This window comes from Megascapheus bottae, chromosome 18 (genome assembly GCF_031878675.1).
Source record: "Megascapheus bottae isolate mThoBot1 chromosome 18, mThoBot2.hap1, whole genome shotgun sequence".
NCBI lineage: Eukaryota > Metazoa > Chordata > Mammalia > Rodentia > Geomyidae > Megascapheus > Megascapheus bottae.
Window position 1 is genome coordinate 32,685,801 of NC_143526.1, and position 67,130 is coordinate 32,752,930.

At 54.1% G+C, this 67,130-nt stretch overlaps 2 protein-coding genes across 5 annotated transcripts in view; both read left to right on the plus strand.

Annotated features, from left to right (window-relative positions):
• Nucleotides 1-2,081, plus strand: part of Manbal (mannosidase beta like) — a 21,609-nt gene extending 19,528 nt beyond the window's left edge. For both annotated transcript variants that reach the window (XM_090352327.1, XM_090352326.1), the window contains exon 3: nucleotides 1,746-2,081. In XM_090352327.1, coding sequence (XP_090208453.1) covers nucleotides 1,746-1,853 — 108 coding nt within the window. In that variant the 3' untranslated portion in view covers nucleotides 1,854-2,081. The remainder of the gene's footprint in view (nucleotides 1-1,745) is intronic.
• A 20,564-nt stretch (nucleotides 2,082-22,645) lies between these two features.
• Nucleotides 22,646-57,626, plus strand: Src (SRC proto-oncogene, non-receptor tyrosine kinase). Of its 3 annotated transcripts, XM_090352330.1 has the most exons (16): nucleotides 22,646-22,809; nucleotides 36,792-36,863; nucleotides 42,793-43,003; nucleotides 44,490-44,869; nucleotides 45,240-45,339; nucleotides 45,576-45,593; nucleotides 48,024-48,056; nucleotides 48,834-48,932; nucleotides 49,032-49,135; nucleotides 50,931-51,080; nucleotides 52,057-52,212; nucleotides 53,167-53,346; nucleotides 54,079-54,155; nucleotides 54,820-54,973; nucleotides 55,119-55,250; nucleotides 55,437-57,626. In XM_090352330.1, the coding sequence occupies exons 4-16, from the start codon at nucleotides 44,629-44,631 to the stop codon at nucleotides 55,643-55,645; spliced, it is 1,653 nt and encodes a 550-aa protein (XP_090208456.1). In that variant the 5' UTR covers nucleotides 22,646-22,809; nucleotides 36,792-36,863; nucleotides 42,793-43,003; nucleotides 44,490-44,628; the 3' UTR covers nucleotides 55,646-57,626. The 3 variants fall into 3 exon arrangements, with proteins under 3 accessions (XP_090208456.1, XP_090208454.1, XP_090208455.1); XM_090352328.1 differs by lacking the exons at nucleotides 45,576-45,593; nucleotides 48,024-48,056; XM_090352329.1 differs by lacking the exons at nucleotides 45,576-45,593; nucleotides 48,024-48,056 and having other exon boundaries at nucleotides 42,837-43,003.
• The last annotated feature ends 9,504 nt before the right edge of the window (nucleotides 57,627-67,130 follow it).

Genomic DNA, 67,130 nt, shown 5'->3' on the forward strand with positions numbered 1-67,130 from the left:
GCCCCACAACATTGAATTCAGAATGGAGACTCCTGCATCCTAGAGACCTGGTCAAGTTTCTTGTTCAATGGGGACCTTGAATATCATTTAAAATTTTTTTAAATATATTTAACATTTTAAGTTTTGACAGGAAAAAAAGGCCCAGCAAGCCAGGGTAGAGCAGAGCTGCAGAGCTAAGACCTGGCAGAGCAAAGCTAGCTGCCTGTTATCTTGAGCTGAGAAAGCAGTGGGGGCCTGGGGCTGGGCAGACCTTCCGCTGGCTATGCATGGGTGTGTGGGTTGGACCTTTGGCTTGGATCCCTCCACCCCCAGCCCCCAGCTGTGGTCTCTGCCATTGGTAGGTTGGGGGCTGAGCCCTGGGGACAGGGGGAATAGGGAAAGTCCGAGAGCAGAGCAGGATGGTTGATGAATATTTTTGTCTTCTGAAGCAAGTGTGTTTTTTCAGTAGTTTTGGACTGCTTTTCATTTTTCCTGTTTTACATCAAGGTCAGCGCATAAGAGGGCCTTTCCTGCCCTGTGCTGGGGACTGTAGGGTGGCATGCACCTGAATGAAGGGGCAGCATTCATGTGCCTTTGCTGCCCCCGAGAATGCAAGGTCAGTGTCATCTATCTGTGAAGAGGGAGGAGCTACAGATCCAGACATAACGGGAAGCCTTCTGATTACATTTTTAAACAGAAACACTTCAGGCCAAGTAAAGTTTGCCTGTGAGCCAGACAAGGCTTGCCTGGGCTCTCTGAAGCCATTTCTGGCCATGGTACACTTCACATTATCACCCAAAGATAGGAGCAGACTGAGGCAGTTCCAGATCCTTCTCTGACATGGGCCTGAGTGGCCTGAAGCAGGCTATCCTTTCATGGAGTCCATGGTCTTTATCAGCACAGCCAGGACCAGACCTAGATCTCTGGTTTTGAAGTATTTGTGTTTGTTTTGTTTTTGGCTTTTTCAGCAGCAACAGCAGAACCTTTGTGATTTATTTCACATAAGATTTGGCTGAAGAGCTAGTGGTTGGCTCATGCCTGTAATCTTGGCTACTCAGGAGGCTGAGATCTGAGAATCAAGGTTCAAAGCCCGCCTGGGCACAAAAGGACCTGAGACTCTTATCTCCAGTTAACTTCTAGAAAACAGGAAGTAGGACTTGGCTCAAGGGTAGGGTAGCCTTGAGCTGAAGAGCTCAGGGACAGAGCCTAGGCGCAGTTCAAGCCCCATGACCCACCAAAAAAAAAAAAAAAAGATTTGGATGTGAATTCATGCACCTTCTATCTGGCAAATATCATGTAACCCTTTTATTAATTACAATAAAAATATTTAAAAAAAAGATTTGGCTGAAATAATGTATACAGAGGATAGAACAAGGCTGCTTGGGGAGTCTGGAGTCTGGCTTGAGCCTGCTTCTGCCTTCCCCCAGGACACCACAGAGAGCAGTGTGCTAACTGACAGTCTTCCACCCCCGCACTGCCTTCTGTGGGTGGGATGGGAGGAGAGTGGCAGCCACAGAGGCCCCACCCCACCCCAGGTGCCTGGCCAGCCACTTCCTGGTGCTTTCTAGCCATTTCTGGCTTCTCCCATGAACCCCCAATGTGTGTAACACATTGGCTGGGAAGTGAAGGAGTCCAGATGCCACCCTCTCCACGCACATGGACCCACAGTGTTGGGCCCATCGTGGTGTTTCTGTTCTGCTTCACTTTGCAGAGCCCCTTCCGTTAGGCTTGACTCCTTGTTTTCTCTTCTTAAAATCACCGTGCAGGAGGCAGAACCCTCCGAGCCCAGAAGTGCAGAGCTGACGAGGAAGCCCAAGGCTCCTGTTCCATCTGTCAACAAGAGGCCGAAGAAGGAGCCGAAGAAGAAGCGGTAGAAGTGACCCGAGGGCCACATGGTGGGCTGGGGCGGCCTCCGTGGAGCCAGCCTCCTGCTTCCGTTCTCATCCCATCTCAAGGGCTAGTCATGACAGTCCCCAGGCTCCAGCTGGCCAGGCCACTGCTTCCTCCTCCCTCTGCTCCCATGGTGCTTCACGGTTCGGGAGACCAGCAGGCTCTGTAAGCCAGCACTGGGTTGGAGGGTGTTCACAAGTCCTGTCAGCTCAGTCACATTTTGCTCCTTAATCCTGGCGTCCAGCTAATGCTGACAACACAGCCTCTCCCAGTGGTGGTATGGCGCGCATCTCCTGCTCATCGTCACCTCATCTCTGTGCTGCAAGGAGCCAGCTTTCACACCTCATCTCTGTGCTGCAAGGAGCCAGCTTTCACCCGTGCTTAGTTCAGGCTACTGTACCACATGCCGCAGCAGTCAATTCTAAAAAGATGACCACAGGGGAAGAGGGGCAGGTGTCTCGTGGAGACCTGGGCTCTAGTACATGGCAGAGACCTGGCTGAATGCATTTTTTTCCTTTTCTTTCTCCCCTCCCCCCTCTCTTTTCTGCTAGTCCTGAGGCTTGAACTCAAGGCCTTGGCACTATCCTTGAGCTTTCCCAAGGTTAGCACTCTACCATTCAAACCACAGTACCATCTGCAGCCTTTTCTGTTTACGTGGTTCTGAGTAATTGATTCCAGGGCTTCAAGCACTCTGCTCCTAGGCCACACCCCAGCCCCAGAGCAAACTTCTTGAACATAATTTCCAAGCCTCTGAAATATCAGGCTGATCACTTGCAAACCAACCTCTTCTGGGTCTACCGCGGCACACAGAGTTAAAGGTGCGCCTGAACCAGCACCTGTACACTCCCTTCCTGATTCTTTCACTCCCTGACCAGTGCGGATAGCAATCTGGAGGGGGAAATAAAGGGTAATAAATGATCCATCATCCTAAACCTGGCCATGTTGTCTGCTGCTGGGGAAAAGGGGAGCTTGGGAATGAGTAAAAGGATGGTCCCCAGAAAGTGGGACAGGGTGGGGGGTCGTGATGGCCACAACAGGTTGGCTTTGGTCAGAGCACCTCTGCAGTTGAGCCAGTCTGGAGGACATTGTCAGGAAAGGGCCACCAAGTGCTGCTGTGTCCTTAGTCATCGGAACACTGGGAAGACCTGTGGATCTGAATTAGCGTTTCCACTGAGTCCAGGCCCCACTCACTCCTTAGGTTCCTGTTGCCTGAGAAGATGTGGCCTTGAGTGGCACTGAACACGTGCCTGGAATCTGCTGCTGAGGAAAATCCCTGGCCTCTGGGAAAGCCAGCTCTGCAGCTCAGCAGTCTGCCAGACAGTTTCCCATATGAAAGTACTGAGGCGACACTGTAAGGATGGGCATCTGTTATCTAAATCGTAGGCTTTTCAGACTAAATCTTTAAAGGCAGAATCAGAGATCAGTCCTTGCCTTCTGTTATATAGACCCTAGATCTTCTCTTTCCTTGGGCATCTCATCCAGTCTCCAGGCATTAAATACCACCACATTAGTCTGGGTTTTCCAGTGAAACAGAGCAGGAGAGATTTAGTATATGGGATTGGCACAGGTGACTGGAAGCTGAACAGCCTATAATCTAATGTCTGCAGGCTGGGGAAGCTGGGATTGAGTCCCAAGGCCTGGGAAGCAGGAATTCAGCATAGTGGAAGAGGAATGTCCCACGAATGCAGTCAGCCAGAGGGAGAGAGAATCCAGCTTCCTGCTTCTTTGTTCTAATATGACCCTCTAGGAGCAGTGAGGCTCACCCTCAATGGAGAGGCATTCCTGCTCCACTCAACAGTTCAAGTGCTAATCTTTCCAGGAACCACACCAGAAATAATGTTTCATTGGATATCTGGGTATCCCATGGCCCTGGTCAAGTGGACCAGATATAAATCTGTCCCAAACACATCTCTCCTAAATCTTTCCTAAACATCCGATTACTAGATCTCACTTCTTATTCAATATCTCTATTTGGATACCCAACAGGCATCTCCTCACCAGCACCCTAAGCCTATCTTCTTCTGCTGTTCCCCATATGAAAGCATTTTTACTAAAAAAAAAAAAAATCATGAACCAGTGGCTCACGCCTATAGTCCTAGCCACTCAGGAGGCTGAGATCTGAGGATTGAGGTTCAAAGCCAGCCCAGGCACCAAAGTCCATGACTTACCTCTAATCACAAAAAAAGCTGGAAGTGGAACAGTGACTCAAGTAATATAAAATGCTAGCCTTGAGCAAAAGAAGTTCAGGGACAGTGCCTAGGTCCTGGGTTCAAGTTCTAGGACTAGCATGCACGTGCACACTTATGCATGTAAACACACACACATTGTGACTCATGCCTGTAAGTGTAACTACTCAGGCGTCAGACCTGAAGAAGAAGATTCAAAGTCAGCCTCAGCGGAAAAGTCTATAAAACCAGCCATAAGCTGAGCTGGAGGCATGGCTCAAGTGGTACCGGGGAAAAGGCAAGCAAGAGCGAGAGACTGAGTTCATATCCACATGTGATCAATCCACTTAAGAATCCAAGGATGGAGGGATTATTCTGGACTGTCCAGGTATGTTGTGATCATGGAGAGAGATTGTGTCTCACAGGCTTTTCTACCCTGAAAACTTCTACCTTGAAACTGTGATCCTTAGATCACAAACTTCTGAGTAGCTAGGATTACAGTCACTGGCACCTGGCTAAAAGTCCAATTTTCTTTCTTTTTTTGTGGGTTGTGGGGCTTGAACTCTGGGCCTGGGCATTGTCCCTGAGCTCTTCAGCTCAAGGCTATCGTGCCACTTCCAGTTTTCTAGTGGTTAATTGGAGATGAGTCTAATGTTCTTTCGTACCTGGCTGGCTTTGAACTGTGATCCTCAGATCTCAGCCTCCTGAGTAGCTAGGATTATAACTGTGAGTCATCATGCCTGGCTTTAAAAGTATTATTATTATTATTATTATTGTTGTGGGTCATGGGGCTTGAACTCTGGGCCTGGGCGCTGTCCCTGAGTTCTTCAGCTCAAGGCTACCATCCTACTCCTGGGCCTGGACGTTGTCCCCAAGCTCTTCAGCTCCAGGCTACCTCCCTACCCTTGAGCCACAGTGTCACTTCTGGTTTTCTAGTGGTTAATTAGAGATAAGAATCTCATGGACTTTAGTGCTGGGGCTGGCTTTGTACCTCAATCCTCAGATCTCAGCCTCCCGAGTACCTAGTATTACAGGTGTGAGCCACCACGCCCAGCTAAGAGTCTAATTTTTTAATTATTATTATTAAGGTGATGTACCCCTTCCTTTGCTTTCCCTCAGTTACCCCCTCCTATCCCTGCCCACAAGTCACACAGTTCATTTTCCACATGGGTCTACTACATACCATGCCTGCATTTGTTTGTCCCTCCTACCTCCATTTCTGTGCCCCTACCTAGCCTCCCAATGACAGCAAAAAGAACACGCAAAAAGCAAAACCAACACTACCACCAAAACCAAAACATCTTATGTTTACATTTCACAGAACTCATTTTGAAGGCTGGGAGCATGGCCTAGTGGTAGAGTGCTTGCCTAGCATGCATGAAGACCCAGGTTCAATTCCTTGGTACCACATACACAGAAAAAGCCAGAAGTGATGCTATGGCTCAAATGGTAGAGCACTGGCCTTGAGGAAAGCCCAGAGACAGTGCTCAGGCCCCGAGTTCAAGCCCCCAGACTGGTTTAAAAAGAAAAGGCTAATTTTGATTAATAGTATGTAAGTGTGCAGAGGCATTGCACTGCACCTTTGGGTTCCACCCTTGAGAGTATCTTCCTTTAGACTCACTGTGTGTGAACACGTAGAATAAAAGTCTCATTTTTAAAGTGATGCATCCATCAACTGGTGATTCAGAATGGGAAGTAGCACTTTCTGCCTGTATTGCTGGGGACTTCCAGGTGAACTGTTGGGTTGCCATCCACCCTGCACTCTACCCCGCTATGTCATCTCCCCGCCAAGGTCTCCTGCCAGGCTCACTGCCTCCCACTTCAGGCCAACTTGGATTGCACCATGGCCAACCCCAACTCATGAGTAAACTCTCCCTGTTGACGGGCAGTGGAGCGCATGTGAGTCCTCCCTTGGCTTGACAAGATTGGAGTGCTGGCAGGAGCCACGCACCAAGAACAGCGCAAATAACCACTTGAATTTGGTTTCAACCACATCTAATCAGTCAACTGTCAGAATGGCTGTTGTCACAATCTGCACATCCTGTGTGTTGAGAAAAGTAAGCAGAAAACATGAACTTCCTCCCAAGAAAGCATGTCATTGGGGTTAAGGATCAGTTCTGATTAGGGTTAGAGGTAGGAAGATTAGTGTCAAACTGAAACTTACTCGAAGAATTAACCAGTGAATTTAGGATGAATGTAAATTAGAGTAATTGCGTTAATGTTAGGATTCCAGCATAATCAAGGTTAGGGTTTAGGTTAGGCTTAGGGTTGAGAAAAAGGATAGTCAAGAGGATTCTGGGAAGATGCAGTGGTGGCAAGGAAAAGTCAGAGTCTGAGCAAAGGCATGGTGATTTAGGGAAAGCCAGAGGTTGCCAGATATTGTAAGAAGTCAATATTGTGAAAAGAAGTATCAATTTTTAACCTTCTAAAGAGAAAGCAAACTTAAACAGACCCATGAATCTCCAGCTTCAGGTAATGTTAGGGTAAGAACTAGGAATAGAGGGCCAGGGTTTAGCCTAGTGGTAGAGTACTTGCCTAACTTGCTCAAAGCCTGGGTTTGATTCCTTGGCCACTGCAAACACAGAAAAAAGAAGTGGTACTGTGGCTCAAATGGTGAGCACTGGCCTTGAGAAAGCTCAAGGACAGTGCCTAGGCCTCAAGCTCAAGGCCCAGGACTAGGGGGAAAAAATAGGAATAGAAAGCTGTGAGTTGGTTGTACATGACTGTAAACTAGCTACTCTGGGGGCTGAGATCTGAGGATCGTGGTTCAAAGCCAGCCTGGGCACTAAAATCCATGAGATTCTTAGCTTCAATTAATCACCAGAAAACTGGAAGTGGTGCTGTGGCTCAATTGGTAGGGTAGTAGCCTTGAGCTGAAGAGCTCAGGGACAGTGCCTAGAGTTCAACTGACCCCCCCCCCAAAAAAAAGCCAGCCCAGGCAGGGAAGTCCATGCCATATTCATATCTCTATGAATATCAGAAAATCAGAAGTGACTTTGTGGCTCAGAATGATAGTGTTAGCCTTTAGCTAAGATGAATATTAGTATTTGGTTGTATTTAGGGTTAGGGTTCAGGTTAGGAAATAACCTTCATGGCTGGGGCCATGGCCTAGTGATAGAATGCTTGCACAAAGCCCTGGGTTTAGTTCCTTGGTCCCATATACACAGAAAAAAGCTGGTGTTGTGGCTCAAGTGGTAGAGAGCTAACCTTGAGAAAGTTCAAGGACAGTGCCTAGGTCCCAGGACTGGCAATAGTAGTAGTAATAATAATAATAATAATAATAATAATAATAGAATTTGGAATGAAATTGGGCCCAGATGGCTCATGCCTGTAACCCTAGTTATTCAGTATTGTGAACAAAGCCAGTGGCAAGAAAGTCAATAAGATTCTCATGTCCAATTAACAAAAAACAAAGCTGGAAGTGGAGCTGTGGCTCAAATGGTAGATTGCTGGCTTTGAGCAGAAAAGCTCAGGGACAATACACAAACCTCAAGTCCTAGAATAGGCACACACAAAAAATAATTAAGATTTTAGTTAGGGTTAGGTTTAGGAAAATGGTTTAGAATAAAAATGAAAGTTATTTTAAGAACTATGAGTCCAAGGGAAATTAGGATGGACGTAAAGTAGAATATTTGCATTACTTTTAGGATTTGGGTATTATTAGGATTAGAGTTATGTTTAGAGTTTCAATTAAGATTGGGCTAGGGTTTGGAAAGGGTAAGGTTTAGAATCAATTTCAAACTAATTTTAAGAGTTATGAGCCACATAAAATAATGAATGTAAATTAGAGTATTGGTGTTGGCATTAGGAATCTGGTATCAGGGTTATGGGAAGGGTTATTAGGGTTAGCGTTATAAAAAGTTAAGGTTGAGGGGCCGGGAGTTTGGCCTAGTGGTAGAGTGCCTACCTAGCATGCACCAAGACCCAGATTCGATTCCTCGGTACCACATACATAGAAAAAGCCAGAAGTGGTGCGATGGCTCAGGGTAGAACACTAGCCTTGAGGAAAGTCTAAGGACAGTGCTCAGGCCCTGAACTCAAGCCCAGGACTGGCAAAAAAAAAAAAAAAAAAGTTAAGGTTGAGGGTCAAACTGAAACTTTAAGAACGAGCGGTCAGATAAAAGTTAGCGTGACTATAGAGTATCTGCACTAAGGATTCTTGTAAAATTAGAATTAGGGTTAGGTTTCTGATTAGGGTTAGGATTAGGAAAAGGTAGGCTTAGAATGAAATGAAACATTTTAAGATTTGTTGAGTCAGGTAAAGGTTAGAATAAATAGAAAGTAGAGATTTCTGATACTGATTCTGGTATAATTACAGTTATGGTTAGTTTTTGAGATAGGAGTAGGTTTTTAGGAATCAGAAACCTAAACCTAAATCAGAAACTTATTTTAAGAACTAGGAGTTGAGTGCAAGATAGGACAAGCATAAATTAGGATATTTGTCTTGGTATTCTTGTATAAGTTTGGGGTTTGGGTTAAGAAAAGAGGTTTAGAATAAATCTGAAACTTATTTTAAGAACTATGACTCAAGTAAAAGGGTTGGGGTTAGACATTTCATGAATGCAATGAGACTAACCAAAGAATAATGGAAGAATTCATAGAGAACATAAACAAACTAATGAATTTCAAGAGATGGGCGAAGGAGTGTAATGAGAAAATAGCCACTCAGTTAAAAGAGATGAAGGAAGGTAGAGATAAACAAATCAATGACATAAGGATATCAATACAAGATCTAAAAAAAGACTTTACTGAAGAGATAGGAACCCTTAAGTATGACCAAACAAAAGGCAGAGAAACAAACAAACAAGCAAGCAGAAAGCCTCTGTGGCAAAGTCTTGGAGCTTGAAGATACAGTAGAAATAACAGAAAAGAGATGATTTTACAGAACAAATCCAAGAAATAAGAAATCATAGTTCAAGAACTTCAGGACTGAGGGCCAGGAGCGTAGCCTACTTGCCAAGTGTGCAGGAAGCCCTGGATTCAATTCCTTGGTACCACATACACAGAAAAAGCCAGAAGTGGGGCTGTGGCTCAAGTGGCAGAATACTAGCCTTGAGAAAGCCCAAGGACAATGCCCAGCCCCTGAGCTTAAGCCCCAGGCTGCCAAAAACATAATAAAACAAAACAAACTTCACAACCGGGCTGGGAATGAGGCTTAGTGGTAAGATACTTGCCTGGTATGAAAACTAGCAAAAAAAACCCTCCAGAAGTGGCACTGTGACTTAAGTGGTAGAGTGCCAGCCTTGGGCAAAAGAAGCTCAGGGACAGTGGCCAGGATGTGAGTTCAGGCCCCAGGACTGGCAAACCAACCAACAAACAAAAAACTTAAAGACTTGATTAGAAGATCTTTATTTTGACTGGTAGGTATCAAAGAAAAAGAAGGAGGTAACTAAGGGGATAGGAAACATATTTAACTGAATTCTAGCAGAAAACTTCTCAAACTTTCAAAAAGAAAGGGCAATTCTGATACAAAAACCTTTTTAACATCCAACACACCAGACCAGAAAAGAACCTCTTACCACACTGTGATCCAAACAAGATCAGTAACAAACAAGGAACAGATACTTTAAGCTGTCAGGGAGAAAAGATCGATTACTTATAAAGGAAAACCAATCAGAGTAACTGCAGATTTTTCCATGGAAACTAAAAGCAAGGATGGCTGAGCTTTGAAAGCATATAACTACCAGCCAAGCTTTCTTTTACAACTGAAGGACAAATAAAAACATTCCACGATAAACAGAAACTGAAACAATTTATCTCCACCAAACCAGCACTAACTACTGAAGATTTACTCAAAGATGTTCTACAGGGGCCAGGAGTTTGGCCTAGTGGTAGAGTGTTTGCCTAGCATGCATGAAAACCTGGGTTCGATTCCTTGGCACCACATACATAGAAAAAAGCTGGAAGTGGTGCTGTGACTCAAGGGTAGAGTTCTAGCCTTGAGAACGTCCAAGGACAGTGCTCAGGCCCTGAATTCAAGCCCCACAACTGCCAAAAAAGAAAAATGTCCTACAGGCAGAAAAGCAACATGACTGTGACATAGGCAGAGAAAATAGACCCTACACTATGAGCAGATGATGTAGGAAGCACAGAGACCCAACCCCTAAAAGGGCAGGGGTGAGAAGTGACAGGAGCTACCACATACCTCTCAGCTCTAACAATATCAATGGCCATAATTCTCCAATCAAAAGACAGAATGGCTGGTTGGTTCAAAAGGCAGGACCCAAGCCAGGCACTGGTAGCTCATGCCTATAATCCTAATTACTCCAGAGGCCAAGATCTGAGGAGGAAGACAGCTGTCAGAAAAGTCCATGTAGTAGTTTATCTCCAATAAAATACTAAGAAAAGGTACTGAGGTCTGGGAATGTGGCTTGGTGGTATAGAGTTTGCCTAATATGCATGTAGCCCTGGGTCTGATTCTTCAGTACCACATACATAGAAAAAGCTAGAAGTGGGGGGGGGGTGGAGGGTGGGAGGGAAATGGGGACCATGTCATGAGAAAGGGTATCAATATTTGTAAAGTTATGCATCTTCTATCTGGTGAATATAATGTAACCCTTCTATTAATCACAATTAAAAAATTATTTTAAAAAAAAGCTAGAAGTGGTTCTGTGGCTCAAGTGGTAGAGCACTATCTTTGAGAAAGCTCAAGAACAGTGCCCAGGCCCTGAGTTCAAGCCTCAGGACAAGCAAGGCAAAACAAAACAAAAATGCAGACCTATCCATTCCATGTACCACTTATAAAAGTCACTTTTTTGTGTGTGCTGGTCCTGGGGCTTCAACTCAGGGCCTGGGCACTGTTACTGAGCTTCTTTTGCTCAAGGCTGGCACTCTACCACATGAGGTACAGTGCCACTTATGTCTTTTTCTGAGTAGTTTTTATTGGAGCTAAGAGTCTCACAGACTTTCTTCTTTGAGCTGTCTTCGAGTCTTGATCCTCAGATCTCAGCCTCCTGAGTAGCTAGAATTATAGGCATGCACCACCAGCACCCATGATCTACAGACAAAACAAAACAAAACAAAAACCAGATAGGGACCCATCAAAACAAGAGAACTACAAAGTGGGGAGAGAGAAATGGGGACAAAAACATGAAAGGGGGTATCAGTGTATGAGAAGTAATGCACCCACTACCTGACGAATGTAACTATAACCCCTCTATACATTATCCCAACAATAAAAAAGAAAATGTTCTCATTGCCTTACTTATGTAACTGTAAATCCCCTGTTCATCACCTTTACAATAAATAATAATAAAAAGAGAACTATAGACCTATCCCTTTGATAGATGCAAAACTTCTCAATAAAATAGTGGCCAACCAAATTCAAGTAAAATTAGAATGAATTTAAGAGTATCCATGTTACTATTAAGAATCTAGGATAATTATGGGGAGGTACCAAGCTTAGGTTTTTCATTGGGGTTAGGGTTAGGACTAGGAAAAGTCTAGACTATTTGTGTTTCTACTAGAATTTGGGGCAGAAAGGCATACACATTATAGCTTCCTGGGCCTTCATCAACTGAGGAGAATCTTCATCTCAAAATTCTGTTCTGTTCTTTTTTTTTTTTTTTGCCAGTCCTGGGCTTGAGCTCAGGGCCTGAGCACTGTCCTTGGCCTTTCTCAAGGCTAGAGCTCTACCACTTGAGCCTCAGCACCACTTCCAGCTTTTTTTCTATATATGTGGTACTGAGGAATTGAACCCGGGTCTTCGTGCATGCTAGGCAAGCACTTTAACCACTAGGCCAAACTCCCGGCCCATGTTCTGTTCTTTTTTAAAAAAAGATTGAGCAAGGTGCTGGTTACTCGTTCCTTTATTCTGAACTCAAATGGTAGAGCACTAGCCTTGAAAAAAAAGAAAAAAGAAAAGCTCAAAGACAGTGTCTAGGCCCTGAGTTCAAGCCCCAGGAATGGCGTGGTGGTGGTAGGGGGGTGTGAATTGCAGGGTGAATCTTATTCTCTGCTTTTTCTCTGGAACAGGCTCAGGGTGCTTTGCATGAGTTATGCTCAGGGGATTGTTTTGCTCCAAGACCTCAGGGTATCACGAGATGACCCATAGCCTTGGAGAACAACCTGTTCCTTCCTCTGTGGACCAGATTGAGTGCCTGGTTGGCACATCCCTGGCTGGAGTGACTGTGGTCTCCAGTTTTCACCTGCATTGCCCCAGGTATCTGCTTCCCCATCTATGTTCTCTGTGGTTTTTTGGCCTCTTAAGACTTTGAATCTATACCATGGCTTGGTGAATATGCCAAATCTGAAATAAGGTACTTTGTGCTCCAAGCCTGAAAAGAATAAAGATCTGTAGTTCTTAATAAATGACCAAACGAGCCAGGTAGTGGTGGCTCACACCTGTAATCCTAGCTCCTCAAGAGGCTGAGATCTGTGGATCATGGTTTAAAGCCAGCCTGGGCAAGAAAGTTCCTGAGACTCTTATCTCCAATTAACCTCCAGTAAACCGGAAATAAAAAAAAAAAAGCGGGAGTTTGGCCGGGAGTTTGGCCTAGTGGTAGAATGCTTGCCTAGCAAGCTCGAAGGCCTGGGTTCTATTCCTTAGTACCACATTCATAGAAAAAAAAAAGCTGGAAGTGGTTCTGTGGCTCAAGTGGTAGAGCTCTACCCTTGAGAAATGTCCAAGAATAGTGCTCAGGCCCTGAGTTCAAGCCCCATGACTGACAAAACTAAATAAAGCAAAGCAAAATGACCACAGGATCCAGCTGATTTGAGATCTGTCAGTGAGTCTATTAAAGTCTTCATTCTGTCCAGATGTTGTTCTGGGCTCTGGGAACATGAAATGGATCAGATATGATCCTTGTATAGATCTGGAGGGGGGGGGGCTTGCACTGATCTGGGGGCCAGATGGTCACACAAGCAGGCTGGGGCAGGGGAAGGGTGGCAGACATACAAGAAGAGCCTGAACCTAGCTGGAGGAGAGTGCCTGGTGGGCCAGCTCTGAGAAAGGAGAAAAGGTAGTGACAAGACAGTGGCTTGCGACCTTGCAAGGCCCATGTCTGGGCCTACTCTCCCTGGGGTACATGTGAAAAGTCGCTTACTTGGGGGTGCCTGTCTTCTCCTTGCTCTGGCCTGATGCTGGCTATTGAACTGAAAAGGTCTCCTGCTAAGGGCGAGGACTGTCTTATCCCAGCATTTTCAGGGGTGTCAGGGCCTACAGCCTCTTCACCTAGTCCCTGTTCCCAAGGGAGCTGAAAGCAGAGTCATCACACCTGCACCTCCCCCCCCCCCCTCCGCCTGTCTTCTGCTGTCCCTCTGGCCACTCTTCCAGTCTTCTAAGTTCAGCTTGAACTCTTTCCTGGGAACCCTCTCCTCCCTCTGGCCATGGAGCTCTTCCCCTCCTCCCGCTCCTGCTCCCCACTTTATCTCCATCCTGTCAAGCAGTGCCATGGGATTCCTCTGCTTTATTGACCAGCTTCCCACCTCTGAATTTTCTTACCAGTCACTTTCAGGAAGTGCCTCACCCTCTCTGTGCTTGGGGTTCCTGGGGGGCACTGCAGGGCCTCCTCTTAGCCCTGGGCCCAGGTGGAGTCTTCCCAGGCTGGCCCTTGCTTGCCCTCTGCTCCCCTGGGGGACAAGATTAGCTTCTTGTAGACACAGAGCAGTTCCCCAAGTGCTTGCTGAATGAAGGAGTCCAACAGCCCTGCCCCCAGGCCCTGCCAACACAGGTGCCAAGCTGATAGCTATTTAACTATTGGATGATTAAATGACTTTAATTACTGGGAGGTAGCTGTGGGGCAAAACTGAGCTCAGATCACAAGTAGCAGGAGGCCGGTTCAGGTACCAGGTGCGGGGTGGAGCCTCTGCCAGCCCAGAGACTCCAGACTGCGCCATCTGGACAGTCAGGTGAAGGGCAGCCAGAGCCTGTGGAAGGGCTGGACCTTTCCTGGCTCCTCCCTGAGCTGGCAGGGCACGGGAGAAGGTGAGGCCAGACTTATGGGCATAGGGCTGTTGACTCAGAGCAGGCGGGCAGGTGGGGTGGCTGGCTGGGTTCCTGCCCTAGAGGGCAGAGCTAATGCTCTAGCCTCAGGCCCGGGCTGGGCTTGCCGGGCTTCCCTCGCCAACCTGAGCAATCTATGCAAGATTCTTGTCTCAGCAGGTCCCGGTCTGAGCTGTGCCAGGCACAGGGCTGACCCAGGCCTAACCACTTCCCCTGGCACGTCAGGGAGGGCAACCCACAGGTCACAACGAGCATTCATAGAGAGTCTGAGGATGCCAGTATGGTTTAAGAGGCTGTTTGAGGCTGGGACCCAAGGAGAGCCAATCCACCTAGTCTAGAGTAGAGGCCTGAACGACAGCTGGCAGGGAGGAAAAGTTGCTGAGACCTAACAGGAGTCCTTTAGCCCAGGGCAGGGTGCAGTCTACCTGGCTCCACCAGTGCCAGGCTCGCAGGAGCCACTGGTGAGCTAAGCTGTGTTGTGCAGGTTGAATGGGGGACAGGTCTGGCTGAGTGTGAAGGAGGGGAGACCGGGAAGTATAGAGAGTATATGGAGGCAGAGTCTCAGGTGTCTGCTGGCAGGGGGGCTCTGGGGGGGTCCAGGTATCTGAGTGGAGATCCTAGAAGGATGGAACAACCATTCTGAAGCTGGGGTCTAGGAGAAGGTCAGTGTGAGGGAAGGACCAAAATATAGTGGGGTGCTAGAGAGACTAGAGAGAGACCGAGGTAGGGACAGGGGAGTGGGGCTTGCAGGCCTTTCTTAGGCTGTCTTCCTAACATTCCTTATATTGGCTTTTCTCCTTCTCTGTCCCCCTGCTTCCTTATTCTGGCCTCTTGCAGTAATTTCCCCCTGAGAGTACTGCCTGGAAAAACCTGGGGTTTCCAGATTCTTCACTCTGATTGAGCCCTAGGCCCTAAACCTAGGTCTTAGTTGATAAATGAGAAGAGTGAGGGTCAGAGGTTAGATGACTTACCCTGCTCTATGTGCCTGTGGAGGCAAGATTCAAACCTGTCTCCTAGAGAGGCTTGCTGCCTTTTTCCCCCTCTTCCTCCTCTCTTTCTGCCCCGCCTCCTTTCTTTGGTTCTGTTGGAACTTTAGCTTTAACTCAGGACCTCATTCTTACCTGGCTTTTGTTTTTGTTTTGTTCTGGGGCTTGAACTCAGGACCTGAGCACTGTCCTTGCACTTTCTCAAGTCTAGCACTCTACCACTGGAGCCACAGCACCATTTCCAGCTTTTTCTGCATATGTGGTAGAGAGGAATCGAACCTAGGACTCTACCACTGCAGGCCCTTATCTGGCTTTTATTGCTCACAGCTGGCACTCCATGACTTTCGTCAGGCCTCTTGCATTTTGTTGGTTCTTTTGGAGGTGAAGTTTTGTGAACTTACCTGCTCAGGCAGCTTTGTAACTCAGATCCTCAGGGATCTCTGATTTAGCTAGGATTACAGGCATGAGGCACTGGTGCCCAGCCTTCCATGACTGCTTTGAACCATGCTGCCCCGCCATCCCATATTCGATTGCCGCGCAGAAATCTGATGAATCACAATCCCATGTCTGGATGTTATCAGTGCTACACTGAGAGAACTTTTTTGGGGGGATTATACTGGGGTGGACAGAATTCTCTGGGACTGGGGCACCTCTTTCCTGAACAGCTGTGGACCAGGCAGGGAAAGGCCACCCAGCAAAGGCTGCACAGGACTGAGGTCCTGAGCCCAGTTCCCCACTGCGGCTATGGACAGAGGCCACAGCACACGCAGAATGGAGGTTAGAGTCACGCTCTAAAGGGCAACAAGGGCAGGGCCAGTTCCATCACTATTGCATGAGTCCCCAGCCAGCACAGGGCCTGTGAATGGATGGGGTGAGCTCTGGGAAGGTCTCTGTTCTGTGTGGGAGGGCAGGAGGGGCCAGGGGAGACCAAAGAGGCTGCAGCCCCTCCCTCCTTCAGCCCTGCAGGAAGAATTACAGGGCCTGGGCATGTGTGTGTGTGTGTGTGTGTGTGTGTGTGTGTGTGTGTGTGTGAGAGAGAGAGAGAGAGAGAGAGAGAGAGAGAGAGAGAGAGAGAGAGAGAGAGAGAGAGAGAGAGAGAGAGAGAGAGAGATATCAAGGAGCCATCCAGGCCAGGAAATGTGTGACCTATCAACTGGAATCCTGGATAGAGTGGCTTCTTTTGGGGGACTAGATGGTGAGCTCTGAAGGCAGAGAGGCTGCAGCTTGGTGCCATTCTGGCAAACTCCTTCACACCCTCGGGAAGCCCCCTGGTTGACAAGCCTCCCCCTCTGAGCTCCTGTGATGAGAAAGAGAGAAAGAAATCTGGGCCAGATTGTTGGTTGCACTGCACCCACACCTCCTGGTCTTCCAGCCTCCCTGTTGAATCCTCCTTACTTTATCCAGTTGCTGCCCTGGACTTATCAAGGCTCAAGAGGTCACGCAAGATGCAGAGGTGAAGCAGGCAGGGCCTCTGGGTCACCCAACTGGCTTGCTCTCGTCAGCCACTAGCTCATTGTGATTCAGGGCCTATTTCGTCTTCTGGCTTGGGTGACCCCAAAGAGCAGATCTGTCTCCTGAGAGACTGGTCTAGAGAAGGTAGCCGGCGAGGGAGACATCTCTGCCCCTTCCACTTGCCTTTCCCATGCAGAAGCTCTCTGCTGCTTCCTTATGTTACCTTAGGCAGTGAATAAGTGCCTGCAACCTTAAGAAACTTTGATCCTTGGCCTGATGTGGTAGCACACACCTGCAATCCCAACACTCAGGTGTCAGAGGACGGAGGATTTTGAGTCTGAGACCACTCTGGGCTACATAGAAACACATTGTCTCAAAAATTCAAGCTAAACCAAATGAAACAAAAGCAACACAGTAGAAAATCCCAACCAAACTTTGATCCTAATCTAAGGCTCTTCCTTAAACTTTTACTGTAACCCTGGGCATGTCACATCTATTTGGGTTTTTTTTCCCCCACAGTATTAGAAGTGACATTTTCCTGCCACTTCCCCCCCCCCGTCCTAAAGTTTTGTCCTTTCCTCTAAAACATACTTGGATTTCCTTCCATTTCCCTCTGTTTGAGACAGGAGTCTCATGCATAACACAGAACGGTCTCCAGCTCAAGTTCCTGAGTTCTAGGATTGCAGGCGTGAGCTGCTCCATTTCTCTGTGTTAACGTCTTCATTAGTGTGACACATGTTACAAACACATCACTAATATGGATGATTGAAGCCCATCTTTTATTTGGACTTTATTTTCTCCCCACCCCCCACCCCCTGTCCTTTCTCTGACACAAGATCTAGTCTTTTGAAGTCTCCTCGTGGCTGTGGTGGCATCTTGGGCTTTCCTTTCTTCTTTTTTTTAATGACCTTGCCAGCGCTGAGGCATCTGGATCAGGTGTTTTGTGGAAGGCTCTACACTTGGAATGTTCTCTCTCCTGGTTAGATTGGGATCTAGCTTTTAGAAAGGAGACAGGTAAAATGCCATTCCTGTTACATCACACCTAGGGGCTCTGTTATCAATGGAACCCATCACTGGTGACTCTAGTCTTGGCCACCTGGCTAGGTAGGAATCTCCGCTGCAACCTCTGCTTCCACCTAAGGCCATGGTGAGCCGCTCTGTTCCCTGAGGCGTGTACGTGTGTGTGTGTGTGTGTGTGTGTGTGTGTGTGTGTGTAGGGGGAGGGGACAGTATGGTAGTTAACATTCTTTCTCCTCAGCTATCTACTTTGCAAACACTGCCACATTCCACCAGTGCCTAGGAACTGATGGAGACAACCAACACTGGAGGAAACCCAGTGGTGGCAGTGGTGGCAGTGGTGGTAGTGGTGGTGTGTATTGGGGCTGCTTTGGGCCAGGCCTCTCCCTCCAGAGAGGGTGTGCAAGCTGGAAACCTGAAGCTCACAGGAAGTTGTATGTGTGGCTCTAGATTCTAGAGCCTGGAATGCTGCTGGGGTTTGAAGGCCAGATCCTATCTCTCCTCTCCTGGTCCTGTCACCTCTCAGAGCCTTAGCGGGGCTAAAGGTTTCTCCCGCTTCATGGGTGGGGCAGGGTGAGCTGTGCTGGAGGCTTTCCATGGAGAGCCGTGGCTGTGGTGTTATCTTTGTCATTGTTCTCTCTTGGAGACAGTCTCTTCCGCTCAGCAGGTCTCTAAGCTGCTCTGATCTCTGGGGTCCCAGCTCCCAGCTGCAGCAGCTTCCCTTGTTGCCTTCTGCCCTCCCATCAGATAGGGGATCGAGTGACCCTGATGCCTTTCATCTTTTCTGGCAGATGTCCTGGCTTGGGCGGAGAGAGGGGAAACACTGCCCCACCAGGCTGGTGACCTTGACTGGTCTGTGTCTCTGGAGATTACCCCTGTGGTTGAGAAGTCTGGAGCTTTTTGCTATTTGGTCTTCATCTGCCAGGGCCCAGCGTCTCCTAGCTTTTATGCATTGTGTCTTTTCTACCTTCCACATCCTGAGCCTCCAGCTCCCCACCTGTGCCCAGTGATGGGCAGATGCTGAAGAGTCCCCTAAAGGATGGCCACCCTCCCAGATAGAGCTCACCTGGCTCTTGCCCAAATGCAACTGAGATAACCTTTCCAGCAGCTTGGATTCTTTTGTTGTTGTTGCCAGCCCTAGACTTGAGCTCAGGGCCTGAGCACTGTCCTTGGACTTTCTCAAGGCTAGAGCTCTACCACTTAAGTCACAGCACCACTTCTGGCTTTTTTTTTATGTATGTGGTACCGAGGAATTGAACCCAGGTCTTAGTGCATGCTAGGCAAGCACTCAACCACTAGGCCAAACTCCTGGCCCACATCTTGGATTTTTAAGGTCGCCAGGCTACTTAGTTTCTTGCTGGCACATGGATCTATACTCTGTCTGTCTGATTATTTCTCTCTCTCTCTCTCTCTTTCTGTGTGTGTGTATGTGTGTGTGTGTGTGTGTGTGTGTGTGTGTTGGGGAGGTGTCATGAGGCTTGAATTTGGTCTGGGCACTGTCCCTGAGTTCTTCAGCTCAAGGCTACCACCCTACCCCTGGGCCTGGGCATTGGCCCTGAGCTCTTCAGTCCAAGACTACCACCCTACCCTCGAGCCAAGCCCCATTTCCTGTTTTCTAGAGATTAACTGGAGATAAGAGTCTCAGGTCCTTCTGTGCTCTGACTGGCTTTGAACCTTGATCCTCAGATCTCAGCCTCCTGAGTAGCTAGGGTTATAGATGTGAGCCACCACGCCTGGCTTCTCTAATTTTGTCAGCTATGTTACTGGCCACTATTCTGAGTATACCACTCACAGAAAGCCTTATGGGTTCTGGCAGTGTGGGACTGGAGCATTTCTGTACCTGTGATGGTTCTGGCTTCCCGGAGACCTGAGTCTTGCAGAGACCTAAGCTGAGGCTGAGTGGAGCCAAAGCCACCATGGCCTGGATGAAGTCTGGGCAGTGTGGAATGAGCGCGTGACTTCCCCGCCCTTCTAGCAGCCCCACAGCTGTGAGAGAGGACTGTGTCCTCTGAGCATCTTGCTCATTTGGCTGGTGCTCTACCCCTCAAGCCATGCTTCCAGCCCTGCTTTTTTGCTCATTTTTGGGGGTTGGAATCCCACAGACTTTTCTGGTAGAGCTGTCTTTAAACCTGGACACTCCAGTTCTCAGCCTCCTGCGTAGCTAGGATAAGAGGTGTGAGTCTTCTTCCCGCTCCTCTTCTCCATCCCAACATTTACCAAAGCTTGGCACTGCAGCTCACCCCTGTAATTCTGTCTCCAGGAGACAGAAGGGATTCCAGTTCAAAGTCAGCTTGTGCTACATAGTAAGACCCTGTTTCTGCCCCACCTCCTCACACACCTACTGTATGCTGGTGCTTGATTGATTGGGAGGTAGTCCTCAGTCGTGTTCCAGGCCTTTCTTTGGCTATACAAAATGGTGACTGACATGACGAGCACTGACCTGCTTATTTACTAAGGAAGTATTTCCAGCAATGAGGCATACAGCATTGCTCACGCTCCAGGCCAGACTTGCAGCTCTCCTCGGCATAATCCTGGAAGTTGGTGAGGTTGTTTCTTGCTTTTAGGTCACAGTTAGTGACCTAAAGAGCCTGAACTGGGCTCCCGAGGCTCCCGCCTGGCCATCTGTGGAGGAGAGCTGTAGAGGGTGATTTGAAGCTAGCCTGGGGCAAGAAAGTACTAGAGACTTATCTCCAATCCAGCAGACAAGCCAGAATGGATCTGGGGCTCAAGGAGTTAGAGCACAAGCCTCAAACAAAGAAGCTTAGGGACAGCGCTTAGGCCCTGAGTTCAAGCCCCAGGAAGAGCACCCCCCCCCCAAAAAAAAAAAGAAAGAAAAAAAAGAGCTGGACTTTGAACTCTTGTCTGTGGATATCAAGAATCAAGATAGTGTGTTCTCTCCAGCCTGCTGGCCAGTGTCTAGGCTGAGCTAACCCTGGGGCAGACCACAGCCCTGCCCTCAGGGTGTGTCCAGATAAGCCCATAAGCAGCCAGGGCCTTCACCAGTGGAGTCAGGAAGCGCATCCAGGACCTTTCCTGCTGATAGAGCTTTCGTGGCTGAGGTTCAGCCTGAGCTAAGGCCGGGTTGGTGGTTAGAAGAGCAGAGGAAAAGCGGAGTAATGAAAGCTTTGTGCAGGCTTCTTCCTCCTGACTATCCCAGTCGACTGGGAAGGCTCTGTGTGTGCAGAGCTACGTTTGAGTCCTGAGTGTGTAAGGCTGTGCACAGGGAGAGCTCACATGAGCCAATCGCACCTCACCCTGCTGAGGGAATCTGCTGTCTGTACCCACGGTGCGGGCTGGCATACTGAGGCTCAGAGACATGGCTTGCTCAAGCTTACATGTATCTGGGAAGCAGTCGAGTTGAGACTTGAACCTAGGTCTATGAGGTCAGCTCTTTTTGCTTTTAAGTACTTTCATCCTAGTTCTAGATAAGCCCTAGAACTTCCTTGTTGAACTTCTGGGGACAGATTGAGTGATATGTGGTTAAATATTTAACGACAAATTCTCTGGAAGAAAAAAAAACCCAAAGAACTGGATTTCTAGCCTCCATCCATTTCCAAGGTGGACAGACTAACCAGGAGCTGGCTTTGGGAGGAACAGATAAACACCAGCAGGTCTTGCTCATCACAGGAGGAAAACCGCCCTCCCCTCAGGTCAGAGTTCCTGTACAGGCCACCAGACCAATTTCAGAAGTGCCAGAGGGCTGAGACTTTTGCTCCCCTAGCTTCAGCTCCTAGCGCCCCCCCCCCCAATCCTGGGAAGCTGCAGTTACACTTTAAGCCAGCCTTGCGCATAAAGTGTGGCCATTCCACCAGGCTGACTGGCTTTCTTGCTGGCTTGCTGCATTTCCTTTCTGGCCAGCTCAGCCAATCACCAACCACCACTGTCTACCCTGGCACTTGTCACTTCAGCCTTCCTCTGTGGCCATGTCCATGACTTTTTTTTTTCTTTGAGTAGGCTGAGCGGAGCACTGATGGCCTGTGTACAGGGCAGAGCCTGGTGTAGATGTAAACCCAGATGTGCAGGCTCAAGGCTTTGCTCATTTCCTGGCTCCTAGAAGGTAGACTGTACCCTGAGGCTGTGGCCTCTCACATTCCACCGTACCCACCCAGGTGCCACATTGACCTGGCAGGACCTGCAAGTGAGTCCCACCAGTGAAAGGAAGGGGACGAGGGGAGAAGGGGGCAAGGCAAGCTAGGATATTTCAGTAAGCAAGCCTGGCACCAGGCCATGAGCTGGTGTGTGTGTGTGTTGTTTTTGTGGCCTAGAGCAGCATTTCCTCAGTTTCCCTTTTCCCTTCCTACTCCACTGGGTCCAGATACCCTTAGTGGCTGCATCTATTTGGCAGTGACTTGCTACCTAATCCAACAGAAAGGTAGGGACCAGCTCTGGCAGCCTGGCAGCCAGTAGAGATACGCTGTTTTCTTATGCTGTGAAGAGGCACCTGCATCTATTAAATGCCACCCGGGCTAGAAGCATAGCTCAGGAGTACAATGCCTGCCCATCAAGCCAGTGGCTGGGAGTGAACCCCTGCCCCTCCCAAGTACAGCCCCCAATAAATGCCTTGGCCTGGAGTTCGGCCTAGTGGTAAGGGTGCATGCCTAGCATGGACAAAGTTCAATTCCTCAGTATAACATACATAGACAAAAGCTGTAAGTGCTTGCTGTGGCTCAAGTGGTAGAGCCTTGAGAAAGGATGGTGTTAAGGCCCTGAGTTCAAGCCCCAGGACTGGCAAAAAAAAAAAGCCTCTCCTTCACCCTCCCGGGACAGGCCATTCTGCCCAGTCTCCACTTAGAGAACCTGGTCACCGCCTCAGCTCTCCCGCCGGGTCGTGGTTGAGACTAAGTCTCAGCCACCCTTGGGCCAGGGGTGAGTGAGTGCTTGATTTGGGGGAAATCATGGCTGGACTGGGGGACGGGGGAGTGGACTGTGCACCTAGGGAGGCTTGACGCGGGGATTCATGGGGTCGGTGGTCTCGGGGCGCCGCGCCCCACTCCATCCGCCCTGGTCGCCAGTGGGGAGCCTGTCCCAGGTCCCTGCGCTTTCCTGCTTTCCTCTTCTCTTTCTCCCTCCCTCCCTCCCCCCTCCTCCTCCTCCTGCTCCCGCTCCTCCTCCTCCTCCCACAGCCCTGCCCCCTCTCCTCCCCTGCCCTTCCCTCTCCCCTCCTTTCCCCTCTTCCCCCTCCCCTCCCTGCCCCTCCCCTCTCCTCCCCGCCGCCTCCTCCTCCTCCCTTTCTCTCCCGTCTGTTTCTCTCAGCCCGGAATCCATTCCGGCCGGGAGCCGGAGCGGCCAGGCCGCCGTGGCCCACCGCTAGCCACCCGGGTCCGCGCTCGGCGCGTCCGTCGGTCCGTCCTCCCGCCGCGCCCCCGCCGCCGCCCAGGTGAGCGCCCCGCGCGCCCCTCCGCCCGGCCGCGCCCGCGCCCACCCCCGCCCTCCGCGCCCTCCGCGCCCTCCGCCGCCGCCCCAGCCCCAGCCTCGCGGCCGGGCCGCCCTCCCCGCTGCCCTCCCCGCGCGGCGGGGCGGCGGGGCGCGGGGCGCGGGCGATCGGGACCGGCCCGGCGCGGCCTTTTGTTGCGATGTCGCGGGGAGGGGGCGGGCGGGGGCCGGGCTGCGCGGGGACCCCGGGACCCCCCCTGCCGCCCGCTCGGCTCCCCGGCCCCCGGCCAGGTCTAGGCCAAATCCCAAATCAGAGCCGCTCGGCTCGGCAGCGGCGCCTCCGGCCCTGCGCCCGGCCCTGCGCCCGGCCCTGCGCCCTGCGCCCTGCGCGGCCGGGGAGTGGGAGGCGGAGCGCGCACGCCGGCCGGCCGGGGGCACCAGGTGGGGTGGGCAGGGTGGGCGGGGTGCCGGCCCAGGGGCCCTGAGGGGGCCTGGAGGGGCCTGGGGCTCCGAGGTGGGGGTGGGGACGGGCAGGTCAGGGCACTGCGGTGCGGGCTGCGCGCGGGTGGGCCGGGGGCGCTGAGGCTGGGGGTGCGGGGGTCCTGGGACACCCGCTGACCCGAAAGGGACCAGGCCAGCCTCTGCTTGGTCCCCCACCTCCGCCGCTGACCAGGCCCAGCCTCCGGCCGGCTCAGAAGTTGGCAGAAGTTTGGGAGTGTCACGCAGAGGCTGGGGTGAGTTTGCGCCCCTCCCAGAGCCACCGCTTGCCCTGCTGTGTGTCCTCAGACAGCTGACTGTCCTCTCTGCGCCTGGGTCCTCATCCCTGGTCCCGGGCCTGGCTGAGACGCCGGGCTGATGCAAGATGGGAGCTTCTGAAGTGCCTGGGGGGCCTCAGGGATTCTGTCCGCTGGGACAGTGGTCTCTGGGTCACCCAGGGCAGCCTTGGTTTCTGGTGAGCCTCCTCCCCGGCTGGGGAGTGGAGTTACCAGCCACACCAAGGACTGGGCCCCGGGGAGACCGCACACTTGAGATCTCAGGATGGGCTGAGGAGAGGAGTCCTCCTTTGGGAGAGGATGCGCTGGTGCTCCCAGAGGCACCCCAGAACCCCTTGAGAAGTGAAGCCCAACCACCCAAAGCTGTGTGATCTCAGGCACACTTAGGCTGGATGACAGAGCTCAGGAGAGACTCTCTGCTAGCTCTGGCTGCACAAGAGTAAGGGCAGGCCAGGGCCTGGATGCCATTCCCTTGGTATTTAGCAGGCATAGGCTCTGGGCTTCAACTCCCATGCAAAGGTCCTGGGGCCCATCTCTGAAGAGTTCTGATATACCTAGGCTCTGAGCTCCATGGAGCATGCACAGACCTGGGCTCCATTTCCTTGTAGTTTAGCAGTCGCAGGCCTGGCCCTCCATCCCGCTCACCCCTGGAACAAAGCAGTAATAACAGTAGCTGCTCACATCCACTGAACACCTCCTGGGAAATCAAAGCTCTTGTGTATCCTCTTTATTTTCTGGTGAGGAAACTGAGGCTCAGAGAGTGCACGAGACTGGACCCGTGGCCACAGAGTTTGAAGCTGGAAGGAGGCCCCAGGGAGCGTAGTCTGGCTGTCTTTGGAGCAGGGCTCAGGCACAGGGCTCTGGTGGACGAGATGGCTGAGTGTGTGGCAGGAGCCACGAGGCTCAGCAGAGGTTTTGGGATGTGGTGAGCCTCGATGATGTGGCCTTTCCACCGGGGAAGTGACTTCCAGTGTGTCACGCTCAGCTGACTGCATGCCTGGGCCTGCTCCTGCCTCCACTAGCTGAGAACCCCCCCTTGTCCTTGCTCTCCCCGGCTTTGCTGAAGCCCACCCCACCCCTCCTGGCTTCTGGTTTCTCTTCGAGGCACAGGTAACCCTAGCTGGTGGCCTTTTTGCTTTGGTTCCTTCCTGAATGGCATCTGGAGGTAGAACTGGGGTGCGTCTGGGTTCCCCAAATCCCAGGAAGCCAAAATGACCTCCTGGTAGACCTCTTCTTCTGGCCCTTGATCCTTGGCTGACCCCATTTTCTCTGAGATACAAGCATCTGTGACTGTGCATTGAGCATCTATCTACTTACTCATTGTGGCCCAGTATTGTGTACCTGCTCCAGGAGCTGAGAACCTGGCTGAGCAGTGCTGAGGCGGGAAGCTCCCAGCTGGTGGTACCTGCGTTGAGGGGGAAGGGTGTTCGGCTGAGGGGGGTGCGTGAGTTTCCCCCACGCTCTTGCTAGACCTTCTTCAGGACCCTGGGGGTTGTGGGTAGTGGTTTGTTTGGTAAAAGCTTTCTGGCCTCTTAGAAATTTAAAACTGGAGTGTGAGCCAAGAAGGAAACACATCGCCAGATGAATTATCTACCCTCTCTCCTGTGATAAAGGCTCTGACTGGGAGGCCTGGGGGACTGAGAAATCTTGAAGAAAGGATGTAGGAGTTGGCTAGACTTGAAGCCAGGGGAAGGACTTAGGAAAGTGCATATGCAAAGGCCCTGAGGTAAGGGAGTGTGTGCAATTGTGAAGCCTGGGAAGAGTGTGTGAGGTTGGAACACAGAAAATGGGAAGAGTACCGAGGTAAAGGAAGGCCTGTTACTTGCAGAGTGGGGCAGAGACCCTGGGGAAGATTTTGGCCTCCCTTTTCATGGAAGGGACTGATTGTTGTTCCTAGTAAGAACAGGCTCATGCTGTGGGCCAGCGGCACAGAAGCTAACCAGGCCCCTGGTGGAAATGGATGTGAACCTGGACTACAGTATTCCATGAGAGCCTAACCAGGCATCAGGAAGAGGCAGCAGAGGAGGCTGGGTTTTGAAGGGTTAGTAGGAGTTCCAAAGGAGGCACGCTAGAGGAGCTGAGAGTCAGGGATGAGGGATGCCGGATGCAGAGGGGCTAGAAGCTGGGAATGAGATGGGGAGATTCGAGGGTCAGCTAGAAAGATGGACAGGCAAGCACTTGTGAGTACCTCAGGCCTGGGTTCAGATTCTGACTCCTGCACTTGCTGTGTATCTTTGGGCCATCCTCTGTATCTTTCTGAGTCTTCATTTCTTCAGCGTGGAGGTGGGGACTGTACTCCGCTCTCTTTCAGGTTGGGGTTAAGAGCGGGCTCCGTGTTCTCCTGTTGATCCACCCCAAGTGCAACCTGCTTTGCCTGGGGTGACAGGAAGCTCAGCTGGCATTCTTACCATGTTCTCGCCCAGCTGGCTGGTCAGGGCTTAGAGTGGACAGTGCCATGGAATCATCTGGGCCAAAGCTGAAAGTCAGCAGCAAGGGTCGGCAGCCTACAGGGTGACCTTGACGCCTGCCCTGCCCTCTCTGTGTGAGAAGGCTGGAGATGGCGCTTATGTGTGTTGGTCCTAGGGCCTGGGCACTGTCCCTGAGCTTTTGGGCTCAAGGCTAGCGCAGCACCACTTGAGCCACAGCTCCACTTCTGACTTCCTTCAGTGATGAATTGGAAGTAGGAGTCTCACAGGACTTTTCTGCCCTGGCTGGCTTTGAACTGTGATCCTCAGATCTCAGCTGCCACTTGAGTAGCGAGGGTTACAGGTGTGTGCCACAGGCGCCCAGTTCCCCCCAGTTCTTCTCCTGTTGCCCCCGTTCCTCCCTCCCCTTATCTTCCTGGAAACCCTTCTGGCAGGGCTTCCTTCACAGGGGACTCAGTTTCCCCATACACAAGATAGCTCTGTGAATCATGGTTTCCAGGGCATCCCCAGAGGGTGGACACAAAGTAATCATGTACAACCAGGGCAGCCGTCAGGTCACAGCCTCTGCACCGCTACCTGGGAGGGGTCAGTTGGTTGAATGGGACCTGTAGGATCCAGAACTTCAGGTCCAAATGGAGACCCAGAGGCCAGAGTAATCAGCCCCCGTACCACCCCCTCCCTGGGCTTAGATTATCCAGTTCTACTTGGCCCAGGACTCAAATCCCACACACCTGAAGTGCCATTGTTGAGAAGCATTCTGAAGTGTCAGTCTAGCTGCATGGGAAATTGTTCTGGGATGGATTAGTAATGCCTGCCCCAGGCAAGGGCTTAGAGAGTGCGGTCTGCATGCTGTGAGTGCCTTGTTTCCGGATCTGTTCGGACCTTCTCTTTTCGCTATGGGGAAATGAGGCCAGAGAAACCCAGGGCAAATCATCAAAGCTGAAAGGGAGATGCAGCTAGATCTCTGGTCTTTTGATCCGGCGTTTTCCCTAGCCAGCTGACCTGTCCCCACTGACCACTGTGGATTCACTGGGCTCACACTGAGGGTGAACTGGGGATCGCCGAGCTGGGAACTGAAATCTCTGTCTCTCTACTCCTGACTCTGAGACCTTGGGCAAAGGACTATCTCCTAACTTTGGTCCCTTCTATCCTCCCTTCCTCTAGAAACTACTCGGAGAAGGTCCACAATGAAAGGAGAAGGTAGAGAGGAGGAGAAGTTGAGAGATCTTGATTCAGTCCCTTCCTGTCTGGTCATCCATTTCTTCTTCATCTCTGCAGCCCAGGGTCTCCCCTTCCTGAGGCTGAGGGTGGGATTCGGGCTGGAGACTTGTGGGCAGGCAGGTCTGGCTTCGCTCTCTGGTGCCGTGTGGGGTGGGGCCATGTGGGGTAGCCGAGCTACTGGGACTGCAGGGATGGATCTTTGGAATCCTGGCACCTGCTGGGCTGAGTAGCCGGCTGGGACAGCATCTGAGCTGGGGGGTGGACTCGGGTCTGGCCTGCCTGTCCAGTTAGCCTCTCCCAGGCTGTGTCCATGCTGTGGTCTTTTCTTGGATGTTGATATGCTCCCTGTAGGCCTTCCAAGCATGGACCCCAGCGAGGCGGCCTGGTCCCTCTCTGCCTCAGCCTGGGAGTGGGCGGGAGTTCGAGTCACAGATAGGAGAGCCTGGGCTTAGAGAGGCTAAATGAGGGTGTCACTGTCATCTCAGCCTTCTGGGGTCTGGGTGATTGGTGGGTGTTTGATCTTGTACCCAGGGGGGGTGTGAGGCTGGCAACCTTGACTCCTGGGGCCTCAGCTCTGCCTGGGGCTTTTTCTTTTGGCCTTGGATCTTTTGGCCTGTGGTATCAAGTACAGTAGAGACAGGGAAGTCTGGCTGTGGGTTTGAATCTGGCCTGATCACCCGTGAGTCATATCTGATTGTGGGAAAGAGTCTGCTCTGAGCCTCAACTTCCCCATCTGTGCGTGGAGGTTGACAGAGCCAGTACCAGCTTTGACCAGGTGGGGTGAAGGGCATGTGAACCAAAGTATGCTCTGTGCTTGCTGTCCAATGCTTATCTGCTGTGAAGAGGAAGATAATTTCCTGTCCAGGCAATCCCCGGGCCTCCGAGGGCAGGAGGGAAGCCCCGGGGCTGGGCCTGGCCAGTTACCTTGCCTTTAGCTCCATCCCGGCTTTTTTTTTTTTCAGTTGTGGGTCTTGAACTCAGGCCTGGGCCCTGTCTCCCTGAGCTCTTTTGCTCCAGGCTAGCACTCTGCCACCTCAAGTCACAGCTCTACTTCTGGTGTTCTGGTGGACTTTCCTGCCCAGGCTGGCTTTGAATCTCGATCCTCAGATCTCAACCTCCTGGGTAGCTAGGATGACAGGCGTGAGCTGCTGGCTCATGGCTTCAGAATTGCTTGTCTGCTCTGTGCCCTCCTCTGCCCCAGGACCAGCATGGGATTCTTTTTCCTGTAAGGGAATATGTGGGGATGGTGACTCCCTAGCCGGCGGCTCTGTAGCATCTACAGTGCTCGATAACCATGCAGGGCTAGCTGCAGTGACCACCGTGTTTGGCATATGAGGAAACAGTGTCTTCAGATCAGACCCCTGCCAGGGCCCTGTGAAGGCCTTGATTGGCTGTGAAAAGGGTAGGGAGACTAGACATGACGTGACTTGTCTGTGGAGCATAGCACCGAGGGGAGGAGCTTGGAGGTCTGTTCTGAGATCAGACATGAGGTGGCTTGTGCCCCCACCCGACAGACACACAAACCCACTGGAGATGCGGACGGAGCTGCAACCCCCCACCCCGGGCCCCCCTGGGCTTCCTGCAGTGGCTGTTGGTGCCTGCACGCATGGTTGAGCTCTTGTTGGTGCCAGGCAAAGCGCCACATGGGTCTCACCCTCCCTGCACCCTGTGTGAGCGATGACGCACGCCCCTGCCATTTCCCCGGAGGAGCAAGGACCTGCCCAAGGTCATCCTGTGTGTGAATTTGAACTCAGGGCTGAGCACGGCAGGCTGCCCTTCTCGTCTGGCCTGAGCCCCTCTCTGCCTCCTCCCTGACTTTGATCCTTCCTCCTGCCCTGTCCGCGCTCCTTCTCTGGCAGCAGGGAGTGCACATGTCTCCAGTCTAATTCTGGGGCTCCAGTGGAAGGAATGTCATGAGGGAACCTTCCACTTTCCAGGTGGGGAAACCAAGGCACAGGACCTGGGAAGGGACTCAGCTGCTTCAGACCAGATGGAAGCAGTCTTCTTTCTCCTGGACTTGGGCTCAGTTTCCTCATCTGGGAACTGGAGTAGTAAGCACGTCCACCTTGGGGCTGTGGTAAAAGATGGATTGAATCATCTTCTTATGCCAAGGATAAAGCAGCTCGAAGCCTGGACTAGAGGCAGTGCCCAGCAAAACAGATCGGCAGGGCAGGAAGATCAGAGGCCCGGGTGGGTCACGGGGACGGCCGGAGGGTGGGGGTGGTTTTCCTGGGTGACCATGGTCAGGCCCCTGCCCTCTAGATTGGTCTCAGATCAGCCTGGCACAGCCGGGCTCCCCACCCCCAACCTGCCAGGTGCTCCCGAAGGCCCCGGAACCAGATGAGCCACCGTTCTATTTGGGGACAATTCTGCTGTTCCCGTTTCAATCCTGTGCCCTAGTTTTAGAAGCAATGTGGGTTTGGTTACCAGTTGGCCATTTGCAGAAATCTACCCCCTCCCACACCCACTCCACCTAAACCTTCGCTCTACAGGCAACCTGCAGGAAGCAGGACCTGGCTGTCTTGAGGGGTTGCTTAAGGTTCTGGCCCTGCACTCTTCGATGAGGAGCTGGCAGCTGGTCTGGGCTGAGATGGATGGATGCCCGGAACCCTGAAGGATGCTTCTTGGGTGCACAGCTTATATTCTGGGAGAGCTAGATGTAGATCCTAATCACTGCCCTGTTGTGCAGTAGTTGACACATGAATGGTGGCAGTCTAGCACAAAGCCAGGAGGGCTTCCCAGAGGAGGTGACCCTTAGCCTGGGCAGCAGCACAAGAGACCAACAGAAGGGCGAGGGTATTCTGGGCAGAGGTGCAGCATGCACAGAGGCCCTGAGGAAGGGAATGGCTTGGGGTAGGGAGGACTAAGATGGGAGATGGGGATGGGGCAGGTTAGGCACAAGGCGATTAGAAGGGTAAATTGGCAGCCCAGCCATCCTGGGTGCTGGGTCCTGCTGGATGGCTTCCGGGTCCCCTGGGGCTCCCAGCACAGAGGACAAAGCCTCTTTGTGGTGGCACAGATGGAGGCTGAGAGCCCCGCTGAGTGTGAGCCGGGGCTGTGTGGTGCCCCTGCCCTGGGTTCCTGTGGCTGCCAGGGTGGAAATGCAGCTGGGTTGTGTGTGTGGCTGGGGGGTCCTGGCGCTCAGGAAGTCCTGCTCATCCGGGCCCCATTCCACTCAACAGTGCCGGCCTGGCTACTTCCCCTTGGAGGCTCAGGTCCATGTGCCCATGTGCGCATGTATGTGCCCCCCCCACCATGCCAGCCCTGTGCTTTGGGCCACTGTGGGCTGACCTAAAGCTACCAGAGCTTCCCTTTGGAGTGGGGTCACCCACCTTCAACCCAGTGTTCATTCAGCTCAGTGACTCTGTATCCTCAGAGCTGTGGCCCAGGCCAGGAAGGAGGGGTGGAGCGCTTCCCCAGGGTCCAGGGGTCCAGAGCCCCTGTGAGAAGGGAAGGGACTAGGCCAGTGGGGGTAGAGCCTAATCAGGTAAGGAGAGGGGCTGGCAGGGCCATTTGTGGGGCCTTGGGACCCCTGTAAGGACTTTGTCCTTTGTCTTAGGCCAGGAGGGGTTAAGGGAGACTCGAGACTCATCCTGGCATTTCTGGGGGCTCTCTGCTCTCGCTTGGACAGAAAGAAGCTGACCTGGCGAAGGCTGGTGCGGGGCAGGACTGGGGCTGTTTGGAGGTGGGACTGGCAGGGTTTGGGTCTCAGGGAGATGAGGCTGGTGATGGCGGACACCTCTACAGAAAACCATAGCCCTCCCGTTCACCTCCGCCCTCTGCGAGTCCCTCCAGAGCCACAGCAGTGCCGCTCCCCACTGCCCTGCTGCTGCTGGAACACAGCTGGAGTGAAGCCCTCAGCTTCACGCACAGCCCACAGGCGAGGAAACTGAGCCCAGAGTCCTTTACCTAGTCTGGATCTTACAGGGATGACAAAGTAGCATTTGGGGACTGAAGGTTTCAGGATCCATACCCAGTACCCAACACCTTTCCACATGGGGACACTGAGCCCAGAAAGGACCTGGGGGAGGGGCCTGTCATTGTCCTTGCCATGTGCGAGGGTCTTTATACCAGGTCACTTCCCAGCCCCAGGGCCCCGCTCCCCTCCCCTCCCCACCCAGGTGTCACCATGGCTGGCCTTACCCTTCCTCGAGCTCTCACAGGCTTGGACAGTCCTGGTGGGAAGGGGCCCTCCCTGCAGGAGGGGCTTTCTCGTGAGAAGGTTCCAGAGCACTGGGGGGGGAGGGCAGCTCTGTGTGACCTTGGTCCCCCATCCTCTCACTCCCCCTCCCCACCTGTGCTTCCTGCAGTCGCCTGCCCCCACCCCACCCTGCCACACCGGCCGAGCCGGTTTGAGCCTGGCCGGCCCTGAGCGAGTCCTGTGCAGGCAGGACCAGGCATGCTCTGGCTGTCCTGGGGCCCCTCATTCCTCCGCTCCCGCCCCGTCCACTCAGCACACATCCCCAGGACCCACGCCTGTGCCGGGTGGGGCCCGGGGCCTCCTGCAGCTGCCTTGGACCAGTCCACACCACTGGCCCTCAGAGGCGGGCAGAGGCGCTGCTGTGAGGGCACACACAGTAGGGCGGGGCAGAGGTGCTGCCGTGAGGGCACACATAGTAGGGGGTGCAGAGGCGCTGCTGTGAGGGCACACACAGTAGGGCGGGGCAGAGGCGCTGCTATGAGGGCACACACAGTAGGGCGGTGCCCAGACGTGGGCTCTGAGACTTACAGGCCCGGAGGGAGGGGTTTCCAGGGCAGAATATGTATCTGTATATCCCTCTTCTATCCATCCCTCCATCCATCCCTCCATCTATCCATCATCCACCCACCCATCCATCCAGCCACCCATCCATCCATTATCCACCCACCCACCCATCTGTCCACCCATCCATCATCATCCATCCATCATCCACCCACCCACCCACCCACCCATCTATCCATCCATCCGTCCATCAGTCCGTCCATCTGTCCACCCATCCATCATCCATCATCCATCCATCCATCCTTCCATCCTTCCATCATCCACTCATCCACCCACCCATCCACCCACCTATCCACCCATCCATCCATCATCCATCCAGCCATCATACATCCATTACCTACTCATCTATCCACTCATCCCTATGCCCATTTACCCTTCTAACCACAAACCATCCATCCATCGAGCCACCATTTCACCATCTACCCCATCATTCCCCCAACCTAACAATCCATTTATTCATCCATCCATCCACCCATGCTGATACTGTCCACCCCCACCCCATCCATTCATTTAGAACGTGAGAAATGCTGTGGCTTCTGCATTAACAGGGAAGGAGGTTGAAATTCTGGCTAGGGCGTAGAATGAGTGGCCAAGGAAGGAGCTCACATTGAAGAAGAGAAGGAAGGAGTCATTCTGCTTCCTGCATGTGATAGCTTAGAGAGGGCCCCGTCAGTGCAAAGACCTTGAAGCAGAGGCATGTATCAGAGGGTCCTGGGAAGAGAGGAGAGGGTGGAGGAAGGGGGGGGGAGTGAGAGGAGAGGGGAGAGTGAGAGGAGAGGGTGGAGGAAGGTGGCCAGGGAGAGTGAGAGGGTGGAGGAAGGTGAGGGTGGCAAGATGGAGGCAGATCCGAGGATTGTGGGCTGTTCTGCAGACATGGACTTCCGGTGGGGAGTGGGATTCTGTGAAGTGGTGCTGGGTGGAGCAGCTGTGGTTAGAAGGGGCACAGGTGCACAGCGAGGTGGACGGCGAGGAACGCGGCTCGTGGAATGAGTCGTTGTTGGAAGGAGGTGGGCATTTGGTTTTTCATTATGTAATGTAACCTGTTTTTTAATTTTTGAGATACATTAATATCATGACCCCATGGACCCATCGTAGCCCCCTGGCCCCACCTGCTGGCCCACACCCCTCCCTCCCTCCCGCCCTGCCCCTCTTTACAGCAAACCCTGGGAGCCCTGAAATCACCTGTGTCCTAGCTACTCAAGAATGTGAGCTCTGAGGATTGTGGTTCTAAGCCAGCCTAGGCAGGAAAGCCTGTGAGACTCTTTTTTTTTTTTTTTTTGCCAGGCCTGGGGCTTGGACTCAGAGTCTGAGCACTGAGCACTGTCCTTGGGTTTTCTCAAGGCTAGCATTCTACCACTTGAGCCACAGCACCACTTCTAGCTTTTTCTGTGTATGTAGTATCAAGGAATTGAACCCGGGTCTTCCTGCATGCTAGGCAAGCACTCTACCACTAGCCATGCTCTCAGTCCCAAAGTCTGTGAGACTCATCTCCAATAAACTACTTAGAAAGAGCTGGATGTAGTGCTGTGGCTCAAACGGTAGAGCATTAGCCCCGAGCACCCAGGGATAGCTCCCAGGCCCTGAGTTCAAGACCCACGACTGGCAAAAAAAAAACAGTTGGGATTAAAAAAAAAAAAGTAGGGCTGGGAGTTTGGCCAGTGCCCTCCCTGCTGTGCCCTGAAGTCTGTGCCTGGCCACCAGGTCTGGGATGTGGTGGGAAGGAGCCTGTGCAGTACCTGCACCTAGTAGGTACACAGTAAGTTCTTGGGCTGCATGGCCCCGTTCTGGGGGCTTCCCTGGTGAGAACTCAATTCTAGCACTTTATGGAAGGAGGTTATTTATTGTGTGTATCCCTACTTTATCTTATCTAATCATTTGCTTTGTGCCAGTATTGGGGCTTGAATTTAGGGCCTTACCCTCTCAGATCTGGCACTTTACCATTTGAGCCACACCTTTACCCCAGCTTTTTCTTTTTTGTGGTTATGGGGCTTGAACTCAGTGGCTGGGTGCTCTCTGTTCCCTGAGCTCAAGGCTTGAGCTCTACTGCATTGAGCCCCAGCGCCACTTGCAGTGTTCTGGTGGTTAACTAGAGGTAAGAGTCTCATGGGCTTTCCTGACCCTCAGATCGCAGCCTCTGGAGCAGCTAGGATTATCATGTGTGTGAGATGCCAGCTCCAGTCCAGCGTTTGCTAGTGTCTGCCCAAACGTGGTCTAGCTCCAAATCACAATTTCTTGACATCTCAACTTCTAGAGTAGCTGGGATTTTAGGCTTGAGCCCCTCCTCGCTTCCTCTCTCTGCCAACCTTGGTTCTTGAACTCAGGGCCTGGACATTGTCCTTGGGCTTTCTCAAGGCTAGCACTCCACCACTGGAGCCACAGCACTACTTCTGGCTTTTTCTGTCTATGTGGTACCAAGGAATCGAACCCAGGGCTTTATGTATGCTAGGCAAGCACTCCACCGCTAGGCCCCGCTCTCCTTCCCCCACCTTTTTGTTTGTTTGTTTGTTTTTAAAGATTGGTCTTGTATGTAGCTGAGACTGCCCTGGGACTATTCCAGGATGGCCTCGTAGTTGAGATCTTCGTGCCGCAGCAAGTTCCGGGGGTGACAAGTGTGCCCTCTCGCTCAGCTTTATTTCTGTTGCATGGGAGAGGAAGCGGGCACAGAGAGGTAGGGAAACTTTCCCACAGTCACACAGTGTGAAAGGGCCACAACTGAGTTTTGAGCCCACCAGTTCAGTTCTTGTTCTCTGTGTAGTGGGATCTCTGGGGTCCAGGAAAGAGGGACACTGCTTTCTGCCTATGAGTGGGTAAATGGGGTACTACCTGTGGCCGGTCTTGGGGTGTCCTGGAGTTCATCGGTGGGGGTTAGTAATGTCTCAGGGGAGGGAACAGTGTGCAAAAAAGAACGGGGAAGCTGGAGGCTTGGCTCAGTAGGGAAGAGCAGAGGCCTGGGGCAGGATGGAAGCCTTGGGCCCCCAGTGGGCAGGGCCCACCCTGCATGCATTGCCCCTCCTGGTGGAGGGAGGGCTGGGAGTGGGGGTTGTGAGTAGAGAGGGGTGCTGCTCATGGCGGGGTGGGGCTTGGCCACTGGGCGCTCTTGCCCACCAGTGTCCCCGGAGGATGTGGGCGGGAGGGGGCACTGTGTTCTGGAGCTGCCGGCTGGGAACAGCGAGGCCGTGGGCAGGGACTGGCTGGCACAGCCCCCGCCCATGTGCTGCCGCCAGCTGTGGGAGGGGTGGCTGGAGGCCTTGTCACCCCGAGGTCTGGGGGCCAGGGCCCCCTCGGCACGCTGAGCACCTGGCTTTTGGGGGTCGGCCCTTACTGGCCAGGCTATGGAGATGCTGGGGTCTCTGAGGCCTGGCTCAGCCATGTGCACCTCCCCTCCTGCCTCTCCCCGGCTCACCGGCTCACCGTCCTGGGGCCTGGAAGGGATGGCCGGAAGCCCCAGCCCCAGGATTTGAGGGGGAAAGCAGACAATCTCCAGGTCCCTGACCCCGCCTGCAGCCCCACCCCAGCCTGGACTTGATGTGGGGATCCTGGGAGAGGCCAGCTTGGCCCCAGACCCTGCTGAGTTCTCCAAGCATGCTGGGCTCCTGTGGCTCCAGCTGGAATCCTGGCTATGGGGAGAGTCACACCTGGAGGATGGCAGGGAGAAGCTAAAAGTAAGCAGGTGCTTCAGTCAGGCGGGGTGGCTCACGGCTGGAATCCTAGCTCCTCAGGAGGCTGAGAGCTGAGGATCATATTGGGAAGACTCCATCCTTAATTAATCGGCAAAATGCTGGGCTGAAGGCATGGCTCAAGTAGTAGAATATCAGTCAGGAGCACAAGACCCTGATTTTAAACTCCACTATTGAACAAGAAAAGAACTCCATCCAGAACCTTTCCCAGAGGCTCCTGTAAGGGGAAGAGCTTGCAGGGACTTGTCACCAGCTGCCACCAGGAGACAGTAGGGGTGCCACTTGACTTGTCTGCACTTCAGTTTCTTCTTATGTTAAATGGGCTCAAGAATGATACATAGGCTTTGCCTGTAGTCTCAGCCACCCATGTAAATAGGATTCCAGGCTGGAGCCTCTAGTGCCCTCCCTCCTTCCATCTCTCCCTTGTTTCATTCCTTCTTTCCTATGTCTCCTTTAGGGGGGGGTCTTGAGGTACCCAAGGCTGCTGAGCCCAGACAGTTGACTCTCCTGAGCTGTGTGACCTTGGGCAAGCAGCTAAACCTCTCTGTGCTTCCATTTCCTCATCCACAAAATGGAGACGAACCCACCAGGCTGGGTGGGTCTCCTGTGTGTGCAGCTCACTTACGAGCATGGTGTGTGTCACCAGGAATCTCTCCCTGTCAATTGGTTGTCACCTCCTGAGCCCCAGGTAGCATGGCACTGAGCCTCTGTCCTATGTAGGCCTCCCCAGGCCCCCATGGGCTTTTTCTTCTCTGGACCTGGGCACCCGGCAGGGTGGATCTGAGAAAGTTCAGGACATGCTGGGTGGTGCCTGTCCCTTTCTGAGCTCTGTGCCCCAGTATGTCGTTTCTTTCCCAGCCCCTCGCCATGCCTGTCACTGCAGCCACCACACTGCTTGATGCTTAGTAGGTGCTCATTTAAGCTTTGTGGATGACTGCCCTGGGCCTCTGGTTGCTGGGTCTCTGCATACACAGAGTGCCTTCTCCTGTTTAGCCCTGAAGCCTGCCTCTTCCAGGGAGCTGGCCAGGACTGCACCTGTGAGAGGAGTAGGCCATGGGCCATGCGGTGCTTGGCCCCTGCTCTGCAGCCCCGTGCAAGATGCATGCACGCATCTCCCTCCCTTGCAGGACAGAACCGGAGCCTCAGACGGGGCAGACGAGACCACAGCCATGAGCCGCAGAGCCAGGACCTGAGCCCAGGTAAGCAGAGACACACACATTCACACACACACACACACAACACACACAACACACACTCACATTCACACACACACTCACACATTCACATACACACCATTCACATACGCACATTCACACTTTCACACACACACACTACGCATTCACACACACACACAGTACGCATTCACACATGCACAACACACAACACCCACTCACACATTCACACACACACAATACACATTCACACACGCAACGCACACTTTCACATACACACAATGCACATTCTCACTTTCACATACACACAATGTGCATTCACACAGACACAACACACACCATTCACATACATACAATACACATTCACACTTTCACACACACACAACACACATTCATACTTTCACATACACACAACACGCATTCACACACACACAGTATGCCTTTGCATGCATACACGCATTCACACAATGCACATTCACACACATTCACACATTCTCACACACAATGCACATTCACACACATACAAAACCTACATTCACACTCAGAACACACATTCACACATACAACCACACGCAATGCACATTCACACAAGCTAAAAGTGAGTGTCACTCTCACCCAGGTCAGCCATGGCCCAGAATTTCGCGGGTTCCTCTCAGAAATGGGGACCACAGCAAGGCTGCCTGATGCGTGGCTTTGTTACACATGATTTTGACCATGAATGGTCAAAAAAATAATAATAAAGAAGAAACTTTTGTGTTTTGGTGCTGGTCCTGGAATTTGAGCTCTTTGAGCTTCTCTGGCTCAAGGCTGGCGCACTACCGCTTGAGCCACAGCTCCGCTGCTGGCTTTTTGGTGGTTAACTGGAGATAAGTGTCCCAGGACTTTCCTGCATGGGCTGCCTTCAAACTTCAGATCTCAGCGTCTTGAGTAGCTGGGATGCCAGCGTGACCACCGGCACACGGCCGTCTTTCGCTCTTGTCTGTTGAATTGCACAGTAAGATGGAAAGCTTTTTTTTTTTTTTTTTTTTTTTTTTGCCAGTCCTGGGTTTGAGCTCAGGGCCTGAACACTGTCCTTGGATTTTCTCAAGGCTAGAGCTCTACCACTTGAGCCTCAGCACCACTTCGGGCTTTTTTCTATGTATGTGGTACCGAGGAATCGAACCCGGGTCTTCGTGCATGCCAGGCAAGCACTTTAACCACTAGGCCAAACTCCCGGCCGATGGAAAGCTTTTTGTAGTCAGGAAAGAAGGTTGTGCTTGCTGCTGGCTTTTCCTCACACGTGTGTGTTTGGGTGTAGGGTCGATTCTAGACAGCAGTGCATCGGATGCACGTGGAGGTCACGGGGTAATGTGGATAGAGCTTGCTGGAGTGTCCCGTGGAGAGGCGGTACGCGTTCCCCCTCACACCCGTGATGCTCGATGTTTAGGTCAAGGTAGAGCCTCAGTTTGCCTGTCAGATGGGTGACAGGCTTGATGGAGATGAGAGGATCCCATTTCAAGGGTCCAGGCCCAGGTGGGACACGCACCTCAGCCCAAACACTGTGCACAAAAATGACAGCCACCCCAGCTCCCCCGCTGCAGACCCAGCCAGGCGGTCAGCCTTGCGTTTCTGCCGATTCACCTGTTGCGGACATTTTGTGTAAATGCGAACGGATCACAGGTTCTCGTGTGAGTGTGTGTATGTGCACACCAGTACAGGGACTTAAATTTCCTCAAGGTTGGCAATCTACCACTTGAGCCATACCTCCACTTCCGGCTTTTTGATGGTTCACTGGAGATAAAGAGTTTACTGGGTCGGCTTGGAACCCCCACGATCCTCAGCTCTCAGCCTCCTGAGTGGGTAGTTTCGGGCCTGAGCTACCCAATGCCCAGCAACAACTGCCCTTGCTTATTAACGAACATTTTAAGACTTAGAATTTCCTGTAGATAAGGTTGCATGGTCCAGGCATGGTAGCGAACGCCTAGAATCTCAGCACGTGGGAGTCTGCAGGATCATGAATTTGAGGCCAGCTTGGGCTACATAACGAGGCCTTGTTTCAAACATAAAGCAACGAATGTCCATTGTATCTGCAGAGAGAGGAGATTTTCCTTTTTTCGATCTGGTCTAGTCCCTGTCTCTTTTCTTTCCTAACTGCTTTGGTTAGAAGCCCTTGTAGAATCACCACCCCACCTCAATCCCCTCCATCTCCCCCCCCCCCCCCCCCCCCGCCATCCTCCTCCTCCCCTGCACTGGTCCTGGGGCTTGAACTCTGGCCCTGGCTACTCTCTGAGCTTTTGTGCTTAAGGCTAGCACTCTACCACTTGAGGCGCAGCTCTACTTCTGGATTATTTTTGTGGTGTCTCATGGACTTCCCTGCCTGGGCTGGTTTTGAACTGTGATCCTCAGATTTTAGCCTCTTGAGTAGCTAGAATTATAAGCGTGAGCCACCAGGTCCCAGCCCACTTTACTTGCTTATGTTTTATTTCTGAGATAGTGTCTTGGTCTGCGCTGGCCTGGAACTTAGATATTCTGCTTCTCTTCCCAAGTGGCTGGGTTACAGGAGTGCACCCCCACTCCTGGTTGTAATTGGCTTCTCTTATATCTTTGTGTGGCTTTGTTATCAAGGGAATGTGGGCTTCTTTGCTTGACTGGGCAGTGAAGAATCAACATTAATTCTTCCTGAATGTGTGGTTGACGTTATTCTGGCCAAGGCTTTTGGGGAAAATTTCAAAACTACAAATTCAATCTCTTTCCCTTCTTTAGGTTTCCTTGGAGCTCTGGTTTCTTTTTCGTTTGTGTAGTTAGTGGGTTTGTGTGATTTGCTGTCAGTATCATTCACAGCGAGTTGCTTATACCATCTGTTTCCTTCTGTTCCCATTGTAATAACTGAGCTGCTCGGGTTGTTTATTTTTTCCTTGTTGACTGTAGCCAAAGATTTGCCAACTTTGTTGACCCTTTCCAAGAACCAAGCTTTGATATTGTTTGCTGTTGTTTTGCTACTTCATTAACTTTTTTTTTTTTTTGCCAGTCCTAGGGACTGAACTCAGGGCCTGACCACTGTCCTTGGGCTTCCACTTGAGCCACAGCATTACTCTGGCTTTTCTTAATGTATGTGGTACTGAGAAATCGAACCCCAGTCTTTGTTCATGATAGGCAAGCACTCTACCACTAGGCCAAACTCCCGGCCCCCTACTTCATTATCTTCTGCTCTAGTCTTTATTATTTCTTTCTTTTTACTTGTTTTAGGTTTAGTTTGTTCTCTTACTGGCTTTCCAAGGTAAAAGCTTAGATTGTTGATTTGAGATCTTTTCAAGTATTTCTCTCTTCAAGCATTTAAACTAGAAATTTCCCTTTAAGTTCTCTTCCGATAGCTGTATGTTTTCCTATGGGTGATATTTCTTAGTCTTGGGTCTCTCCTAGAGATATACACACAGACACACACACAGAGTCGTATATAGAGTCGTATATAGAGTCTTGGGATATATTACATATGTGTATATATATATAGTCTTGGGGGTTTGAACTCAGGGCTTCACACTTGCAGGCTCTCCTCCAATTCTTTTTGACTTTTTTTTTTTCCAATCCTGGGGCTTGAACTCAGGGCCTGAGCACTGTCGTTGGGCTTTGTTAAGGCTGGCCCTCTGCTACTTGAGCCATGGCTCCACTTCCAGCTTTTTCTGTGTATGTGGTACTGAGGGATTGAGCCTAGGACTTCATGTATGCTAGGCAAGCCCTCTACCACTAGGCTACACTCCTGGCCCCATACTTTCTTTTTTTTTCTGATGCTTTCTTCCGTTTTGCCTGAACTGTGATTCTCCTATTGACACCCCTGTATAGCTGGGATTATATACAAAACCTCCATATCTGTTTTTGTTTGTTTGTTTGTTTTTTTAATTTAGAGGAGGCTTCCTGAAATGTTTCCCCCAGGCTGGCCTCCCAATCTCAGCCACTTGTGTGGTCAGTATGATCATCATGAGTCACTGGGCCAACTATTTGCAGACGTTTCTAGAACACTTCCTGGTTTCCAGAGAGCCAGCCTGGTTGCCAGGATGCCCTGCTGTGAGTCAGGGATGAGACGCCAGGAGCAGAGGCGTGGCAGTAGCCAGGCCCCCTCTGGCAGGATGATGGGCCTTTTGCCTTTATGTCCCTGGAGTTCAAGAGGCCGTCTTGTCTCCAGTGCTGGAGCGGGCTGTGCCCTCCTCACGACTTCTCCAGCAACCGGTGGTGACCCCGCGTGGCACAGGAGGAAGCTGGGCACAGAACCCTACACAGGGAGGTGGGATGGGGCCCTTGGCTCTGGCCCTCTGCCTCCCGACCCTACCCCACCTGCTGTCATTTCCAGAGCCAGCACTGAGCAAAACCCAGCAAACATTGCAACCAAGGCCCCGTCCCTTCACGTAGGGCTAAAGATCTGGCTTCACTTTCCCCCCTGCTGGGGAGGGCCGAGGCTCTAGAGCACTCTAGAGCACGGGCAGGGCCTGGGGGTTGTCATGTCCCTGCTTCTGTTTCCTGTTCCTGTCTAGAGGCCCCGAGTGCCAGCCCTGGCTCCCACCTCCTTCCCAAGAACCCTTTGTTTTGCCTTTAATTGCCTCCAGTGTTGGGAGACTCACTCTTTATCCCTCCACTTATTCTAAAGGAAGCTCTTGTTCTTAGTTCTTCATATGCTATGAATGGCTTTGATTATCATTATTATTATTACTCATTATTTTTGGTCAGTCAGGGCCTGCGCGCTGCTGCCCCTGAGCTCTTTTGCTCAAGGCTAGTGCTCTGCTACTTTGACCCACAGTGCCTCTTCTGGTTTTCTGGTGGTTAATTAGAGATAAGAGTCTCATGGACTTTCCTGTTTGGGTGGGCTTTGAACCTCTATCCTCGGCCTCCTGAGCAGCTAGGATGACAGGCACGAGCCACCAATGCCCAGCAATATTTTTAAATACGCTCTTTTCCAAAAGGCATCTTTCTTGCTGTAATCCTGGCTACTCAGGAATCTGAGATCTGAGAGTTGTGGTTCAAAGTCAGCCGAGGCAGGAAACTCATGAGAGCCTTATCTTCAGTAAACCACTCAGACAAAGCTGGAAGTGGTACTGTGGCAAGTGGCAGAGCACTAGCCTTGAGCACAAAGAGGCTGAAAAACTGCACCCAAGCCCTGAATTCAAGCCCCAAGACTGGCAAACAAAACAAAAGCAAAAGACATTTTCTTTGTCTATTAAAGTTTCCTTGCTGTGGTGTCCACGCCTGGCCCGTTCCCTGCGCGTCCTGCAGGGAATGTAGGAGCTGGCGGGCGGCTGACCGGGTCAACAGCTCCCTTAGGACATTGCTCACACAGGGACTCTACTTCCATGGAAACTGGCCTTTCCTGTCCCCAGGCTGTTTGCCTGTCTCTCAGGCCCTGGTGGGCCCTTGGGCAGCCGAGCATGTTTCCCTGGGGCCTCCTACTGGTTCCTAGGGAGTCCCATACCTCCCCTGGTGCATCTGAGCGGCTTGGGGCCCAGCAGGGCCTGGCTGGCCCATGTTCCCGTGGGGGCAGGTGACCTCAAGCCAGGCCTGGCACTGAGTGCAGATGGCCCTTCCCCAGGCCTCAGCCCAGCCAGGGCCCTTGTCTCATTCACAGTATTCACAAGAGATTCTGTGCTGGCTCCATTAGGCACCTACCTGGTTGGCATGGTCAGAGCCTGATGAGCGTTTTTGCTTTTTGTTGTTGTTTTTGTGTGTGTATGCATGTGCAAGAACTGGGGCTTGAACTTAGGGCCTGGGTGCTGTCCCTCCATGAGGTCTTTTGCTCAAGGCTAGTGCTCTGCCACTTGAGCTACAATTCCACTACTGGTTTCCTGGTAGTTAATTGGAAATAAGAATCGCATGGACTTTCCTCAGATCTCGGCCTCCTGAGCGGCTAGGATTATAGGCGTGAGCCACCAGGACGGGCCGATGAACTTGGAGGGTTGAGAGGGAGCCCTGTAAGGTAACTTCTTTTGGTTCATAGGCTCGAGGCAGCCCCAGAGAAGTCTGCGCTTCCCGCTTTTGCAGATGAGGACGTGGAGATCCAGAGAAGGGACGTGACTTGCCCAGGAACACATAGCTGGTGGAAGTGGAGCGGGGTTTCTCGTCCAAGACCCCGAGCCCCCACGCCGGGTGTTGGGGCCTGGTCCCCAGGCTGCTTCCTAGATCCCCGGGGCAGCACTGTCGCCTGCCAGGTGAGGAGATGCCCCGAATCTGGCTGCTGAGGTGGGAGAGCTGGGGAGAGCTGGGCTGCCCACCATGGGGAGGCCCCAGCCAGGGCCTGTGAGCCTGGGCTGAGGGAGGTGGACAATGGTGGGGGTACCATGGAGGGTGTGGAGGAGGAGCCTGGCATGGTTCTGTTTTCCTACCTTTCTACCCCAGATTTCTTTCTGGCTCAGAGGGGGCACTTAACTCGTGTGTGTGTGTGTGTGTGTGTGTGTGTGTGTGTGCACGTGCGCATGTGCGTGCCTATACTGGGGCTTGAACTCAGGGTCTGGGTGCTGACACTAAGGCTTGTGCTCTACCCCTTTAGCCACAGTGGCACGCTGTTTTTAGGTAGTTAATTACATAAATGAGTCTCAGGGGGCGGGAGGGTGGAGAACGGCCGGGAAGGGGGCTTAGTGGTAGAGTGCTAGCCTAGCATGCACGAAGCCCTGGTTCATTTCCCCAATACCACATAAGCAGAAGTGGTGCTGTGGCTCAAGTGGCCTTGAGTGAAGGAAGCTCAGAAGCAGCTCAGGGACAGCGCCCAGGCTCTGAGTTCAAGCCCCAGGATTGGAAAAAAAGAAAGTCTCATGGACTTTCCTGTTCCGGGCTGGCTTTGAACTGTTAGACTCAGATGTTAGGTCTCCTGACTAGCTAGAAGGCTGGTTGTTACTCCAATCACCCTCCTGCCTCCTCCCTCCTCCCTCCGTTCCTTCTGCTGGGTATGGAACACACCGTGGGCCCCGCCCTCTGCTGGGCACTGTGGGTACTACAGCATTCGAGACAAAGCCAGAGACAAAAATCATCAGTCACAGGAAACTTTGTCTTTGGGTGGGGCAGGGCGGGGTTGAGAGGTAGGAGGTGTGTGTGTGTGGGGGGTGTAATTAGGAGGAGCACAAGGCAGGAGGCTTTAGCTCAGTGAAAGGCCTTGGGGAACACTTCTCAAGGGGGTGACTTTGGGGCAAAGAGTTAAAAGGAGGCACAAATGAACCTGGTAAAGAAGTCAGGAAAGGGGCCAGGAGTTTGGCCTAGTGGTTAAAGTGCTTGCCTAGCATGCATGAAGACCCGGGTTCGATTCCTCGGTACCCCACATACATAGCAAAAAGCCAGAAGTGGTGTTGAGGCTCAAGTGGTAGAGCTCTAGCCTTGAGAAAGTCCAAGGACAGTGCTCAGGCCCTGAGCTCAAGCCCAGGACTGGCAAAAAAAAAGAAGTCAGGAAAGAATTTTCTCAGCCATGGGAGCGATGTGTGCAAAGGCCCTGGGACTGGGGTGAGCTCACTGTTATCTCTCCTCCAAACACCTTGCTTCCTTGGTGTCCATTTTTAACACCTTTACCCCTCTCCCTCCGTCCCCTCCCTTCCTCCACCCTCATGTGGAGGAAGCCATGTGCTCAGTACGAGGGTCACAGACATAGCCAGGTAGTGTCTCCTGACTTCTGATAATGGGGCATTTCTTCTCTGCCTACCCCATCCCCAGAAAGAGCTCTATGGATGTCGGTGGAGTGGCCCCTTTACAGACGGACAGACTGAGGCTCTGAGAGGCACCTCTGCCAGGCAGGACCTCAGTTTCCCCATCTTCTGAGCCGGTGGGGTGTCCTCTTGCCTCGGCCAGCACCATGGGCAGCAACAAGAGCAAGCCGAAGGAGGGGACCCAGCGGCGTCGCAGCTTGGAGCCCACCGAGGCCCCTGGCGCCTTCCCAGCCTCGCAGACACCCAGCAAGCCAGCCTCTGCCGATGGCCTCCGCGGCCCGGCGTCCGCCTTTGTGCCCGCTGCAGCCACTGCCGAGCCCAAGCTGTTTGGGGGTTTCAACTCCTCAGACACCGTCACCTCCCCACAGAGGGTGGGGCCTCTGGCTGGTCAGTGTGCTGGGCAGGGTGGGTGCTGGGGGGCACTGGGCCCTGGGGACTCGGCCCCGGCTCCCGCCTGCAGCCCTAGACACACAGCTCACAGACAGACAGATGGCCACGTGCCCTTGGCTAGGCCTGTGCCTGAGGTAGACAGGACCACTGGGGGGACTTGGGGTGCTAGGCACTTGTCACAGCCCTGGGACGCCTGTCTCAGGGGCCTGGCCAGCCCTGCACCCAGCTTACCTGAGCCCCGCAAGGACCTTATGTGGCCCCCACACATGCCAAAACCTGCTGCCCGTGCCAGTATCCGGGCTGGGCACTGATGGGGTGAGACGGGAGCAGCCCTCCTGCCCGCTTGACATTCCTGCCCTCCCCACAGGCGGAGTGACCACCTTCGTGGCTCTCTATGACTATGAGTCACGCACAGAGACTGACCTGTCCTTCAAGAAGGGGGAGAGGCTCCAGATCGTCAACAACACGTGAGTGCCCCTCTGCCCACCTCACGGCAGGGCATGTGGAGGTGGGAAATGCTCTCCGGCCTGCTGCTCCCCGGCGCTGCCAGCAGAGGGCAGTGCGGAGCCCGCACGCCTCCCCTGCTCCAGGCAGCACTGTGGGCCTCCCCAACCTCGGGGTCCCCTCCACCCTGAGCCCTGGCTTGTTCTCTGCAGCTCTTTTAGCCTCTCCTTCTCTCTGCTTCTCTCTTGCTGGCCCTCAGGAGGAAAGTGGATGTCAGGTGTGTACCCTGCTTCAGGGGGGCCGGCCAGGGGGCGCTTGGCTGGGGCCTGGGTACTGCCGCCGCATGAGCCCCCCCATCTCCACCTGTGCTCTCGGGCTCCCTCTGCTTATCTCCTTCACCCCAACCCCCTTCCTGCTAGTGTGACCAGATCCCTGCCCCATCACCTCCCCCCTCCCGCCTCTCCCTCTGATCCAGCAGCACACATGGTGGCCCAGCTGCATGTGGGGCCGGCGCAAGAAGCCCCTCCATGGCAGGTGTCCACAGAAGGTAGCTGGGGTCTGGACAAGAATCCCTACTGTGTGTCCCTCCCTCGTGGTGACCACAGGCAAGGGAGGGACACACAGGGCCTCCAGGGAAGGCAGGGTGGAGGTGGAGGAGGTGGGCCGACACCGACAAGCCGGCAGGGCAGGAGGGCAGGCAGCATCTGGAGGTGATGCGGCAGAAAGGCCTGGCTAAGGAGGTGCCCCCCCCGCCCCGCCCCGCCCCACTTTAGGTCTTGCTGTTGTGTCCCGCCTCCCTTCCCTCCTGCATGTTGCTCCTCTGCCTGCCATGACGCTTCTCCCTTCTCCCATCTCTGCCTGCTCGACTCCTATTCACCCCTCAAGATCCAGCATAGGCCCGCCCGTCTTCCCTGCCAGGCAAAGCCATGTGAGGTGCCCAGTGCTTCCTCGTTGCTCTTTTCTGTGGTGCAACTGGGCAGCAGCAATCGGGGAGGACTATCGCTTTTATACAAACTGAGGAAACTGAGGCTCAGAGTCCTGAAAGCCTTGCCCAGGGTCACATAGCTGCCCAGAACTTGGGCAGTGGTTCTCCCTTCCTCCTGCTCCCCTGAGGGGGGAGTCCCCCAACCCCCTCCCCACTCCGATGTGTCATCTTGCGTGTGTCTCTGTTCTCTTGTCACCAGCTGTCTGTATCTCTGTCCCCACAACTGGCTGCTCTCCTCTGGCTCCTCTGTTGGCTCACCTGGTTTCTCTGGGTGTGGGTCACAGGTCACATGATTTCAGCTGTGTGTTGCCACAGCCCTAAGAAGTAGGGCTTTTATTTGCTGCGCTTTATGGATGAGGAAACTGAGGCTGGAGAGGTGAAATGATATAACCAAGGTCACACAGCTGGCAGAGCTGGGCAGAGTAGTGGCTCAATGCCCATGGGCATTGTGGGGGGCATCCTCTCCCTTTCTGGGTAGTGCAGGGAACTAGATGTGATGGGATCTCCTTTATGGGGGCCCCTGGAAGCTGTGAGGGGCTCGGATTGGGCTATCAACCTAAGCTCTCACTCTCACCTCAGTGTTAATGCACTGCTAGGTGGAGTCTAGTTTTGAGGTGGCATTGAGGGAAGAGGAGAAATTTGGGGGTGCTCAGATACCCTTCCTCCTGCCAGGACCTCTGCATGCCCTTCTGGGGTGACCCATAGGGTCTCTACCTGCCCCAGCCACCTCCTACTCCCAAAAGAGTTTGGTGTAGAACTGGGGGTACACTGGTCTCACAGCCTGGGGACACCTGGATCTTGTTGCCGTGGGGCCCTGGGTCCATGGAGGTCCTGCTGTCCCAGGCCGCTGACCTGGGCTCCCAAAACTGGCTCAGCTTGCCTCCTTCCAGTCTTTGGCTGGGCCTCGTCTGGCCTCTGAGTCCTCGCCCAGGATCGCGGGGATGGGAGAACCTCCAGACAGCTGCCTCCTGTGACTTGAGTCTGCTTGTAGTTTGGGGCAAGTCCTTGCCTCTCTCCATGCCTTGTTTCCCCAGCTATACACGGAAAGTGCTGGCCTGCTGGAGGCTGGTGTCCTCCGTGGATATTCTGTGTCTCTCAGCAAACCCCGAGGGGGCAGAGGCCTGGCCTTCCTCCAGACAGTGTGACCTTTGGGGTCCCAACGGGATAGCAAAGTGTGGCTTTCCCAGCAGAGCCATGGAGGGAGGTGGGTGGAGGTTTGGATCTGGAGGCTGGCCTTGCTCCCGAGGTGAACTCTGCTCCTCTCACCTCAGGCCCCCGTGTGTGTCTGGCCCATGTAACCCAATGTCACCCCCTTTTATCTCGCTCCCTCTTGAGAGGCTCTGTCCCCTCTGGCCTCACCCTAAGCAAGCCCAGGAAACTACCCCACAGCCGCAGGGAACTGCCTCCCTCCTCAGCCTGGGGCCAAGGCTGTGTGACCTTGAGCAGAGACCCTGGCTCCTCTGGCCTCAGTCTTCCCACCTGTATTAGAGGCGTGGGAGGGGCTGGCCCGAGGCCCCGCCCCTGCCCGCCCCTCTCTCCCCTGCGCCTTCCCTGTGCCCCACCATTGCTTTGGATGTGCAGCGGCTGCTGCCCCGGGCTCCTGCTCTCTCCTGGCTCCTGGCAACTTCCACTCCTGCCTCTCACCACCCCCCTCTCTGCCTCTTCTCTCCCGGGCCTTTCGCTTGCTCCTCCCTCCTCTGTGTCGCTGGACCCCCGCTCCAGCCAGACCTGGTTCACATTCCGATGGCTGCAAAGGTACTTCTGCCCCTCCCCGCTCCCCCCTCTCTTCCTCCCTTGCTCCCTTCCCTCCCTCCCTCTGCCCTCCCAGGCCCAGGGAACCAGACTGTATGCTGGGAGTCCCATCCCTTCCCCCTCCCCCTCCCCTCTGCCCCCCCTCCAGGGGCAGTTAACAGGCTCCGCCTCTTCACCCTCCTCTCCCCCATGTGACCTGCTATGTGACTTTGGGCAAGTCCCAGCCTCCTTTGGCCTCAGTTTCCCCTGGGTTTGGGGGTAGGTGGCAGGAAGAGGAGCTTTAGGACCTTGCTGGTGCGTAGAGCTCAGCCTGGTCTGTCACTGTCCTCGCTAGGGCCATCCTCGTCCCCATTTAGGTCTTGTGGCCCCCAAGCCAGGGCTTCTGGATCTGGGGCTCGGGTGATCTCTTCATTGGGCATCATGCTGGCAGGGGTTTTCTGTCTGTGGCCGCCTTGCTTACCTATAGAGATGGGGACTCTCCCCCCCCCCCCCGCCCCCGGCCCCCCGCTCTGGTCAGGCAGTCCTCAGAGTCTTGAGGCGCTTCTGGAAGCCTCACTGGCTGAGTGCACTCAGCCATAACTGGGCCAGGGGGTCCAGGGGGGCTGCCACCCACTCTCAGTGCACCCACGGTGCGCGCCTTGGCTGCTGCTGCTGCCCAGGCTTTGTGCGCCCTCCCTGGGCTCTGGACTCAGGACAGTGCCCAGAAAGACTGGCAAGCCTTTAGGCTCGCTTGGTGACAGCTCCCCCTCCTTTTTTTGGCTCCTTCCTGGCCCCGCACAGAGAGGGAGACTGGTGGCTGGCCCACTCGCTCAGCACAGGACAGACCGGCTACATCCCCAGCAACTATGTGGCGCCCTCCGACTCCATCCAGGCTGAAGAGTGAGTGCTGTTTCTTGCACTGTTGCTGCTGGCTCAGTGTCCCCCTCGGGCTCATCCCAGAAGCTTGGCCCCAGTACCACCCAGTCTCTTCCACCCTAGGTGGTACTTTGGCAAGATTACCAGACGGGAGTCAGAGCGGTTACTGCTGAATGCAGAGAATCCGAGAGGGACCTTCCTGGTGAGAGAAAGCGAGACCACGAAAGGTGCGAGCGCTTCTGTGGACCAGGGGAAGCTGAGTTGGGTGGGTTGCTGGCATTGGGTATTGTAGAGTGAATAGGAGTTTGGTATATGCCATGGGGTAGGTGAGGGAACAGCAGGATGGGTCAGGGGGTATGCAGAGGAGTCCTATGGTGAGAGGTGAGGGAAGGGTGAGGCTTAGCCTGTCTGGTCTCAGCAGCCTGTCAGGTCAGAGTATTACACAGCAAGACTCCTTCCCAGAGTGGCCCCTTCCCCGCCCCTTCTCCTTAGGGGGTGGACCTGACCTCGCCCTTCTGCATATTCTGGCCCTCTGATCACAGCCCCCTGCCATCACCAGGGCGGGTCAAGCAAGCTGGGCTGCTTCCTATGGGCCTGGGGTTCAGTGGGAGATGGAAAAGCAGGCCCCTCTTTCCACCCACACCACTCCCCTCTTTTGGCCTTGTGGGGGTCAGGGAGTTGGGGGGGTGGATGGTGGTGAGGGGGGTCTGGGGACATGTGTCCGCCTGAGCAAGCATGGGTGTGCCCCTGTGTGCACTCGGGGTCATGGTTGGCTTAGCCTCAGGCATGTGGCCTCCTCTGTGCACATGTGGCCTGGCCATCTGCAGAACACCCCAGCTTTCCAGGGCAGGCTTGAGCCACTTGGTGGGTTTCCACCCCATCGCCATATGGCCAGCGGCCTTCTCTGGGCCTTGGCTTCTTCATGTGCACTCTGTCAATCAACACCTCCAGCTCAGGATACCCCAGGGGCCCAGACGCTGGCTTTCCTTCCTTCTGGTCTGAGTCTTCCCCAGCCTCACCTCTCATGCCCCCCAGGTGTCCCCGGGTACTGATTTCACCCACCGAGGTGCCAGCCAGGCGTGGGGCTGTGAGCAGGAGTTGTTTCCAGCTAGAAACCTTCTGGGTCTTGGGGAAGGGGAAGAGGCCTTGGCGCCCTGCAGGCCACACACAGCCCTGTGGTGTCCTGCCAACTTCCACAGCCTCAGCTATTCCAGTCTTCCTGGCCAGGCTGGAAGGGGCTGACAGGGACATAGTCTGTGGTCAGCCTGGGGAGGGGACAGCCAGGCCACACGCTGCCCAGTCAGCAGGGGTCACGTGGACTCTACACTGGAGAATCTCTACGCTGTGAAGGGAGAGTCCAGACAGGGCAAGCAGCTGGCACAGTCACACAAAAGAGATGGGCACACAGCAGAGGTGGGCACATGGTAGAGATGCACAGCCAGGCTTCCCAGCCCCAGTGCTCAAGTTCATTATCCTAGCTACTCAGGAGCCTGAGACCTGAGGATCACAGTTCAAAGCCAGCTGGACAGGAGAGTCCAGGAGACTCTTTTTTTTTTCCCAGTCCTGGGGCTTAAACTCAGGGTTTGAGCACTGTCCTTGCTCTTCCTCAAGGCTAGAGCTCTACACTTACGCCATAACACCATTTCTGGCTTTTTCTATGTACGTGGTACCGAGGAATCGAACCCAGGTCTTCATGCATGTTAGGCAAGCACTCTTATGGCTAGGCCAAACTCCCGGCCTCCGGGAGACTCTTTTATCTCCCATTCACCACCAAAAAGCTGGAAGTGGAGCTGTGGCTCCCTGTGGTAGAGTGCTAGCCTTGAGCAAAAAAGCTGAAGGGACAATGCCCAGGGCCTGAGTTCAAGTCCTGTACAGCACAGAACAACAACAACAACAACAAAAAGGAGATTAGGTTTGTGACTGGACTACCAGAGCCATGTTAACGGATGGGTGGGACTGGAGCTGTCACCCCAGGCAGCCAGAGTGACAGCCTGGTCCCCTCTTCCTGACCCCACCCCGCAGGCGCCTACTGCCTCTCCGTGTCTGACTTAGACAACGCCAAGGGCCTCAACGTGAAGCATTACAAGATCCGCAAGCTGGACAGCGGAGGCTTCTACATCACCTCCCGCACCCAGTTCAACAGCCTGCAGCAGCTGGTGGCCTACTACTCCAGTGAGCCGGGCCTCCCCGGGGGTCTCCCTCCTTCCCATGCTCTCTCCCACCTTTCCTCCGTCCACCCCTCCCTGGCAGGCCTCCCTCTCCTTTCCTCTCCCTCCCCTCCCCTCCCTCCCCACCCCCCCTCTGCAGCTGGCTGGTGAGGAGGGGGCTTCCGGCTAGAGCTGGGAGGGAGGGGACGTGGGCTCCTTCCCATTGTTTCTGCTTGCTAAGACCAACTGGTCTGAACTAGTTCCTGGGAGAGGAGGAGGGGGTTACGGGCTGTTGCCCAGCAGGAGAGAGGAAAGGAGAGAGAGGGGTGAGTGTGGCAGCAGGATTGAGAACTCTGGGGGCTGTGGGTGGGGTGTGGGCATGGGAGGCCATGGCCCTGGGTGCCCTCTGCCTGTCTGGGGCCCATAGGTGCCCGCCTCCAATGTCCCCTCAACCTTCCCCAGTCCCCAGGTCGCGCCTTCAGGGTTGTCTTGAGTCAAGATGAAGACCCCAGTCCCCCCCTCCATTTCCCTTCCCTTCCTCTCCCCTCACCTGCAGCTCTCCCAGCACCTGCACCTTTCAGCAGCTTCTCTGGACAGCAGCCCCTCTTATCTGTAGCCTTTAAGCCATGTACCGCCCGGGGTCCCCTCCCAGGGACCCCACTGTAGACCCAGGCCCAGTCACTGCCTCCTCTAGGAAGCGTTCCAGCCCACACCACCTCACTGCAAGTGCAACACCCAGCTTTCCACAAATCTGATGTGAACACTTATTCCTTACTGGGTCCCTAGCACACTCCGACTCTATGAATGAATGAATGAGTGAATGAATGAAGCAAGCCAATGTACATGGCACAGTTGACCAGTGGGGGTGGGGTACACACAGTGCTGATACTGTTCAGTGGGGACACCCTATGAGTCTCTCGAGCCGTGGGGCCCACACACCCTGGCAGGGCCTCCTGATGCACCTCTGCCTGAGCCCCTGCCCCTTGCCTCCTTGTCTCCAGAGCATGCCGATGGCCTGTGCCACCGGCTCACCACGGTGTGCCCCACATCCAAACCACAGACCCAGGGCCTGGCCAAGGATGCCTGGGAGATCCCCCGGGAGTCGCTGCGGCTGGAGGTCAAGCTGGGCCAGGGCTGCTTCGGGGAGGTGTGGATGGGTAAGCGACCAGGCTGCACCTTCCAGGCTGCTCAGGGCTCCCGCGTCCCCTGCCTGACACTGCCTACCCCTGGGCTTACCTCCTCCTTTTAATTCCCAGATGTTGATGGTTCCGAGCCCTGGGTGTCTCCCTGGTTTTCTTTTTTTGGGGAATGGGTCATGGGGCTTGAACTCTGGGCCTGGGCACTGTCCCTGAGCTCTTCAGCTCAAGGCTACTGTCCTACCCCTTGAGCCACAGCGCCACTTCCAGTTTTCTAGTGATTAATTAGAGATAAGAGTCTCACGGTCTTTAGTGCCCGGGCTGGCTTTGAACCACGATCCTCAGTTCTCAGCCTCCTGAGTAGCTAGGATGACAGGTGTGAGCCACTGTGCCCTGCTCCCCCTGGTTTTCATATGTGCTTATCACACGCTCAGGTCCTGATCACCCCCTCTTACTCCCCAGGGGTACAGCCCGTACCCTTCCACTGAGATACAGCCGAGCTGCTCTGGTTCCCTGTAGCTGAGGGCCAGCCACTTGGCCCTCGGCCTGTGGAGAGTGGGGCCCTGCTGGTCTCCCTGGCCTCTGCCCTCCTCTTGGGCTCTCCTTACTGGTTACTGGTGCCCCAGGGATGGTTGGTGCCCCACCAAGCAGGACCAGGAGCTTGAAGGAGGGGAAGGAGGGGAGTGGGCTGGCACCAGGGTCTCCCAGCATCCTCTTGGGATTACTCTCCGGGGACAATCCTTATCAATGCCCATGTTCATGCACAGGTGACAAGGGCTCACCTTGTCCTCACCGAGGCCCAGTGAGCAGTGCCCTGTCCTTGGCCCATTTGCAGAGGGGAATGTGGAGGTTGGGAAGGAGCACCAGTCTTGGCTGGACCTGCCCGCCATGTGGCTGGGGAGCGGAGTGCCCAGGCAGGCAGGTCCTGGGCTCCATGGCACCTCCACTGAGGCAGCCCGCACTCCTCACCCACAGGGACCTGGAATGGCACCACCAGGGTAGCCATCAAAACCCTCAAGCCGGGCACCATGTCTCCGGAGGCCTTCCTGCAGGAGGCGCAGGTCATGAAGAAACTGAGGCATGAGAAGTTGGTGCAGCTGTATGCCGTGGTGTCGGAGGAACCCATCTACATTGTCACGGAGTACATGAGCAAGGGTGAGGCCTGGCACCCCAGGGACTCAACCAGGGGAGGCTGAGGGCCAGCTCTGGGCCCCTCCTGGAACACGTGTCTTCGTGCCAGCCCACGAGGCTGTGGATGGGACAGTGGGGCTGTCCCCTGGGGACTGCCTTCCCCTTTCCTCCAAGCCCTGTCTACGACAAGTCTCCGGCTTGACCTTGACTTCATTTGTTTGTGTCTTTGAGACAGGGTCTCTTAAACACCCTGAAGCCAAGGTTATTCTTTGTATGTATTTATTTATTTTGTGGGTCATGGGGCTTGAACTTGGCTTGGGCGCTGTCCCTCAGCTCTTCAGCTCAAGGCTACCGCCCTACCCTCGATGCGAGCCCTACTTCCTATTTTTTCTAGGTTAATTGGAGATAGTCTCTTGGCTTTGTAGTATCTGGGCTGGCTTTGAACCTTGATCCTCAGATCTCAGCCTCCTGAGTAACTAGGAGCAGTGTCCATTTAGTGAGTTTTAGCCAGTAGGCTCTCACACCTCTTCAGTGTGCTGTGACCCGGTGACAGGTTTCTCTGGAAATTTCCTGCCTGCAAACGTTATGCTTAGCTCTGTGGGTCAGTGAGTGGTTTGTGGGTTCAGTGGGGTGCAGGCTGTCTGGAGCCCCCGGTGGGGGGGATGCCTCCCACTTCAGAACAAGGCTTGGTTCTGAGATGGGCTCTGTGCAGTGGGCGGGTGGGCAGAGGCTGGAGCTGGGTCTCTCTTTGCCTAGGGAGTTTGCTGGACTTCCTCAAGGGGGAAACGGGCAAGTACCTGAGGCTTCCTCAGCTGGTGGACATGGCTGCTCAGGTGAGTCTCCCTTCTCACCTCCCCATGTCCTCCCTCAGTCCCAGAGCACCAAAGACTTCTCAGGCTTAGGCAGCTCCAGCCTCTGGAGCGCCCCCTGCAGGAGGCCTGTCTGGACTGTTCGCAGCCACCTGGAGGTGCCTTGAAGGATGGTCCCAGGCAGAGGACTTTATTGGAGCATCAGGAGTCACTGGCTCGCTCTGTGAGACCGCAGGCCTCGTTTTAAGATCATTTAGGCAATCAACAAACAATCTTGTATTATGGCTCACTACAGGCAGTGCTCAAAATCTTTTTTTTGTTGTTTGTTTGGTTTTGATCACTGTGAGGGGAGGAAGGGAGTGGCTGGTACTCCATGTGATGGAGGAGAAATGGGCTCAGAGGGCATGGACCAGGACAGGGCATGGGCAGCTGTCAGGGCGTGCTGTACCCGTGCGCCATGCCTTACTTGGGCCTGGGTCTCCATGCCATCCACCCCCCTGGCTGCTTCTTCTTGGTCCTCTCCCTGGCCTGTGCCCTGCATCTCCTCCCTGGCGCTCTGGTCGTGGTTGTGCACTGGTGGTGTTGGGGATAGGGGGAGGTGGGGAGAGGGCGGAGAGTGTGGCTGGCCCAGCACCCTGGCACATCCCGCCGTGGCCCCTGAGCCAGGACCCCGGGGGTCTCTCTGCAGATCGCCTCGGGCATGGCGTATGTGGAGCGGATGAACTATGTCCACCGTGACCTGCGAGCGGCCAACATCCTGGTTGGGGAGAACTTGGTGTGCAAGGTGGCGGACTTTGGGCTGGCCCGCCTCATCGAGGACAACGAGTACACAGCCCGGCAAGGTGGGGGTCGGGGTGGGCGCAGGACAGGGGCCCGCGCGATCGGTGACTGGGGGATGGCACCGCTGCTGGCTTTCCTCTTCTGCCTAGTGGCAGAAAGAGTGCCCAGACCCGCTGACCACCGCCCCGGCCCTCCTCGTGCCCGCAGGTGCCAAGTTCCCCATCAAGTGGACGGCGCCCGAAGCAGCCCTGTACGGCCGCTTCACCATCAAGTCCGACGTGTGGTCCTTTGGGATCCTCCTGACAGAGCTCACCACCAAGGGCCGGGTGCCCTACCCTGGTGAGGAAGCTCTCCTGTGCCTGGACTCAGTCTCCCCATTAGGGTGCCCTCTCTGGTTAGGGCTCCTGGCCTGGAGGATGGGATGTAAGGGGGCTCTGCTTCTAGGCAGGGCACCCCCATGCCCCTGTCCGCCCCTTTCCCCTCTCCTGTCTGTGGCCAGAAACTCATGCCCCCTCCTGCCCGCAGGGATGGTGAACCGGGAGGTGCTGGACCAGGTGGAGAGGGGCTACCGCATGCCCTGCCCGCCCGAGTGCCCCGAGTCCCTGCACGACCTCATGTGCCAGTGCTGGCGGAAGGAGCCCGAGGAGCGGCCCACCTTCGAGTACCTGCAGGCCTTCCTGGAGGACTATTTCACGTCCACCGAGCCACAGTACCAGCCTGGGGAGAACCTATAGGCGAAGGCGCCCCCGACTGCACGCGGCCTTCCTCAGCTTGGCCGGGCTAGGCTCCCAGTGGGTCTCGGAGGCAGGGCCTGGCCGCCCTCTGCCCACCCACCACTGGTCCTTCGATGAGGGCTGAATTCATTGCCAAGGCCTCCTGTGGGGCACAGGGAAGCACTTCTGGACCTGGGGCAGCCCAACAGGAGGGGCTGAGGACAGCACAGAAGGTCTCAGCTCAGCATCTGCCCTGGCCACGCCCCCGCTCCCTGCCCTCCCTCCCTGCCCTCCCTCCTACTCCGCCCATCTCTGGAGGAGGAACTGGGATGAAGGACTGGGCCGGGATGCCCTTTTCCAGATGGACCCCTACCACCCACCTGACTCCTTCCCTACTTCTGCCACCCCGGGGATGTCTCAAGAGCTGGCCAAGAGAGCCTTTCCAAAGAGGAGCAGCAATGGCCCCTGGCACTCAGTCGGCTTGCCAGCCTGTCTCCGGCTGCCCATGGCTGAAATGTTCCTGTGTGGAGCCACTGGGTCTAGAACCTTCTCCCAGGCTGGACAGCCCATGGCCCAGTGGGGCTTGGTGATGGGGGCTGGGTTGAATACTGTCCCCGCCCCCCCCGAATCCTACCTTTCATCCTAGGGTCTCTTTGAAACAATCAGTTCCTTGCCCCCATTCTGCCCATGAGGAAACTGAGTCCAGAGAAAGTATATGACTTTCCCATGGCACAGAAGTCAGGATTGTGGGACCAGTGGTTGGTGCTCCCACTGTTGTCCTCAGGAATTGTCCTCAGGCACCATGGGCAGACTGGGACAGCCCAGGGGACAAGGGACTAGAGATGGATTGGATAGCAGGGTCCTGGTACAGGGTATAGAGTCCTGTTTGGCTATTGATCCGTCTGATGTTGGGAAAGAGAATGGAGGCAGGTGTGAGGCCAAGTCAGGAATAAAGGAAGATGGTGGTTGAAGGAGGCCAGGGTTTTGATTGCTGGAGACAGCTGGACACAAAAAGGAGTGAGCTTCCTGTCTCTGGAGGCGATCAAGCAGAGGTAGATCAATTGGGAGACTGGGAGGCCCCCTTCCCCGCCTCTGCAGGGGATCTCAGGTCCTCTTATTTGTCCTGAGCATTTCAAAACCTGGCCTCTGCATTCCTCCCAGGCTGCCGTTTCATAACTCATGGCTCTGGAGGGGAATGCCTGGGCCGTGTGACTTTGGGCAGCTCCACTCCCCCTGTGAGCTGCCATGTCAGTCTGCATGTGGCCCTGGCCTCTGTACCAGCTCAGTTCCTGTCCAGACTCAGTGGCTGGGCAGTCATGGGGGGCCCAGCCCCAAGGACAGCCAGTAACTGTTTGGTCTTATGTTTGCTGTCTAGCCTTAGGGGTGTGATGTGGTGGCTTTCTTCCTGGGCCTGCATCTGTCCATCTACAAAGTGGGCAGCTAGCTGACCATGGTGGCATCTGGCCAAGGGCCCCTGTGTGCGTGTATGTGTGTGCGCCTGTCTGTCTCCATGTGTGTCCATATTTAACATGTACAGAACGCCCCCCTCTCTGTCCCCAGCTGTGTTCATGTCACCCACTGTCCTGTCACAGCAATAACATTCCTGCCGCTGGCATCTCAGCGTGCTGGGCCCCGGTGGTGGCGTACGTTGGCGGCACACGAGGCCATGGGACTGGCTGATGAAATGTCACCTTTCCCTCCCATTCCTGTCTCTGCCCGTCTCCTTCCGTCCATCCCGGTCACCTCCAAACGTAGTCACCCCTGTGATCCCCATTCTCTCCCCAGATGCCCCAGCCCCTTCCTACCACGTGTCCTAATACTGTCTTCTTTTTTTAAACAGTGTTTTGTAGATTTCAGATGACTATGCAGAGGCCCTGGGGACCCCCCACCCCCCAGCTCTGGGCGGGGTTAGGGATGCCGCTTACCATGGCCCAGGCTTGGGGGTCCAGAATTGGTTGTAAATACTTTGCATATTGTCTGATTAAACACAAACAGACCTCAAGAGTTTGGCTGGAGATTTATTGAGTGTGTAGCATTGTGTGTGTGTGTGTGTGTGTGTGTGTGTGTGTGTGTGTGTGCAAAGTTAGAAGGGTATGTGAGAATGATCTGCAGTCAGGATCCTTGGGCTGGGCAACCTTGCCAGCTGGCAGGGTTGGGGTGGGGGCTGCTGGGCTTAGAGTAGAGGCAGCCATGGCAGGTTACCACCATGCATGTATGTCGGCCCCTGGGTTGGAGGGTCACATCTGGGGAGAAGCTCCAGATCATGCCTGGCGTCCCCTAAACCTTGGGAAGCTCAGGATTCAAATGGCCACCTGCTATGTGGAATATGTTGCTACTGTGGCCACAGGAGGTGCCACAGGTCTGTGTGCGCTGTTCACACAGCGCAGGAGAGCCAAGCCAGGAGGAAAGGCCACGGCCCCACGCACAGCTTTCCCCAGGACTGGAAGCTCCCAGTCCCCTCTCCTTCCCAGCACCCGGCCAGGCTGCTCCTGGCCCAGCGCCTCACCTGGCTACAGTAGGGAAGGAGGCGGCGAGGTGAGCAGGGTTTGCTCTGGCAGGCTCCTTGTTCCCTGCAGACAGCCACTCCCCGCGGGCCCTCATTTGTCCAGGGTGGCGGCACTACAGTGGAGGGATGTCAGTTCAGCTGCCCTCTGCCCCCGACCCTGCAGGCTGGGAGAAGCCTCTCAGTGACCTGAGTTGGGTGTATGCAGGTATGGGTGAAGCCAGCAGGGGCTGAACGTTCCTGGACGCAGGCTGGAGGCTGCTGCTGTCATGGCCGCCCTTCTCAGGTGTGAGGCGCCCTCTGCACAGCCTGGCAGTCCGGTTTCTCTTCTTTTCCTGGGCTTTGTGTTCCTGCCTCTCTTTGTCTCCCGGAGCTCTGTCTTTTGTTCCTGTCCTCTCAGAGGCTCTGTCTCTATCTCTGCATCTCACGGGCTTTGTTTCTCTCCATTTCGACCTCTGTGTGTCACCAGCTTTGGCGTTAATTCATTTTCCCATTAAGATTGACTGCACAGTCCCATGCAGTGTATGCGCATGCGTGTGTGTGTGTGAGAGAGAGAGCTGCTCCCCACTCAAGCTCTGCCCCCCAGCTCAGCTCCAGCTCCTTTCCTCTGGACACACTTGGCCGGGCCCTCCCCATGTCCCTCCAAATCTCTCATGATGCCCATGCTCATGACAAGCATGCGTGCTGGTGATATGTCCGTCGAATCCTCTGTCCAACAGCTATCTCTTGAGACAGGACCCTGCCAGGCCTCTCCACCCCTTCCCTCCCATTGTCCCCACTGGATGAGTACCTGCTACCCTGAGCCTCTATTCTTCTGTCTGGCCTTTGGCCTTCAAAGCCAGCCCCGGGCTCAGCCTCCGGACTACCCGTGTTCCTGACTCGCCCTACCCCACAGGCTTCGCTCCAGTGAGCCCACCAAATAGCCAAGTCTCCCCAAGGCTCTCCCCGTCCCGGTGACCCTTGATCCTTTCTCTCTTCACCGTGGGTCTCCTGTAGATCTGTGTTCTGACACTGCCAGGGCTGTTTTCCGGGGTGTGGATTGTGCCTACGTCGCCCCGTCCTCTCCTGCTCTCTCTCAGCCGTTCCTGCCGTTTACATGGTAGAGGGGGAACCGGTCTACATAAAATGCACAAATCTGCAGAGGAAAACCTCACACTCCCTGTCCTGCCATGTACTCACGGCTGTCTCTTCTTCACTGCCTATGTGGGATACAGAGTGGCCGTCACTGTCCCTTCTGGATGTCCTTTCTTGTTCCTTCATGCAGCCAATGTTGACTGACCCCGTTCTCCCAGGCTGTGACTTCTCATGTTCTCCTTCCCCTCTTCTTCCAGTCTTAGTGGACTTTGCCTCTGTTCTGTGCATCACTGCAGGGGAGAGAGAGGGGGGAGGGGGAGGAGAAGAGAGAGAAAGAGGGAGAGGCAGAGCACACACAATCTCACGGGTGTGCGTGTGCGTGTGTGTGTGCATGCACACTTGCATGCATGTGTGTCCCTTGCCCACTGCCTGCCCCTCACCTCTGCCTACTTCTCTTTCTTTCACAGGAATGGATGTTTAGAGAGGACTCTGGCTGATTTCTCCCTCTGTTCCTGCCCACTTCCTTTATCCTTTCCCTGGCCAGATCATGGCCAGCTCCTGCTCAGGCTCCCTCCTCCCCTGGCCTCTGTCCTTCTGTCCTTCATTAAGGCTTCCCATCAGGATTTTGGATCTAGCATTCCTCTTCATCCCTCACGCCCCCTCCCCCACCACAGCCTGCCAGTCTCCCACCCCCGGCCAGGCTGGCTTTGCACTCCTTGCCACACCCCTGTCCTGCACCGTGTCCCCAAACAGCTCCCCCTTATGACCCTGGCTGCCTTCCTGCCAACCCTGAGCCCATCTACCCCTCACTTTTCTCCTTTCTTCCCTCCTACCCAGGCCCCTCTGGCCTCACCATCCTGGCTTGCTCCTCCAGTCCCACCCAGGAATGGATCCTGCTTGCGAGCCCCAAGGCCCTGTGGTGCCCAGATTGGGGAGATGGGGCTGGGCCCGTCTTTGATGGGGTGGCAGCCTTTCTGCCACAATAAGGAGCGGGGATTGGAAGGCTGTCGAGTGATCTGAGCATTGGATATGTGGTAAACTGGGGTGTGTGTGTGTGTGTGTGTGTTGGACTGGGTGTGTAGGGTCTGGTTTGTGTGTCTGAGTCTCCATGCTTATGGATGTGACACTCTCTCTGACCATGAGAAATGGCCCGCTGGGTCCTGTCCTGCTTCGTGGCTGCCCGGGGTGTCTGACGCTCACGGGCTTTGTTGGGGTCTGCAGTGCCTTGTGCTGCTGTGCAGGTGTCACAGCCCGGGCCAGTGCTGGCTGAGTCCCAGCTCCCTGCAGGGGCTGGGCGTGAGTTACCCCGCAGCCCTGGTGGTGTGGGGTCTCCCCTCACAGCTCCTGCTCTCCCGCTCCCTCCCTGTCTCCCTTGGAGCTTTTCATGCATCTGTGCCAGTGTGGACCCGTGTTCAAGGAGCTTGGCCCTCCCCCTCCTCCTGTCACCTCTCTGTGGTGGAGAAACTTTTAGGTTCCCTGAGGCTTCCATCCACAAACCCCATAGTCAACACACCCCAGGCAGCCGGACCTAAGGTGCTTCTCCTCCTCCTCCTCCCCCTTCCCTCTTGTCCTCCACCTCCCCCCTCCTCCCCTCCTCCTCTTCCTTCCCTTTCCTCTTCTTCCTCTTCCTTCTCCTCCTCCTCCTCCTCCTCCTCCTCTTCCTTCTCCTCCTCCTCCTTTTTTTTTTTTTTTTGGTGCCAGACCTGGGACTTGAACTCAAGGCCTAGATGTTGTTCCTGAGATCTTTTGTTCAAGGCTAGCCCTCCACCACTTGAACCACAGCTCCCCTTCTCTTTTTTGGTGATTAATTGGAAGTAGGATTCTCATGGATTTCTCTGCCCAGGCTGGCTTTGAACCAGAATCCTTAGATCTCAACTTCCTGAGTAACTAGGATTATAGGCCACCAGTATCTGGCTCTTACTTGGTTTAATTACACTTGAAATTCCTTTTGGAGACATTTTCTGTGTATGCAGCCCAGACTGAAGTTGAGCCCTCAGTCCTCCTGCCTCAACCTCAGTCTCCAGAGTGCTGGGATCACAGGCGGGCACCACTGTGCACCACTGAAATATTGTTGAAAAACTGCAGTGACATCCATTTGCCTAAAATTCGCCTGTGAAGGGAGCAATCCGGGGGATTTGGTGCATGCTCAGTGCAGAGCAGCCACGGGTCTATCCAGTCCCCAGCCCTTTCATTCCCCCCTCACCCCTTCCATCCCCTTGCTTGGTAGCTCGTTTCTTGTTTGTCATGGCACCCAGGGCCTGTGCATGCTAGATGAGAGCTTTGCCACTGAGCTTCAACTCCAGCCTCAGGTCCCTCCGTCTGGAGAAATCTTGCCGAGCTTGGCTGGCTCTGGACCCTCAATGCACACAGCTGCGTCTTCATAGGATTCATCCCAAGCCATCTAGGCTGCTGTGCCCAAGGTCCCAGGCTCCTTTGCAAGCCTCTCCTCTGGGCTGGCCTCCCTTCCCTGTCAGCCTCCCCTCCTGCTGCCTCCCCTCTGGGCTGACCTCCCCGTCCCTCTGTCACACTCTCAAGATGCTGAATCTCCCCTGCCCCACACACACCCGCCAGCCGCAGCCATCCCGCCCTGCTGCAACCGCTTACTTCCCTGCAGTCTGACACATGTTGCATGCTTCATTCCTTCCCTCACTAGAGCAGCCACCCGTGCCCTGATGACTTGCCGATACTAATGTCCTCCCCCTCCCCCACCCCCGGGGCATTCCACATCCCCTCCCCCAGGGACCCACCCAAGCCATCCACCATGTCTCCCTCCCAAGTCTTCTTCCTGCAGGCCGGTGAAGTGCTCCTGACTTTCTCAGTCCTCTTGCCCCGCTTCCTGGAGTTCAGGTCATCTTCCCTGGGTGTCCCAATAGAGAGGAGCCCACAATAGCTCCGGCCACGGCGCTTCTGTGCCGGCCAGGAACTAGGCTTGGGTCCCCTGTGTCCAGGAAGGGTCTCCTTCCAGCGGGCATGGGGAGGGGATGAGGGGCCCTGCCTGGACTCCAGCCCCTCAGTCCTCAGTGTGTGTGTGTGTGTGTGTGTGTGTGTGTGTGTGTTTCTCTGATTGTCATAGCTTTCTTCCTGGAGTGTAAGTTAGGTGGCTTTGTGCACTCTTTTTTTTTTTTTTTTTGTCAGACATGGGGCTTGAACTCTGGGCTGGGACATTGTCGCCCAGCTCTTCAGCTCAAGACTACCACCCTATCCCTTGAGCCACAGCGCCACTTCAGAGTTGTTGTTGTTTTTCCTAGTGGTTAATTGGAGATAAGAGTCTCAGGTCCTTTAGCGCCTGGACTGGTTTTGAACTGCAGTCCTCAGATCTCAGCCTCTGAGTAGCTAGGATTACAGGCCTGAGCCACCACGCCCACCTGCTTTGTGCATTTTTGTTGTTGTTGTTTTTGCCAATCCTGGGCTTGGGCTCGGGGCCTGAGCGCTGTCCTTGGACTTTTTCAAGGCTAGAGCTCTACCACTTGAGGCTCAGCACCACTTCCGGCTTTTTTCTATGTATGTGGTACTGAGGAATCGAACCCAGGTCTTCATGCATGCTAGGCAAGCACTTTAACCACTACGCCAAACTCCCAGCTTCTGCTTTGTGCATTCTTGAGCATCATGCACTTTCCTGTATTTGTTCTCTCTCCCTTCCCCCAGAGAGAGAGAGAGACAGAGAGAGAGACAGAGAGAGAGAGAGAGAGAGAGAGAGAGAGTCCTCTGTCTGGGCTCTCTGCTCTCCTGCCGATCCTGAGCTGTCCCTGCATCTCTCCTTGCTCTCACTCTTCTTCCTTTCTATTCATTTCTCTCTCTCTCTCTCTCTCTCCCTCTCTCTCCCTCTCTCTCCCTCTCTCTCTCTCTCCCTCTCTCTCTCTCTCTCCCTCCCTCTCTCTCTCTCTCTCTCTCTCTCCCTCTCTCTCTTTCTCTCTCTCTCTCATTCTTTCCAAGCCTCTCTCTGTTTTTCTCTTTCTCCCTCCCTTCCCTGTCTCTCCTCTTGTCCTGGCTGTCGTTCCTTCTCCATTTTTCCAGATGTGGCCTATCTGAGTCTGTCTCCCACTACATGGTTCCCTCGCTCCTCCCTGCTGGCCTGCTCTGTCTACTTGGCCCACGCCCCTGCCTGCCTGCCTGCCTGCCTGCCTGCCCCACACCTCAGCAACTTCTGCTCTTACAGCCCTTGTCTGACTCTGTGCTTTCCCCAGCCCTGCTGGCCCATGGGGCCCCTCTCTGCTCCGGGTGCTCTTGAAGGAGGTCCCCAACCGGCCCGGCTCAGCTTAGACTTCACCCTGAGGTTGAGGCAGGCTTGAGGGGAGCAGGCTGGAGCCCCATCTCTGTTCCTCTAGGAACCCTGCCTCCTCTGTTCCTGTCATCATCATCTCTAATCTGGCCCCGTGGCCTCTGTGTCCACCCCTGTGCCCCCCTCTGGCCTCACCCAGCTCTCTGGGTGTGTATGTTGCAATGTGCATGTCTGCTTTTCTGACCCCTGACACCATCTGCCAGTCAGTCTGTCTGTCTGACTTTCTGCCACCTGCTGTCTTTGCAGCCTTTACTTGCCTCTTTTACTTGCTCCTTTCCTTTATTTTATTTATTTTTTGGCTGTGCTGGGAATTAAACCCAGGGCCTTTTCACATACTAGGCAAGTACTCTACTACTGACCTGCACTCCCAGCCTTTGTGGGGATTTTTGTTGTTGCTTTTTCAAGATGAGAGCCTTCCTATCCGGGTTGGCTTCAACTCACATTGTAGCCTAGGCTAGCATCAAACTCCCAATCCCCTTGGTAAATGCTGAGATTGCAGGTGTGACCACCAGGTCTGTCTCTGCAGCCTTCTCTAATCGCCGCTTTCCCTTTTGCCTGTGGTGTGAGTGTGTGTGTGTGTGTGTGTGTGTGTGTGTGTGTATTCCCACACGTGCTTCTTGTTGCCTCACACACTCTCTGTGCCGTCTCCTGTTTGTTGGCCTCCCTTGTCTCTGTGGATAGCCCTTGTTCAAGAGTTCTTTTTCTCATTCAAAAAATAGAGCATTGTTTCTTTTCCTCCCTAAATTGTTGGCTCTCAGCACAGAAAATTCCATTATGTTTGTAGCCAGACAACCGCACTGAGCACACAGCCAACCCAAGGCTGTGACGAGCCTGAGGGAGGGAACTTGATGAATTGTACAGGGGCTGGGATCATGATGATGATGATGATGATGATTTGTGTGTGTGTGTGTGTGTGTGCAAGTGTGTGCATATGCATGTGTGTCTCTGTGTGTGCACACACACTCACCTGTGCATATATGCCCCCTTCCCCTGTCTCTAGCTGCATCTGCAGCCTGTGGTTTTGTTTTCCCTCCACAGACAGTTTCTTTCTTTTAGAAATGACATTTGTTGTTTTGCATTGCTGCAGGAAAGGCAGAAAATACCGAAAAGCCTGTGCAATGAATATAAAATACCTGTCCCCCCCCACCCTGGCCCTTGTCAGTCCCCGAGACAAAGAGACCACAGTGACCCAGGACTTTTCACTGCCCCGCCCCCGTGGCTGGGAGTCTTTCCTTCCTGGTGTCTTTCTCTGTGGGTTTCATTCTCTCCTCTCACTTGTTCACTTTCAGGAGCATTTGGGGTTCCTGTGCATTTCGCAGTGTCTGAAGGTCTTTGTGTGTCTGTCTCCTCTGTGCGTGCGTGCATGTGTGTGCATGCACACACACATTGCACAGAACAGAAAGGCACTGTGGGGAGGGAGAAGACCCCCATCCTGCCTTCCCTCCCTGGGCATCAGGGATGAGGGGGGCCATGTACCCATTTTGTTCCTGGTTCCCTAGATGACTCCATTGTTTCTGGAAGGTCTTCTGAGGGCCTGGGAGCTAGGGGACAAGGACAGGTTTCTGGGGCAGGGGAAAGCTCCCTGTAGCCCCTACGAAGCACTGGGCTAGCTCTGTCTCCCTGTCTTTTCTCTACTCCCTCCCACCCCTCCTTCTGCTTTTGCTTCTCACCTTAACACAGTAGGGATCTGCTCCTCCTCTTCCTTCTTTTTCTTCCCCTCCTCTTCCTTCTCTTCTTCCTCTTCCTTTTCCTCTTCTTCCTTCTTCTGTTTCTCCTCCTCTTTCTTCTCTTTCCTCCTCCTCCTCCTTCTATCTCCTCCTTCTCCTCCTATCCTCCTCCTTCCCTTCCTCTTCCTCCTTCTCTTCCTTCTCCTCTCCTCCTCCTCCTATCTCTCTCTTCCTCCTCCTTCTTCTCTTCCTCCTCCTCGTCCTCCTCTTCTTCCTCGTCCTCTTCCTCTCTCCTCTGGCACTGAGGATAGATCCCAGACTCTCCCAACACACTAGGTAAACACTCTTCTACTCTCTGAACTTCTTTCCTTTCCTTTTCTTTTTAGCAGTCCTGGCTTGACCTCAGGGCCTAAGCACTGTCCTTGGGCTTTCTCAAGGCTAGCGCTCTACCATTTGAGCCACAGCACCACTTCTGGCTTTTTCTATGTATGTGGTACCAAGGAATTGAACCTGGGTTTCATGCATGCTAGACAAGCATTCTGCCACCAGGCCACACTTCCAGCCTCTACATTTCATTTTTGAGACCTTGAACTGGCAATCATTCTGCCTCAGCCTCTCAAGTGCTGAGCTAACAGGCAGGCACCCCTACACCTGGCTCTCCTACCCCCCCACCCTGTCCTAATCTGGACCCTCTCCTCAGAGAAGCTCCTCCAGGTTATGGGATTGGCAGGCCAAATGCTTGCTGATAACGCCTAACTGCTTCTCCCTGAACTCCAGACTCCACTGCCCTACAATATCCCTGCCCAGCTGTCCAGCAGGGCCTCTCAGATCACTGTATCCACAGCTGACCTCCCCCCACCCCACAAGCCTGCTCCTCCACTCGCCTTCCCTGTGTAGGACCCCAGATGTCTCCTGGGGCCCTAGTTCCTGTACAGTTCATAACTGTCCCGCTGTGGGCAAACCCCACAGACAGCTCCTTCCTAGCTCCCTCTTTCCTCTCCCACTCCTCTGGGACATGGCTCGGGCCTCCTGCCTGGGTGCCTGGCTTCTGCACCTGTGTCCATCTCCGTCTCCCCCAGAGCCACTGGATCATGCCACCCTCCACTTATGACATCCAAACATTGCCCCATCCCTACAAGATCTGCTCTGCTCTGACCCCAGTCTAACTCCCGGCCTCACCTCCCACATTCTCTTCCCCTACTCCTCCACCCACCACCACCACCAGCATCACCGGCACGTCCAGCCCTCCAGTCTTGTCGAGGCCTGCCTCCTCCCTGACCCTCTGCTCAGAGGCTGAGCATCCCGTCCACAGTAGCCCTGCCCTTCTCCGCATGCTATCGCCTGTGCTCTGTCCGGTGCTCAGTTCTTCACCTCGGAGCTGATCTGTCAGCTTCCTAGGCCTGTTCTGTTTCCGTGCGAGGAGGGCTGTTCTCTGAGAGCTAGGCTGACCTCCGCCCACTGTGTGTCCTGGTCATCCTCCACTGTCCATCACACAGTAGGTGCTTCCTAAGTTCTTGTAGGCACATAGTCCGTGCTCCATAAGTTCAAATCCTGTAGAGTCTGTTCCTGTACAGTGTTCCTCTTAAGTCCCCTCCCCTCTCCACCTCTGTCCACTACTATACAAGCAGAGTTCTGTGCACATCAGTCAAATGCATGTGTGTGTGTGTGTGTGTGTGTGTGTGTGCATGCATACACACGCACATGCCTTTGTCTTGTGTCTGTGGACATGTCCCTGCTGTTTGTCCCTGGGTCCCCTTTTCCTCCCCCCACTGCCTCATTTTTACCTCATTCCAATGCCATAAACCCTTGACTTACACTGAGTTTCTAAGCCACTGGTGCGCTCTGTGCGTGTGCATGCATGTGTGCGTGCAGGTCCGTGTGTGCACATGTACATTGGTCTTTGCCTGTCAGGCTTGGGCTGGGGGAGGGGTTGTTCCCGGTAACTGGGTCACCATCATTCACACTTTGTCCATCTATTTGTTG

Bases quoted from the DNA above. Each gene is read 5' to 3' on its own strand.
- Src (XM_090352330.1), top strand. From the start codon at position 44,629: ATGGGCAGCAACAAGAGCAAGCCGAAGGAGGGGACCCAGCGGCGTCGC. The intron at 48,933-49,031 runs GTGAGTGCTGTT...CTTCCACCCTAG, and splicing joins GACTCCATCCAGGCTGAAGA to GTGGTACTTTGGCAAGATTA. The intron at 53,347-54,078 runs GTGAGGCCTGGC...CTCTTTGCCTAG, and splicing joins CACGGAGTACATGAGCAAGG to GGAGTTTGCTGGACTTCCTC.